This window comes from Carya illinoinensis, chromosome 8, assembly GCF_018687715.1.
Source record: "Carya illinoinensis cultivar Pawnee chromosome 8, C.illinoinensisPawnee_v1, whole genome shotgun sequence".
NCBI lineage: Eukaryota > Viridiplantae > Streptophyta > Magnoliopsida > Fagales > Juglandaceae > Carya > Carya illinoinensis.
The window spans coordinates 27,974,611-28,046,699 of NC_056759.1; the positions used below are offsets into that span (position 1 = coordinate 27,974,611).

Genomic DNA, 72,089 nt, shown 5'->3' on the forward strand with positions numbered 1-72,089 from the left:
AGCGAGAATTTGAGAACTGTGAATGAGTTAATGGCTACACTATTCCGACGTCACAAGGAACGATATCACAACTACTTCAAGAAGTTTGAGACGTTTGAAGAGGCTGCGCAGTCCCCTTTCCAGCAGATAAAGTTAGACGATTAGAGAAAGTGTTGTGATATTTTCGCATCTCCAGAATATCAGGTATTCTAGATTTATTTCTTTTAATTATTTACATTTATATTTTTTGTTTATATTATATGTATATATATTACAATTAACATTCTTAAGTTCTACAAATGCACATAATAGATCTACTTTAACTATCCACCATCGTGTTGGTTCAAGATCATTCTATCGTATTGGTTCAAGATTATGTAAGCAGCGTTCCTTTTGTTAAATAAATTATGCAACATGTGAATAATTTATTTTTTATTGGTATTTCTGTTAATACGTTACTTATTTTGTGGTTTGATCTTTTAAATTATAGGAAAAAATGATAGAAATGCAGTCAACTTCTGGGAATCCTCTCCTAGTGACATAGACATTTTCACGCAAGTGCTCAGGCCTAACTCTAGTATGGTAAGAGGTTTGGGAAGATCTTTCAAGCATTCCAAGTCATCCTCCTCAACCTCATCGACTTCACAAATTAATAATCTTACCAAAGATTTAGAAGCTGCACGATGCGAGATTGAGTATATGAGGTTTAGACAGCAAGAGTTGGATTCCCTCTTAGAGCGACACTCATTTTGAGATGCGTTTGCAGGACCAACAAAGAGACTAGGAGGAAAGAATACGCAGTGAGGTCTAAGAGCAAGTGCAGCAGGAGATGATGTTGTAAATGAAGCGTGTTATGTCATTGCAACAGAATGGTGGTGGACGAGGAAAGAAAAAGAAATGAATTTTATCAGTGTATTATATTTTTAATATCTAATTTGAAAACAGTTACAAACATTGTTGGTTGTGAAATATATTATGTAATATGATACAATTGGTATAATTAGTATGTTTTTTAATTGGATGAGTTTAGTATTTCTGATATGTACGTTTGAATGTAAATAAAATACATTTGAATAGTATTTCACATTTGAACACATATTCAAACGTAATTATACAAAATTATAACAAAACGTTCGAACATTCTCACTGTTAAATGAACATAACGTTCGAATATTTAAACGTTTAACGTTCCAAACCTCTTAATGTACTTCTTGTGTTTGAACTCTACTTTGTTAACATTCGAATGAACATCCGAACATTATGATACGTACGTTCAGAGATTGGTCCGTTAACATTAGAATTTAAATTCGAACATAACGTTCAAACGTATAAACGTTCAAACGTAAATATGATACGTTCAAACTATAATCAACAAACATTATCTTCTATCATTCGGATGTCAATTGTTCTAGTTTACGTTCGAACGTTAATTTTTACGTTTGAACATTATTTTCTGTGACAGATTCCAACCATCACAGAAAAAGGAAACGTTCAAATGTTATATCAAACGGTACACCGCCAACCATCACTAAAAATATTTTTAGTGACGGTTGTACAGTAAACTGTCATTAAATGTATTTTGTGATACACATTACGTGAGAAACCGTGTTCAACCGTCACCAAATGTATTTCGTGACGTTTTGGTCATTTTTTGTGACAATTTTCTCTGCCACTAAATCCCATTTTTATTGCAGTGATATCATGAGGTACTTGTAGGTAAGAGGTACAACTACTGATAAGTGACACAATCTTTTGACTAAATCGAAGGGTTTGTGTCTATTGATACTTCTTCAACTATCACCCCCATAGAAACCATTACTATGAAGTGGGTGTCATTCTAAGAGTACATTGTTTGGTAATTACATCCCTTAAAATTACTTCTTATTTGGTGACTAATTTAAAGTGACATATTATCAACACAAAGAAACTATAGAAAAATAAATATACAAATTGATATGAATTCTTATGATCCGTTTGATATACTTTACAATAAAAATAATTTTATAATATTTTGATGTATCGCATCAAGTTACATCAGTTTATTTATTTACATACTTTTAAATAATCTTTTTGTAGCTAGACAATTTTTTATGTCTGAGAATACAATACGACATGTATAATATCATTTGATATGTTGAAAATACAACACGCGTGTAGGAATATTCGACTATATTCTCTCTCTATCAATCAATCCCCTCCTCGTTATGAAATGAGTAAGAAAGATAGGCTTAGATGCAAAGAAAGTTCCTCTGTATTTTTTTTATTTAAATTATGACTTTTGACTATTCTCGCCATTGTCATGCTTGACAAAGTCTTCAAGTACTTCACCTATAAGTACTGCCTAAAACACTGCATTATTCTCATCCTCGATCGCTTATATATACTCTTTGATCGATCATTCCTACATGACTTGCAAAATGGTATTCTCCAAGATTCATTCTAAAGTAGTAATGGTACTCATGGCTCTTATTGTAGCAATCATGTTGCTCCCTTGCTCTGAGGCAGCTTTGGCAAATGCAAAGCCTGGTTAGTACATAAATTGTTTGTTTGATTTAATTTTATTGTTAGATGAAATGTTTTTTTTTTCCTTTAAATGCAAAGCCTGGCAAATGCAAAACTTGTCTGTTTTCATCTATATGCTTGAAAACAAACGAGCACATGAACTATATATGAAACAAAATAAAATCACTTCATACTCAAATTTAAATATATGCATGGTTTTGTAGGACAAAGAGTACTAGGCCAAGTTCCAGTGAAAGTTCCTAGAGTTCAACCTCCTCCTCCTCCTCATCTTCCTCCTCATCTCCCATTGGGACAAAGTGGAAGAGGAAGCTACTCTCATCCCCCCTCGAATTATCCATGAGAAAGGAGTGGCTATAACGGCCAAGGAAATAATATTAAAATTTATTTATTTGCTGAATAAATAGTTGGTGTTAGAGATGATGGTGTGCACACATAATATCATGTATTAGTCGTTGTATTCAAAATTTTAAATCTGATAGTAGGGTATAATAAGATCAGCGTGGTGATTAGATTGTCAAGTCTTACGACTTGCGATTACTAGCTTGTGTAATGATGTGCAATCAAAGAATGATGACAATAGGCTTTTTTCAATACAAAAATCTACTTTAATATCTTATTTTGACACCTTTTATATTTTATTTTTTTATTTAATAAGTTAAAGAAGTGGCTATTAATATATTAATATTTTTTTTATGTTTTTTAAAATTATTTTAAAATGATAAAAAAAATATGAATCAAATAAAAAAAATAAAAAACTGATTTTAGCCTATCGGCAACTTGCAGCAAGCAGCTGCAAGCGGCATTTAGGATCCTCTTTTTCAATATCATGTTCATGATGGGAAATATTGATTCATTTAATATGGCTTTGAATAATAAGAAACGACTCTCAGCCCAGTCAGTCATACAGCTACTTTATCAAGCAAACTTTTCAACTTAGAAAATTAAATTGAAAGTACACTGTAAGAAAAATGAATATATGTTACGAGTTATTTCAATGGTTGTTCATGAAAACGTAGAGATAAAATAAAAACTCATTTGTTGTTATTTGGATAGTCAAATCAAACAAGCCGTACAGCACTGGGACGCCTCCGGCCATCCTGTGAAGAAGTTCTCACCAATACAAAATTCTTAAAGGTTTGCTGATATCTTTGATACACAAATAAAAAATTCTCCTCCTAGTTGATTCAACTCCAAAATAAGTTGTTCCATCTTAGTACAGTTTGTAAGGGATCCAAATGCTTGAAAGTTCAATTCTGTTGTTGAAGATAACTTATTATTTTTAAGATTTAGTTTGATCAAATTCTTGAAATTATCCAGCAACGACAGAGACCCACTGAATCTATTTATAGAGAGATTCAATGACTTGCATTTGTGAAGCATTGGACAAAGAACTGGGAATTGGACCTTCCAGCTTATTGTTAGCCAAGTAAAACTCAGTTAAACGGGAAAGATCATGGAAGGTAGTTTCCCAATAAGCATGGTTTCCTGTTAGAGATAAGAAAAGCAAAGAAGACATGTTGCATATCGAAGATAGAATTTGATCTTATTTAATCTCATCTCATCTTATTATTAAATATAATTTAAATGCAAAATTTTTAAACTAATTATTACAATTTTTTCAAATTTTAAATAAAAAATAAAAAATAATTTCAACATTTTCAAATCTCCAAACAAAAATATTATATATTATAAAACTATATTATTATAGTATTTTAACTTTATAATAATTTTTATTCAATTTTTTCTCTCATTTCTTAAAACTCAAAAAATACTTAACTCAAACTATCTCACCACTATTCACAAATTATCTTAGTATTATTTACAAATTTTTTATTTCATCTCACTTTCTAAACATGCCCTTAAAATATATTTTATTTATTTTATTTTATGTGAAAATTTAAAAAAATTATAATAATTAAATGAAATGAGATAAGAATAGTTATAAAAACAAAATATACCCAACAAAGCTATATATTTTGTCCGAAGTTTATTACATATACATATTCTCTATAATATTTATTATTATTCGTATAAATATTCATGATTATTAAATAAGTAAAAATGTCTGGAAAGCCTATTTCATTGAATAGTTATTATATGGAAAATACTGCTGTTTCGTCTTGGCGGTATTTAGTAATTAAAAATTTAGTAATTAAAAAATTATTATTCAATAATATTGTAAATTTTTATTCTTTAAAAAAGTTGAAAAAATGATGCAAAAAAGAAAATTATTTTTACCTAGCGGTGGGACCCACCTTTTTTTAATCAAAAATGCTTTATCCTAAATTTGGGTTTCAAATTTGCCCTGAATGTAATTTTTTTTTAATTTAATGATTAAGAAAGTATTTTTTAATAATATTATAAAAAACAATTTTAAAAAAAAATATTTAAAAATAATTTAAAAAAAAGTTACCTTTTTCGGTAGATTCTCGGAGATGTAGCACTACTTTTTTTTTTTTTTTAATTGGTTGTATATATTTATTTTTTCCTCCATTATGAACAGTCAGTCATATTTTTGACTTCGGCTCTGTATTATTAATTCGACTGGCGGCAAATTCGGCAATACCATAAAAAGTTAAGGTGAGACCTACCACGTCTCTCTCTTTCATTCAATTAAAATTTTGAACCACAGGAAGATACAGACACCTACCACCTTTAATTTTACACCTATCACCTTTAATTTTTGGACTAATTAAATTGTTGCCTCTCTCTCTCTGTACGTACATACACATATATATATATATATAATTATTATAAATAGGGGTCCCTAAGTACGGATGGACAGTGTTTCAAATGAAATATTTTTCTCACACAGAGAGACAGGAGGAGGCCGACGAGAGAGAGAGATCGGGCACGAGACTCAGAAAATTAAATTGGCACATGCTGTATGTGAGTGTATATTCAATGTTGCTCAAAGTCTTGATTATTTGCTAGTGTAAAAGACCGTGTGACACCCAATATAGATATGTCTTGCTCAAAAATCAGTCTATCATGATACCCACCAAAATAAGATAAGGTTTGCACATGGATCATGACTAATATAAAATCCTGTAGGTAGATTCTAGATCTACACGCGATATATCTCTTTAAAATTTATCATAGAGTTTGTGTGAAGGATGAGGGTTTTCAATCGTGAGCCGTGCAGAGTATTAATTTGAACGAATTAACCACCTACCTAATTTGGATAGCGAGAAATAAATAATTTAATATTTTTGTTCAACTTGTCAAAATGAATTGGATATTAATTACGTATTAATTTATTTATTTATAGATTAGATTTGACAATTCATAATAACTGTTAGAGAGAGAGGGTGCTTTTTTACAAATATGTATGTGTTTTTAATCATTTTTAATATTTCTAAATTTTTGGCACATGCAAAATGTTTTGGCTTAACCCAATCTAGCTCAAGCATTTTTGAAAGAACATAATTTAGAAATGAAAAAAGTCTATTAAGAACGTAATTAGTATATAATATATATTAATAATCAAAGCTAAAATTAACAAGTGCCTACCATTTAATTAAAAAAAAAATGTATTTCTTATATGCTCACAAGACAAGTGAAAACATATTAGTTTAAGAAGATTTTCTCAGGAAAACCTTTTCCTATTCAAAACAAAAACTTATATCAAGTCTAGATGAATAATATTGAATGAGATGCTAGGGATCATTAAAATAAGAAAGAAGGTTATTTTAGTTAATTTCTTCTAAAGTTTATCAATTCCAATGTGAAGACTTTGTAGTTTGTGCAATGCAGTAATGTTTGTCAAATAATACACCCACGGAAAATACTAGATCTCTCGTTGGGGGATTCCGTTGGGAGCTATGGCTTCTAATTTTTTATTTTTTTATTTATTTTTAATGATTAAGAAAAAATTATTTAATATTATTGTAAATTATTTATATTTTTTTAAATATTAAAAAAATGATTTAAAAAAATAAAAAATAAAAAACTTTTTAACCTAACAAGAGCACCCAGCGAGCCTTCAGCGGTGACTGTAGCATGTTCATGCAACCACAACTATAGGCATTCCGTACGGATTGTGACAGTGAAAAGTCAAATCAAAACGCAATTACTTTGATGGGTCCTCATAAATATTATTTCCCACTCTGTCTTATTTTTCCTTTTTTTCTAAAAAAATTTTTTATTTATTTTATCGGTTGTAAGTATTTGCTTTTTCATCCATTATTATGAGTCAGTGATATTTTCAACTTCGCCGCTCTACCATTAATTCGACCGATGGTGACTCTGTGTGTTACTCGATGCTCTGCTTAAAAAAAAAAAAAAAAAAAGTAAATTATACAAAGTGTGTTATCGACACCAACCTCTTATAAATAAAAACTTTCTACTCATTTAAATCTGCAAATTAGGTAATAGAAAAACTCATGAAAAATGAACTTTTGAAAAAAAGCATAAGAGGCAAGAGCCAAGAAGGTAATCGGTCATTCATTCATATTATTATTTCTACTTTAATAATATATTTGTTAAAGATTTACACACTGATACTGTATTTAGTAATTCTATACCTTCTTATGATGTATCATTTCTCTAATTTTAGTAGGAAGGCAATTGAAATTTCTTAAGTCTGTTTGAATGTTTAGATAATTTCATCTCATTTTATCTCATCTTTTAATATTTAAATATCACTTAAATATACATTTTTTAATTTCAAATCATCAATTTTTTCGTCTAATTATTATTCAATCGTTATAATTTTTTCAAAATTTCAAATAAAATATATAAACAATTCAACTTTTCTTAGTCTCAAGACAAAATAATATTAAAAAATTATATTATAACAATATTTTAATTTTCTAATAGTTTAATTTAATTTTTTTATCAGTTCTTAAAATTTAAGAAAACATTTTAATTCAGATTATTTTACTATTATATACAAAATATTTTATTACTATTTATAAATTTTTCATATAATCATTCCAAATTCTATAATGTCTTCTTAAGAGATGTATAGATGTAGGTCCTATCTACAAGATTTCATATTGGTCGTGATCCATGTGCAAACTGCCACAGTAGGTCTCATGACACACTTATTTTTATTATTTAGTCACTCATTTTTTCACTTTACTATTTTTACTAGCTGTACCTAAATGTATTTTCCTCCTATATTGTTGATCCACCCTCTTTGCACACAACATCAATGTCATATTTGATTTATTGTTCTTGTGCCTATCTTCATTAATATGATCGACTTTCATAACATGTTCCACCAACCATTTTTAATACTATAGTTTTAAACTTTTATCCTAATCATTTAATCCCTTTGAGAAATTATAAGCACTAATATAAATTAAAGAGTAAAAAGAGTTTAAAATTTTACACATTAAGCATAAGAGTCTATAACGATCATTCGATCACAGTATCATTATCATTTATGACGTAACAATAGATTTGTTAAAGATTTATATATTTTAATACTATATTTTGTATGTGGCTTTCCTACATGGGAATATCATTTCCCAAGTAATAAACTATATATAGCAGTTTTTTTTTTTTTTTTAAATAAACATATATAGAGAGTAATTGTATTACTTTCCTAACTTTTTATCCTATATTTCTTTCAATAAATTTTCAAAACTGATTTTTCTTACGAATATCATTTCATTAAATTAAAAAGTAACTATCTCATTGCGCTAAAATGTATGTACTCATGTTTTCCGGTCATTATTGACCCGAATATAAAGAAGAATTTAAAAAATTTAGCTAAATTCAAAATTGCCAATGTGGATAAGAATTTTCTTGATTATTTCTTAGAATCTGTCAAGAGCAGCGACGATAAGAATTAAAAAGTAACACCGTGCATGCAAAATTAGCCTTGTGCTTAATAAGCATGTAGATCTACTAATTTTATTTGGAACACTTAGGTGTCAAATTTTGCGAAACAAATTACACCACTAGATTCATATGATTATTTATCATTTTATGGGGTAATGTTTAATTTTGTATTTTTTGAAATGAATAGTAACACTCGATGTGGCATCCAGTTTAGTCGATTGTCAAATCGTTTTGTAAATTGTCCAAATTCAATCTTGGCAAAATCATAGGCACATTTGGTGAAAAGTGTAGGATACTTGATGTTATGAAAAATTATGAGATGGAAATGTGAAAGAATTGAAGAAATATCAAGTATTGTGATCATGCCACTTATTTTTAGTGGGTCTCAATGACACATTTATTTTTATCATTTAGTTACTGATTTTTCTGCCCATCTTTATTGATTGGATGTAAGTACATACTTTTTCCTCCGAGCTTCTCGATCCACCCATTTTTGGACAGTATTATTGTCATCTTTGATTTACTATTCTTGTGTCTATCTTGTTTAATCAAATTTTATAATTTGTTCCATTGACAATTTTTAATATCGCAATTTAACCCAGTCCTTTAATCCCCTTTGTTTTTTATTCGTCGTTTGATTTGATCATGACTACATTTTTTGTTGTCATAATGGTTTTCACCTGCAACGAATTGACCACCTACCTAATTTGGATAGCAAGAATTGTAGACTAATAATTTAATATTGCTCTTCAACTTCTCAAAATGGGTTGCATACTAATTACCTATTAATTAATTTATTTATAGAATAGATTTGGCACATTCATAATAATTGCATATTCTTGTAGAGAAATGGTAGGGATGTATTTTGCAAATATGTATTGTTTTTAAAATACTCTAGCCACAAAGGGATTACACAAAAGTAATCCTACAAATTGACGTGGTTTAATGTGATTCATCAGATTGTAAAATTACCTTTATTGTAAAGCAAATATAACGGATTAGATGAAGTCATGTTAGTTTGTGAGATTATTTTTGTATAATTTCTTTATAAATGTAACAGTACTCATACTTTTTTAGTCATTTTTAATATTCCCAACTTTTGGCAAATGCAAAAATTTTTGGTTTAACCCAACCTAACTCAAACATTTTTGGAAGAACATAATTTCTTTCCAATTAAGCTATGTTGGAGGCCAGATTATCTTAAACCCATTTTAATTTAGAAATGACAAAAGTCTATTAAACACATAATTAGTATCTATTTTTTTTAATAATCAAAGCTAAAATTGACATGTGCCTGCCCCTTAATTAAACCAAAAAAAGACATGTATTTCTTATATGTTCACAAGACATGTGACAATTTGTCCATATTAGTTTAAGAAGATTTTTCCAACCCACGGATTTAGAGGATCAAACCTTTTTCTATTTAAAATAATAAAAATTTCTAATAATTAAGTCCAAGTGAGCAATATTGGATGGAATTGCAAGGGACAATTAAAATAGGAAAAATTATTATTTTAGCTAATTTCAGCTAAAGTTCATAAATTCAAATATTAGTAACATTTGTCAAAAGAAAATGATAAACACACGTCACATTTTGTCAAATAACACACATTGACACCCACATACGAATCGTTTTAGTGAAAAGTCTAATCAAAACTAGGGGTGCTACCCGCACCATACGGTGCGGGGTAGCCCCCTCCCCGCACCCCGCTCCGCATGGTGCGGGGGTGGGGTTTTTCCATCCGTCCCCCGCCCCCGCATCCCCGGGGCGGGGTACCCCGCCCCGCTAGGCGGGGTGCGGAGTGAATACCCGCCCCGCCCCGCCTCATTTTCCCTTTAAAAAATTACTACTTTTTTTTATATTTAAAAATTATTTCTAAATCTAAAAGTGATTAAAAATATATTTTTAGATCCAAATTGTAAATTTAAAATTTGTAAATATGACTATAATTTAAAAATTATGTAGTTTTTAAATTTGCTAGTGTATATTTTATATAAGTTGTAGTGTAGTAGTTTTAAACTATATAGTTTTTAAATTTGTTAATGCATACTTTGTAAACAACTCTAAAAAATTGTAATATATATATATTTATATATACACAATTTGTAAAATATAAAAATATATTTATATATATAAACATATATTTATGCTTTTGAATATATAAAAATATTTATGCTTTTATATATATATATATAAATATTTATATTTTATATATAATATTTATATATGTAGGGGGCGGGGCGGGGGAAATGCGGAGCGGGGTGGGCCCTCCCCGCCCCCCGCCCCCGCTAGGGGGACTAGATGCGGGGCGGTGTTACCCGCCCCGCCATGGCGGGGGCGGGGCGAACGGGGGCGGGGTAGCGGGGTGCAGGACCCCGCTGCCCACCCCTAATCAAAACGTAATTAGTTTGGTGGATCCTTATAGACGCAAGAGTAGTGCTACATTCCCGAAGGATTATAGCCGAGGATCTATTGAGAAAGGTAAAAAATAAAAAATTTATTTATTTTTATTTGTTTTTATTATTTTTTTGGCATTCTTAAATATATATTTTTTTAAAAAATATAATATTATTAAAAAATATTTTTTTAATCACTAAGTGAAAAAATAAAAAATAAACTATCAGGAGAAATGCTCGTGATCTATTATTAGGATCCTAAGCACTTCTCTAAAGGCAATTACTATTTATTTTTATTTAGTAATTAAATGACTATTTTTTATTTTTTAAAAATATTTAAGAATAATTTTAAAAAATATAAAAAATAATATATTATTTCGGAATCAAATTGGTACGGATCAGTGGCTGTAGAGCTAGTCACTCTGCCGCTGAGATTTTGAATTTTTTTTTGAATTTTTTTTATTTTGTGGTTAAGAAAATATTTTTAAATAATATTATAAATTTTTTTATTTTTTTAAAAAATATTAAAAAAATACATATAAAACTACACATTTATTCCTAACGGTAGCTCTCATGAGAGCGGTGTGTGTAGTATTATCTTTTGAATAATGCTAGTGGTACCGCTCGGAGCTATCGCTGCATTGTTTTTTACTTTTTTAATTTTTTTACTTTGTAATTTAGGAAATATTTTTTAATAATATTATAAATTTTTTTAAAAAACCTTAAAAGTATTAAAAAATATAAGTAAAAAAAAACATATTGTTATAAACTATCTTGAATTGTATGACCACATTTATCTAGTCGTCAAATGCATAGTGCATAGTGCTAGCATAGTGAGCTAGCATAGTCCCCTTTGTACACCTATATATATCGTTGAATTCTTTAAGAAATATATGTTTGATAATAGATCAATAAGTTAACCTCTCTCGCTCTCTCTCAATCTCTTGAAATTCTCTTATTTTTCATTGAGTATATAACACGTTATCAGCACGATGCGTGAAAAAAAAAAAAAAAAAAAAAAAAATTTCTGCCGCTTGGTTCTCCAGTTTTTAGATATGAAATTAAGCACCCTTCTCTTGTTTGTTCTATTACCTTTCTTTTCTCTCCCCTCTGTTCAGACCAAGAAGCTTATCAGAAGATAACCAGATCCTTATCTAGCTTCTAAAGAGAAGAAAATCAAGATGTCGTGGCAAACGTACATTGATGAGCACCTGATGTGCAAGATCGACAGCCAGCATCTCACCGTTGCATCCATCATCGGCCACGATGGCATTACGTTTGATGAGCATCTGATGTCAATATCAGACCGAGTGCTCTGTTCTATGCAGAATCAACCGTTTCGGGTCTCTGGGGCTCTGGCTTCACAATCGGTACGACTGGCACATGCGAGATACCAGGTCTCACGCCGGTCACCTGTTGTTACAATATATGCCCCATGAGAAGTTCGTAGGTGGAGCCAAATCGACTTACCGCCCAGCCTCAACCAGTGAGGGAGGGGTGAAAAGTGAGAGAGGGGCTGTGAGGTGGTGTCGGCTTGAAGAAGAAAAAGTCTCCTTCCTCTGTATTTTGTGAATTCCGAGCATCATACTCCAAAGCAAGCCTGTCGCAGCTTTACCACTGTACACCGACTCACTTGACCATTTTCTTTGGCCACCAACCACACTCTTCAAGGCAGCCACGTTGAGTAAGATGAGCTACAGAGTCTCGATAACCATTTAAAATATTTTCGTGGGCTGCTCCTTGACACATTTGACACGCGTTGAGCTCTCATAGAATGGACTCTGGAATTCTGTGGCTAAAGCTGACATCGGTTGAAGTATTACTCTAATTTGAAGTCGACATGGAAATTATACAATGATCTATTTTAGTTTTCTTTACAAAAGTCAAAAGGTGTGGGCTTGTCAGCCGTATTTGATGAAAAAAAAAAAAAAAGTGAGAAACGTCTCTTTGGAGAAGTTTGAAAATGGAGCTTTCTTCTGTGTACCAAATAAGACCTTGGACCCACTTTGTCCACAAGGAGATGAAGAAAACAAAGGACTATGAAGGTACACCTCAGTTTGATGTGATAATCGTAATTTCAGTTATTTCTTTAGAACTAACATTTCAGGAGATTATAAGTAAGGAAGATTGCTTAGGTGGCAACAATGGTTCCACCACTACAAATTAAGGTAGAATTTATTGAAGGTACAGACAAATGTTTAGACGTGATGATAATATTAAATTTACATATCAGTTATATCTAAGATATATTAAAATTTAGATAATTTACATTTCAATTATATATGTGGTAAATTTTTATTCACATAATTTATATACAAGTTTTATTTATTACTTGTTATAAATTATTAATGATATGTACTTGTACCAAAAGCCCATTATGATTTATGCACCTGAAGTTGCATAATTGAAATTGTGAAAAAAATATATATTTGAATGAACGTCTCGAGTATGCTCCTGAAGTAGCAATATGAAATGCAAACGTTCACAATATATTTTAAATTTATATATGGTCTTTCAATGACTGAGCAAAATAATGAGCTTTTGATGAAAATCATTAGTCACGTCTTACTAGATCTACATCATTCCTTGAAGTGAATGATAATGAATTTATATCATTCTATTCCCTAAGGTGAAAAGAATGATGCGTTTCATTCTTTGAAACTAAGAGATTGGAAGTGATAATGAATATCTTTTCGGGCCAGAAGCTCGTATTGGAAAAGTTGTAAGCTTTCTCTTTGAGATGATATTATACAATTATTGAATCAAATATTATGATGCATCAAAAAGTGATATGATTCAAAATATTTGTATCTTTTCATGATTATCTTGATCATCTAAAATAAATTACGATAAGTCGAATGATTTTCATATGGACGTCCATAAAAGAACTAGAAGATTCTTTTACTATAAAGTCTTACCACCAGAAGTGGAAAGAAAAATTTGCCAGAAGCAAATAAGATGAAATAATTCGACGTTATCTTGATTATCATATGTGAACCAGAAGTTCAGATGATAATTAAATTATGGATGCAATAAGATAAAAATGTCTCATATTCTAGCTGCTAAAATCCCAGCGAGGATTGAAGTCCCTGAAAGACAATTAAGAAATTCAGCAGTCTAATGAACATAAGACATGTCTAAAGGCATGTGAGACTTATTGATACAAAAGATAGAGCATATCAAAAAGAGAAAGACACAAATAATTGGTGCTCCTGAAAAGGCCATACCTAGAAAACAAGCAATAAAGTCCATCCAGATTTTCTGTATAAAATTCTCCTATATAAACTCTTGAAGAGTACAAATCTCCTGAAGAGTGCCTCCTGAAGAGGTTTATCATGAAAATGTCTTCCCTTGAAGAGGGACAGGTACCTGAAAATAACGAGATCTCGTTACATTTCATGAATAATGGAGAAATTATGGATAGAAATAAAATCGTTGTCGACAACGTATTTCCATATGAGATGGCAATTGACATTACCAGAAGTAATGTAGCAAGTGAATCAAGAACCGTCGAAGAATACCGACGTAAAATATTGGCCAATATTTGAAAGAAACAATTCCTGCAGAATTGATTCACTAGTAAAATATGATGCATCGGGACTATAGTCCAAACACCTAAAGAGGTGATGCTTGTTGAATGTCAGTGGGTATTTATGGAAAGGAAATAAAAATGTGATATATAAATCACGAGTCAGTTTCTCAATTCCTGTAGAATTGATATGCAGAATTGATATCACTAAGTAAAATGTGATAAATATTGACTTGAAGTCCAAATACCTAAAGAGGTGATTTTTGTTAAATATCAGTGGATATTTATATACATGATATAAAAAGCCTGAAGCTTTTAATATAAAAATGTGATATAGAAATCACAAGTCAGTTTCTCGAAGAAACAATATTGATATGATTTTAAAATGGTTGAAATCATATTGAGATTTTTATTAGTTTGAAAGTTACTGAGAGTTTGGATATGCATGATTAACTGTATATTTATATGGATCATTGGATCATGATATATATATGAAAATCCCTGAATGATAGAAAATGTCTGAAACTTCTAATATGAATACATCTGGAAATATGTATTCTATCAAGTTTCAAAGATCATTATATGATCTAAAGCAATCCAAACGCAAATGAAAATAAGCTATTATTGCAGTTTATATATATGATTTAAATGTCATTGAGGCTCCAGAAGAGCTCATGAAACTGCACATATTTGAAATATAAATCTGAAACCCTTGCGGCTTCAAGGGGAAGATGGATGATGTTATTAGTCATGAAATACCATCTTTTAAATACAATTAGTATTTCAGATTCATATTATAGGTTTGATAAGAAGTGTGCATTATTAAAGAAGAAATAAAATGAAACACACAGAACATCTACCAGAAGATAGAAACACAAATATGAATATTTGTGAAATATTATTTTATTATCTTGAAGCAAGAATTACAGAAATTTAAGGCACTTTGCCTCATTCTTCAAATGCTCTTGTTCTTCAAGAATCTGCATGTCATCCCTATCTAAAGCTGTGGGCAATCGAAAATAAGATTTAAGCAAAGATTTTAAATTCTTATTCTCTTTCTTTATTGATTCTATCTTCATGTTGGACTCCAGAAGAAGTCGCTGAAGTATAGCAATATTCTCGTGGAGATTGTCAATTCCACAAGTTCTGGATTGCAGTCGCTGAGAAAATGCGACAATGGATGATGAGTATCGGGTACCGAGACTCACAAGCTCATAGATAGCTTCATTATCTGACCTATGAGTCAGATCATTACATTGCATGATAGCACCTGTGGTAGAAGCAGGAACAGCTGATGAACGAGGTGCAGAGTACCTCATATATTGGCCATGAGAAGATCGCTGAGCCATTGCAGAGTAAAAATGTAGAGAGAGATTGCAGGATAAGAATGCAGAAAGAGATTGCAGAGTAAAAATGCAGTATGATTACAGAAAAGTGAAGAAGATGAGATGCGAATGAAGATGAGCTGAATATCTCTTTTATAGAGAAAATTATGATACAGCATCTCTCGTGAAGCAAGAGAAAAGAGATGGAATATAGCTTCATAGCTCTGCGGCGCCTGACAGCTGCAGCACCTAACAGCACGCCTGACAGCTGCAGTACCTGAAAGCACGTCTGACACCTACAGAGGAGTTGAAAATCTGCGGTGCTTGTCTGGTCTTAAAAGGTTGGCCACCGTTTTTATTAAAAATGAGGTTAGCAGTTTAATGTTGATGAATTCTCCACTAACTGTGTTATTTACAAGAACTCCAGAAGAGTACAACTCCAGAAGAGTAGTGATTAGCAGAAAGATCCAGTTGTGATTATTTTATCAACATTGATAAAGTCCACAGTTAGTTGGATGTACAAATGCGAGTTATCTTTCAGATACACACAAGAAGATCATTGCAATTCATGAGAAGAAAGTTGAAATTGATATCAAGAAGGTACGGTCAAGTAAAAATCTGGCAGATTTATTCACTAAAGCATTACCAACTGCAACATTTAAGAAGATTATGCAGAACATTGGAATGCGGAGGTTTGAAGACCTGTTATCATCCACTTTTCAGGGGAAGTAATGTCTTGAAGACTTGTGCTGATTGTACTCTTTTTCCTTCGCTAAGGTTTTATCCCACTGGGTTTTCCTTTGCAAGGTTTTAATGAGGCAATCCTAAAGCACTCGGCGATACATATGAATAATGTACTCTTTTTCCTTCGCCATTGATTTTTTTCCACAAGGTTTTTCCTTGGCAAGGTTTTAACGAGGCATATTCTTTAAATATGGTTATCCAAAGGGGAAGTGTTATAAACTATCTTGAATTGTATGACCACATTTATCTAGTCGTCAAATGCATAGTGCATAGTGCTAGCATAGTGAGCTAGCATAGTCCCCTTTGTACGCCTATATATATCGTTGAATTCTTTAAGAAATATATGTTTGATAATAGATCAATAAGTTAACCTCTCTCGCTCTCTCTCAATCTCTTGAAATTCTCTTATTTTTCATTGAGTATATAACACATATCACATAATCAGCGGTAGGCTGTAGCTTCCAACAGTGACGGTAGCATTGTCCTTTGCCTTTTCTTTTTCATTGTGTCTTATTATTTTTTTATTGGTCATGGTAAGTGTTTGATTTTTCCTGCATGATCGGTCAGTCGTCTTCTATTTTAATATAAAATTATAAATTTGATATTCTCTTTATAATTTACAATGTGTATATATGACACTTACTTTTTTTCATGACAGTATTTTTAAAACTCAAAAATAAAAGATGCTCAATTTTTATAAAATTAAATTTATTTTTAATTAAATTATATAATTATGTCGGTTAATTTAATTTAATGTTTTTATATTATGCAAGAAAGTTATGTGCTGAAATTTTTAATCTAAATTCAAAGAGCAAATAAGAAAAAAAATAGTTGTGTAGTAAAATAATAATAAAGAAAGTGTAAAGATATCTCTACCTTGTTACCAAATGACAAAAATAAGTGTATCATGAGACCTACTAAAGAAGCGATAAGTTTTGCACATGAAATCTTGTAGGTAGGACCTATATCTATACATGATATATCTCTTCAGAATTTATTGTAGAGTTTAAAAGAATAAGAATTCTAAGTAATTACAAAAATTTAATAACACTAGGGGTGTTCAACCGGATCCGGATCTGGGTATCCGGCCATAACTGGATCCGGATCCGGATTTTAAAAACCGGGCGGTTATCCGCCCGGATTGACCCGGATTTCAATCCGAGCGGATAACCGGATCTAATCCGGATATCCGGTTATTTTGTAATTTTTGCCTTAAAACCTGGATATCCGGGTTATAACCGGGTCTAATCCGGGTTTTTTTTTTTTTTTTAGACTTTAAAACTCCAAAAAATATATATATAGCACTTTAAAAAAAAAAAATCTGATATATATAAATAAAAATGCAAATATAGATAATATTTTTGTTTACATCTCAATGCAAAACATAAATTTACAAAGAAAAAAATAAATAGTAATACATTACAACTAATTAAACTAATACAATCTATTATAAAGAACAAAATAAATAATAATACATTACAATTCTGCTACTATTTCAAAAAAAAAAAATACAATGCTCTTCACATCTTTGAATATGGAATTGAGGAAGCTGCACAAGGGAGTATAGTGAACTCCATCCCAGTTTACTCTGACCGAGGGGCGCTCACATAAACCAACAAACATTTGGCTTCCATTCACTGTCACTGTTCCTCCACACCCAACACTACTGCTGAAGTTGTACTTTCCTCCATAGCCACAACATGCAACGAGTGGAAGCTCAAATCCTGCACATTTCTCAACCCAAACATGAATATGATCATAAAAATAATAAACATTGAGAACAGAAATAACCATTCTTATATTACCAAAGCAAGATTTTAATTTGGGAAGTTAGAAATGACAAAAAGAAATAAACTTTTTGCAATATAATAAGGCTTACCGTATTTCTGTGGTTCTCTATAAAGGGAGTACTTGACAGAGTAGACATCTACGTATGTGATTGCAGCTGAAGGAAGATCGATCCTGAGTTGAACAATGGCCTCCTTCAACTGGTGATTGAAAGACTGAGCTACATCATTATAAGGATTTGCACAGCCATGACTGTCCCTTTGAGCTGATGGAAAAGTGGCCAAAATATAGGGAAGGCAACCAATTGGTCCAGTATTGTGGATCCAAAATGATCTAGCTCCCAACTTGTATATATTCTGCATCATCATCATTAATTTCACTTGATTATCATTAACAGAAAACAAAACAAGGTTACCTCTTTTTCTTCTTTTTTTTTTTTTTTGAGTCTTAATTTACCTTTAACATTAAGAGAGAACTTGTCAAGAATATCAGGGATAGAAGCATTGACTTCCTCTACAGTCATGTTACCAAAGAATCCCTCACCAAGATCATTCTGACCGATATCAAATGTGTATACAGCTTTAGGAAAATAATCCTTCATGGGCATCAAATGTGCATATATTCCTCCTACAAGAGAAACAAATTCCAAATTGAAAGCATAAAGGTAGTTGATGATACAGATGTTTTATAAGCACTCGATCTCAAAAAACCAATTACATTAAGGAACAAAACAAGTAGTGGGGTACCCAAAAACCAATCCGGGCGGATATCCCGGTTCCAAAGACTATGCCCTTGTCTCCATTAAGACAAGGGCATAGTCTTAATATATGAAAGTACTATCTATTGGTGTTAAGACATGTTAATAGTTATGCAATGCTTCAAGTTTAGTGTTGATCAGTGAGCTGAAAAATTATTATGGAAAATATATGAAAGAAACAAAGGAAGCTTTGTCGGAATGGCATTGTACAATATTCCAAAGTTTAACATCCAATCAAAAGCCTCTTCAAGCATCTTAAGAACAAATTACATTAATTTTCTTGTAAAACTTGGAGCATAGAAAAGTATAAAACATCCGACTAATTGGACCATATATTTAAGAAAAAACTTAATTGTGTCTTAAGCTCACTATATATATATATGTATGATAATCTTAAACATCAATCAAAGAATTTATAGTTCATGATCCAAAGCTTAGCTTAAAGAAAAGCTATAGTCCTTGATCACTCAACAGAGCCGAACCAATAAGCCCAATAACTACTAATTAATTACTAGCTAGAATCCTAAAACTATCATTTCATGAAATAAATTCCATGAATCATGGGTTGGTATGCCATGATCTGTGATGAAGAGCTGTCCTCTGGAAAAATTCATGGCTTGACAGGAATGATACTAGCATGAACTATGAGACATAGATTATTTCAAGAGAACACTGTCAAAAAACAGAGCAAACCCAGCAGAGGAAAATTTGCTATGCTGTTTTTAACCACCAAACCCAAATGCCAGTCACTAGCAAAAACAGAACAAGCGAAAGAGATATAAACATATAAATCTGTAAATGATTATAAACCCAACCCCAGAAAATCAAACCCAAACTAGACCAAGCGAAAATCAAATACAAACCCAGAAAAATCCAACCAAACCGAGAGAAAACCGAGAGAAAGACAGAGACAAAGAGACCAAAAGCATGAAAAATCGAAAGAGATATAAACATCAGTTTCACAAAATAATAAACCCAGAAAATCAAACACAAACCCAATAGACCAAGCGAAAATCAAATACAAACCAAGAGAAAGACAGAGAGAGAGAGAGAGAGAGATTAGCATACCGTCGGTTTCGAGACAGAGATAGATTCGCAATCGGATCGGCACGGCACGACTAGGGTTTCTCTTTCAGTTTGGAGACAAGAGACTGAGCTGAGAGGAAATTTCGTTCGGTTTTGGAGAGGAAATGTAAGAAATACGGTGTCGTTTGGCAAGAGGAAAAAAGAATCCGGATGTAATATCCGGTTACGGATTACCGGATTAAAAAACCGGATCCGTAACCGGATCCAGTTTTCTCTCAACCGCCCGGGTGTAATCCGGGCGGATAACCGCCCGGATTCACCCGGATCCGGATTTCCGGAAAAAATCCGGTCCGGATGCACACCCCTAAATAACACCATAAAAAAGTAGAGCCATACTATATAGTATATATTAAAGTATACAATTATATATTAACGAGAGTATTATTACTCCAGCTAACTAGGAATAATGATTACGTTTATGAGTTTCTTTCTAACAGATTTTCAAACGGATTTCTAGGATACTAAAACAAAAGTAAAGTGAAAAATGCTTGAAATCATAAGACATGCTACAAATTAAGTGCGTTGATTCTTCTTTAGAGCTAACAGTAAAGCTCAGTTAATTTATGATTGAGTTGAAGAGGATAAAATATCAAGGCCATGCTACCACTAGGAAATAAGAGAAAAGCAAGAAATGAAAGATATGGATGGAACAATAAGAAAGAACGTAAGAGGAAAAACATGAAAGAATGAGAGGCAAAGGAAATAAGTGAAAAGAAAAGGAAGATAAGATACGCAAAGCAAAGGTCCTCACCACGATCGAGGTGCACGCGAGAAGGGGGTTAGATAAAGAAGCAAGCAACCAAATGACTTCTTCTTCATCCTCTCGAAGGGGAGCTCTTGCGAGAGCGTATTCTCTAATAAATATATTTAAGATATCTATTGTACAGTAAAAAATGAGAAATTATGAGAGACTATAATCAAGTATATTATAATGCATTCCTTCTCCCTAAATGTTTGTAGACATAGATATTATGCAAAACCACATAAATTTTTATGTCTCAATCTCTTACAGTCCTTGCATCTGTTTTCTATACACCGCCATGGATGTATGTGTTGACATCGTATGACCATACCAGACCACTATCAGGAATAACATACCACACTGATTGAGACTCAAATTGTCATAGAGAGCTGTGAATGACTCTTTCTTCCCTTTCAATTTATTGTGCTATTTTTTATGTATCAACATTTGAAGTATTGATTTAAGATATTAGGAAGAAATTACTTTTCTTTTACTCTTTTTTTGCCCATCTTCTAGCAATCTCTTTTCTCATAAGAAAAGGGTAGAGGTCAAACTCATGTATTTTTAAAATATAGTCATTGAAAAAAAATCAGCCAAAAAATACGATATATTTGCTTCGCAAAAGTAAAAGGTAAAAAAAATATATATATAGAGAGGCAAACGAATAGCAATTTAGTGAATATGTATATCTTTATATATGAGAAATTATAGAAAAAATTAGATATTATTTTTTAAGCTGTTTTTTTAAATTATTTTTATGAATAAGAATATAGGGGCGTTGTTTTTCAATTTTGTATTTTTTTTAGTCATTTCTAATATTCCAAACTTTTGTCACTTCCAAGAATTTTTGCATTAACCCAAATGAACCAGGGTTCTCTCAATGACTTATATATTATACAAGAAATATAAATTACTTAAAAAATTATTTAAAAAGGAGTTTGATCTGACTATGTAAAAGAATATCTAAAATACAATTTGTTATAGTAATCCGCTACATTTAGTAAGTACTATTCATCTTGTAAATAATTTTCATTATTTATATTTCATTTACTATCTCATTTTCTATTAATTTGATTTTCACCATGTAAGTAAATTCTTTTTTTTTTTTTTTTTTTTTTTGTTGCTTATCATTTAAAACACATTTATTTCATTTTCTTCAAACAAATATATTGGAAATATTTTTTATCCAATTTTTTCATATTTTGATATTATTTTTATTTTTTATTTGGCTTATATGTTTTTCTTTTGTGTGTATGTAATTGAATTATAGTACATTGTATATAAAAATATATTGCAAATATAAAAAATATATAGATTTTACAAATTTATTGGCAAAAAGGAAATACTTAAAAAGAAAAAGATTAATTAAATAATACAAAAAAAATAAATAAATTGATATATGATATATTGTAAAAATTAGTATATAAATATAAAAAAAATGATATCAAATCAAAATGCTCTTAGTTTCGTGGGTTCTTATCATTTATCGTCTTTTTAGAACTTTTTTTTTTCTTTTTTGTGTCTCTCTGTCTTACCCTTATTCATTTTTCTTTTTTCTTTTTTTTTTTAATTTTTAATTTTTTTAATTGGTAGTAAGTTTTTGGCTTTTTCTTCCATTAAACTCGTGTTAGATTTAGATGAGTTTTTAATTCTTTCTATCTTATTATTATAATTTTTTTATAAAATATAATAACTAATTCTACTCATTGCATTTCTCTAATTTTAGTAAAAAAACAGTTGAGATGGTTTTATTTTACGTCATTTTATCTCATTTCAATATTTAAATTTTATTTAAAAATAAAATTTTTAATTTCAAATCAATTTTTTTAAATCTTAAAAAAAAATAATATTAAAAAAATTATATTTTAATAATATTTTAATTTAATTTTTTTTTATCTATTCTTAACATCTTATAAAAAATTTTAATTAAAATTATTTTACTATTATATAAAAAATATTTTATTAATATTTATAAATTTTTCATATAATCTATCTCAACTCTATAATATCTTTTAAAAAGATATATGTACAGATATGGCTCCTGCCCACAAGATTACATATTTGTCGTGATCCATTTGCAAACAGGCCGGTGGGTCTCACACTTATTTTTGTCCTCTGGTCACTGCTTTTTCCACCCTAACTTTTTTACTGGCTGTACCAAAGTATTCTTCCCAGAAGCAAGCACGTCCTTATGTCCCTTCACTTCCTCAGTTCCTCTCCCTCAGACGAAAAATGCTGAGTGCAGTCGCCTGGTGTAAACGGCGTGCAGTCGGCGCTGCTGACGTGGATAAATCAAAACTCACCGTTTAGATTGGAACTGGAACTCACCGTTTAGATTGGATAGATTGGAACCCTAAGTCTCTCTCTTTACTCTCTGCTTCTCCTCTCTCGATCCACTCTCGAGACCCTCGAAACCCTCTCTGGCTGGTATTGGAACCCCAAATCCAATCCCAAATCCATCCCAGCACCAGTTTCATCTTGCAATCCATCGAAACCTCCATCGAAACCCTCTCTCCCTCTCTGCGATTGGAACCCCAAATCCAATCCCAAATCCATTCAAGCACCAGTTTCATCTTGCAATCCATCGAAACCTCCATCGAAACCCTCTCTCCCTCTCTGCGATTGGAACCCCAAATCCATCTCAGAACCAGTTTCATCACGAGACCCTCGAAACCCTCTCTCCCTCTCTGCGATTGAAACCCCAAATCCATCTCAGAACCAGTTTCATCACGAGACCCTCGAAACCCTCTCTCCCTCTCTGTGATTGGAACCCCAAATCCTGTCGAACCAGTTAATGGTCGAGACCCTCTCGCCTTCTCTGCGATTGGAACCCTAGATGTAGAGAACCCTAGACTGCTTCTCCTCTCTCGAACCACTTTCGATTCCGTATCTCACTCTCTGCGATTGGTCTGATTCTCTCTCGATTCCTCCCTCAAAGGTTCGTCCGATTCATCCCGAGAATTCCGAACCCTAAATTTTTCCGCTACGTAATTTTTCAATTTTTTTTTTTGGTTGTCATTTTTTAGGCTGTCATTTATTTTTGTTGGTTGTCGAACGGGAATCTGTTGGTATGATGAACACTTCCCTCCCTCTCTACTTCTCGAGCGATTCACCCCTTAGAAGTGGAAAAACCCTAAATTCATTTCTCTGTTCGGTCTGAAACTATTAAGGTAAGATTTCTCTGTCCACTAGTTCATCATAATACTGTATGGGGGCTGTTTTTTTCCTGCGTATGATGACTCTTGTTCAGTTACTAGATCTATAATATTTACAAATTTCTGTTCATCTTGTGTTATTGAATTGCCCAGTAGATGCTTCGAATCTGATTTCTGTTTTTAGTTTGTGAATTTTAGTTTATGTGCTCTGTTATGTGGTCTATTGTGACACTTTGGTTAAGTTGGTGGGTAATTGGTATGTGGTGCATTGTCGAACTGGCTGAAGTGTATGGGTTTATGAGCACATTGAATCTTGGTGTAATAGATGCTCAATGTTATATATTATTTGCTGTTTAGGATGGAAATATCAGTTACTATATATCTTCATTGCAGGATAATATGCCATATCCTCCCGTGTAAAATTATCACCCAAGTGCAAAATGTTATATAAATATTTTTGTTAGACAATTTATCTCTTTGCAAAATATTATGCCATACCTCCCGTGTATATTTCTTCTCCCATGCATATATACACTGTTTAATATATACTCTTGACTGGTGGCTGTTTTTACTTCAATATTATGATAGAGAATGAGTTCTGCTTCTCATTCCGGGTCAAGCTTGGAGAGACCACTTTGCTATTGTGGCTCCCAAGCGAAACTACGGATTTCTGGAAAAGCAAAATCTTTTGGTAGAAGATTTTTCAATTGTCCAAACTATAAGATGAATAAACAATGTGGCTTTTTTGAGTGGATTGATCTTCAAAGTGAGCAAAACACTTGCTGTAAGATGACGTTGGAGTTAGCTGAACGGAGGCACGAAAGGGTACTTCATGAGCGGCTGTGCACGGAGGAAGCCAAATTTACCGCATTGGAGAAGAAGTACAAGGGAGCGTTGAAAGTATTAAAAGTCTCATGGTTTTTTTTTGTACTAGTTTGTGCTGTATTTATTTCGTATCGAAGTGGTTGTAATGTCTATCGGCCAATGCTTCAGTCATGTAACTCAACCCCTTTTGATGCTCATGACACTTTGATCAGTGGATGTAATAGATGTGTCATATGCAATTTTGTATATCCTGGGACAGTTAAGATGTATTTAAAATTTCTATTGTCTTTTTCCTGGGACTTTTGTATGTATTTAAAATTTCTTTACAAATTTCATGGGACTTTTGTAACACTTTGAAATTTCAGGTGAATTTTCTGGTACTTTAACGAGTTTGATCCTCTGTATATAGACCACTTGTGCTTATAGTTTGATGTATGAGGGAAATTATTACCATTTCTTTATGTGGTTCCAGTATATTAAGGTATGATTATTTGGGCTTCTGTTAAGCATATTGCTTGTACAATACAAATTTGGCAGTGTATTATTGGATACCAGCTTTTTGCCACCAATTGAATACTTAGTAGTCAATTTTTGCATCAGACAGAAGATTACAATAAACTACAATGCTACACGTTACCACATCATTGCACATTAACTCGTATAGATGTGTCATAGACACAAAATATGTAAGCCAAAAAGCTTGAAACGGATACCAGCATCAGGTCTTATAAGACAAATCCTCATACAATATGGTCTTTCACCACAATAAATACACCAACATCACCTAACAAACATCACCTAACAAATAACATCAATTGCACGCACACCTGTTGTGCTTACCAATTGGTCCATAGTTTCCCCAAGTCAAAACCCGTGCCGTAACAATCCCAATAACCTCACATCACATGACCTGTTAATAAATCAATGCTTATATTATGTATGCCATCAATTAAAATCCGTTTTGAGGGAAACACAAATTCTCCTGTAATCTATATATATATATATATATATCTGAATCTTACATCATACATTTTTCAGCCACTTCCTCCTTTTATCCACTTAAATTCTCAGAGAGAATATACAAAATAGGATCTCATCTACAAATAACTGGCAAGCTGCCCAAATAATTCAGAGGGAAAAGCAAAATAGACCACATCATGTGGTGTACAAAAAATGCATCAGCCTCCTCCTTGTAAATACACCAAGTCACATGAAATATACAAACGCATTACATCCATGCGTTTGACCCATCTCCACCCAGGCCGCTTTGGTTGTGTGTCATCCAATCATAAAAAATCTATTTCCATCCAAATAAACAAATCTTGATCAAATAATAAATAATATTACTAAAATGGCCTAGATAAGTGAGAGATCTTACACTTTCTTGACTACCAACCATATGATGAACACTTTCTTGACTACCAACCATAGGATGAACACTTTCTTGACTACCAACCATATGATGAACACTTCCTTGACTACCAACCATAGGAGGATTACTTCCTTGACTACCAAAATACCACGACTGAACACTTTGCGTGGTCCCACTACTGTCCATAACCTGTTAATAAATACAGGTTATTAAAACACATTACAAATATAGACCTCCTTCAAAAAATATGCCAATCGTACAAACTATCCAAACATGATACCGTAAATTGTCCGTGGTTGGAATATGCATCTGCTTCTGATGGCCCAAATAAACTCCGTTTTGTGCCCATAGGTACTGTATCTCCTTCATCTCGCTAAAAGTGAAGTAAATAGTTATAACTCGTCATAAGGAATATATCCAAACTTTATCATAATGACACACTACGAAAATATTTATGTTTTTATTATCCCCTACTAAAACATGAACCTGTTTGCGTTTTTGAACCACTTGTGCTTTCTTCTGTTTGGCTTTAACCTTCCGCATTTCTGTCTCCATCCTGGATGCTCGTCTAAGAGACGGAGGTCTTCCTTTTCCTCTGACAACAAGTGGACTCTTGACTTGTTGTGAGCTACCAACTACAGCCCCATCTAGTATTGTAACCCCAGGTTCCGAAACTTTGCATTGCAAAAATATAATAAAAGATCATTTCCAATGTCAATCCAAAATAAATAGCAAATGTAAACCCAAAATTGTAAATACACATTTCAATATACAAAATAAAAAAATTTTCACAAAAATAAATTTCAATTGGTGGTCTTCAAACCTGTTTGGCCGCTAGATAAGGGTCGTTGGTTCTGACGATATAATCCAGTCATCTCTTGTATCTTCTTCTTTGCATCGTCAAAGTCCTTCTCAGATTCAACCGCATAATCTATCATCTCATAACACATATTCAGAAGAATGGATTGTCTATTACCATTTGGCCTTTCATCCCCGGCATCGTAGCTAGATCGGATTAAAGTGTATCTTCTCTTGATGTCCTTCCGCCATCGGTCTAAAATGTACCGATCTGGCAACAATTTTATACCGTTTGATTTGAATATAGACAAAATATGCCTACACAGTATCCCCTCATCTGAAATAAACCACATGAACACTTTGCATTACAGTCATCGACATTAAAATCCACAAAATATGTAACCTGTTTTGTGAACTCCTGAATACGAACTTCATCTTCTACCAAATAAGTCTTCATTACACCATCCATTGTCTGTAAAGTTGGATCCAAATCAAGCACACCGATTACTTGCTGTTGAACTTCCTTAAATTTTGCATTCGTGTACAACAATTGAAATTTCTTTTCAATTGGCGATCTAGATACGCAGGGAATGGTGCCACTAAAGGAAAGAAACTCTGCTTGATTTTCATTCTCAATTTTCCTTTTTAGTGCATTGTCGAACTGGTCGACAAACTCTTTCAGATTTGTTTTTGAATGGACATAACCATCAAAGAAAGCATTCATACTCTCGCTACGCTGAGTGGTACTCATTCCCGCCCAAAAGTGCTCTTTTAGAAAAACCGGTACCCAATGCGCACGCTCCAAATATAAACTTTTCAACCACACATTCTCATGTAAGTCGTATGTATTAATAAACACGGCCCAACATTTTTCAAACTCCTTAATAGTTTGTGTGTCGTATACACATTTCATCAACTCAGTTTTCAACCCGCTTTTATATGCAGCATATGCCCCAAGCTTCTCAGGTGCCTTCTTCAGTATATGCCATAGGCAAAATCTATGTCGCGTTTCCGGGAAAACAATAGCAATTGCATTTTTCATTGCTCTGTCTTGATCAGTAATTATCGCCTTTGGAGCTACTCCGTCCATACATTGCAACCAGGTTTGGAATAGCCATGTAAAGGTCTCCGTGTCCTCATTGGAAATCAACCCAGCCCCCAAAAGAATCGACTGCCCGTGGTGGTTTACACCAACAAATGGTGCAAAGGGCATCCCATACCTATTAGTCAGGTATGTGGTGTCGAATGTCACGACATCACCAAAATACTTATAGGCTGCCCGACTACGTGGATCTGCCCAAAAAACATTTTTTAACCTCCCGTCATCGTCTAAATCCATCAATGCAAAAAATCCGTTATTCTTGTACTGCATCCTTAAAAAATAATCACGAAGTGCTCCAGCACCACCTGCACCAAGTCGTAGATGACGGGCTTTGTCGATGTAATTGCGACAATCCTTTTCCAGAAATGGCAGGTTCTCAAAGCCACCTGCACCAACTACAAGAGATCCGTAACTCTTGTTCAATCGGATACCCGCTAAGTCATTGGTGTCAAGGACTCTTTTAACTGTCTCACTCACTTCTCTGTTACATCGGTAGAAGCGAGATTTCTGTGGGCTGGTAACATGATTATGTGAATTATTGACTGTTGTCAACTGCATCTTTCCATCGACTCTCAAGGCATTTATCCTTGCCTTGCAATCTGTCTTTCCCGTCGGACGTGGGTTGGCAACATTGGATGTCTTAACCCGTGCCTTCCCTCCCCGTGCACAACCAAGAGTAACATATCTGACACTTTGATCCTCTGACCTCTCACTCCTTTGTGTCATCACCCCAAAACCGCATTGCTTAGCGTACTGCTTATAATACCTAAACAAATCTTCAAACGAATTGAACTCCATGCCCGACTTTGGCTCCTCAATCATATCATCACCTTTCGACGATGGCACTACGTGTGATGTACCTGGAGTGCAATCGTCGATTTCCCGTTCACCTGGACTGCCATCTTCAGTTTCCCGTTCTTCTGGTCTATCCAATGCATGTTCTTCAAACTCTCCCATGCCCTGTAAAAGTTGTTCACTTTTATCTCCAAATGTTGAAAAAACACTTGGTAATGGCATACTAAATTAAAAAAACCAAAATTGACCATAACAAAATAATAAATACCTGGTATCATTTTATGGCACTACCAAATAAAAAAATTTTTTTTTATCTAAGCTTCACCACAGTAGAAACTCCTTAAAATATTACCAGAGATTGATGTATTCAGCCCACTTTTCAGGTAATCAAATCTACATATTGAAACTAATAGTTTATGATTTAGGTAGTGGAAGTAAACGATGAGGAATTAGTAACTTTCCTATGAAATAAGCTATATCTTGGTTCATAAAATAAAAGCATATTGCTTTCCATTCCCCAAATTTCTTCTCTTATGGCGTTCAACAAATTAAAAAAGGGAACATAAACTCCTTTAACAAAGTAGTTGCATAACAAGTTCATTAAACCAAATCATCTCCAACAGAAAAGAGCCAATAAAAAATCGTGCAAAGATTTCATGAGAAAAATTTTTATATATTCAAATCATTAACCAAATATTAAAGCCATCAATAACCGAATATTAAAGCCATTGTTTTATACTTGAATCACACCTTTACATTTTGTAGTTTACAACCAACATAAAAACCAACATCAACCCAATATCATTGGCCTCCTACACGACACAAACCCGAGCAAACCCACACCACATTTGTATACAACATTTTCAAACTCCTCTATGGATTCACGTTCAACAATATATATTTACCATGTTCATTCAAATCCCACAAAACAGAGCCACATATATATCAAACAAATGGAGGAAAATCTGTTTCAGGTTTTTTGAAGCATGCAGATATAGATCCATCTCAGAACCAGAACCTGGCCATGGTGGTGCGGCCGTGGTGGTGCTGACCCACGAAACTGACCACCCACGTCCCTGACCCGAGATGCTGGGCTAAACTGCTGGCCCGCGAATCTGACCCGAGCAGATGGCCCACGAAGCTGACCCGAGCTGATGGCCCACGAAGCTGACCTGAGCAGATGGCCCACGAACCGGACCCAAGCAGATGGCCCACTGATCTGACCCAATCTCAAGTGAAACCAACCTGACCCAAACAACGGTCGGCCTTTGACCCACTCCAACGCAGACCGGACCAGCCCGAGATCAACCCACCCACCGGCAACACCTCTCTGCACCAACGCTGACGTAGTCTTCCTCCTTTCAGTTTTGGGGGGCTCGCGAATGGAAGAAGCGGGAAATCAGGTGCCTTTCGGAAATGCTTTCAATCTGCACCGGTTTTGGTTTTCATTCGTTTCCTTTTTTTTTTTTTTTTTTTTTTTTAAATAGATGCTGACGTGGCATAACGCCACGTCACCCGACTGCGTGCCGCTTACATTTCCCGTTTGCATATAGAACTACTGCCCTCAGACGGTGTCCAAAATCTTCGACGGCCGAACCCTTCGTTCGTAGATCTCTTCTTCCTCTCTCTCAGATTTGAGAATCACCGTTTGCCAGTTCACTTCCTCTCTCTCAGATCGGCGTTTTGGACGGAGTCACTGAGCTCGGCCGCTACCCACTTTTCAGCGTCGAACCAGGTAACACTACTTTGCAAGTTAACAGCTTTTCAATATCACTTGTCGGCCGCTACCCATACTGTGTTGTTCTCGCTCCGTACCCACGCACATGCTTTTATAGTGCGCATTAACCATTTTGCTTCAGTGGAAGGAGTAGTCAGTATGTTAACAAACAAAACCAAACATCGACCTTTTCTACTTACTTGGCTAGCTTTTGATGCTCTGTGTGCTGTTGGTGAAGTCCTTCAGTGGAAGAGAGTAAAATCATGGTGTACCGTGTATCCGAAAATGATTAAATCGTGCTCCATTACCACGCCGACCAAGATCAACAATGGCATGTACTAAAATGACAATAAAACAAGGACAATATGATGCACAGCAACAAGGCAATATTCCAGTAGTCCACTGTCAAAATACCCAAAACACTCACTCAGAAAAAACGAAGCGTTTCAGTAGTCTTTCCACCGTAAAGAGTCGATCATATGCCCAACTTCGCCTGACAACTTAAGCTAACTGAGTTGAGATGAGTTAGATGATGAAAATTAAATAAAATATTATTAAAATATTATTTTTTTATATTATTATTATTATTGTAAGATTTGAAAAAATTAAATTATTTATTATATTTTATATTAAAATTTAAAAAAATTATAATAATTAGATCAGATAAATTGATGATTTAGAGGAAGTAAATCATGTTTCATACAATTAATTGATAATTGCAGTGACCATCTTTGCGTAATTTGCAGTCTTGATGCGGATGGAGGAGGACAAAAAGTGAGGTACGTACATGCTTGTTGATCTATCTCAAGATTTATATACGTTATATATATATAGTACCATGTCAATTAATCAGCCGAATCCTTTTAAATCCATTCTTCCAACCCATATGTGCAGAATTTATGGTTGATATCTCAAAAATTAACAGAATATATCTGAATTAGCATAATATACCTGTTATTCTGTAGTCTGTATCTATTAAATAATCATGAATGGCATATGAATAGTAATTTTTGTCTATTTTTATCCTTTTCGACTTCTTTTTTAGAACAATTTTTTTGTCATTCCTGCTTTTATAACATATTTCCTTCTTTTTTTTTTCCTTTTTTGCCCCTGGGTTTATAATATCTTTCCATTTTATTTTCTTTTTACTTCTTTCTTGGAGCAATTTTTTCCCTTTTTACCCCTCCTTTTACGGCATATTTCCTTCTCTATCCCTGCCTTTACGATATATTTGCATTTTCTTTTCTTCTACTTGTTTCTGGGTGCATTTTCTTTTCCTTCAAGTTAGATCAAAGCAACTCCTTCAAATTTTTATAAACTCGCTAAATAAATTATACGCATTTACATTAAAGGAAATTAAATCTAAAAACAATAGCTAATATGTCTAGATCTAGAGAAAGAAAAATGCTAATTAATGGCAAGCACCAGATGCAAACAGCATGCAATCGGCGTGCCACGTCAATTTCAGTTTTTTTATTTTTATTTTTAATGAACTACATTGTGAAGTGATATCACGATGCTTCATTAAATGAATTTACCAAATTGCCCTGCAAGAAGTGTCAAATTTTCAAGTTGTGATACATAGACAACTTTTTACTTAAATGACTGAACTACCCTCATGTCCATGCAATTGCCTGTGAATCTTGTCGACAAAGCTGCGTAATTCTTTTTTTTATTTTCCTAATCTTCAAAGCTACTATTTTGCTTTGTTCTTCTTTTTTATTTTGTTGTTGTTCGGGTTTCATTTTTTTATTCGACGTAAGCATTCGTTTACCCCTGCTTGCACACCCCGCTTGGACCTAGCAGACCTGGACTCAATTTACTCTCAGCCCAAACCTGTATAGGGCGAGGGATCTTAAAGCCCTTGTACGAAATGTTGAAGTCGTCCCAGAAATCCTCCAATCCCTCAACAATCCCGTTCACAACTTCCTCTACACTCTTAATAAATTTTTAAAAAATAAAATAAAAATAAAATGAAGAGATGAAAACACAATCGAAGTTCTTTAATTCCAGATCTGTACAAAAATAAATAGAATGAGAAAGCAAATCGTACCCATTTACACGATTTGACGCCTACCAAACAAAACATTTAGGGTTTTCCTTATACAAGGCACGGATGGGCTTCGTATATGTGGATGGGTTTTGGGCTTCAATATTAATTTCTGGGCTTGCTATCTGAAATAAAAAAGCTCCTTTGAAAATCGGTTCATGTAAAATAATATTATAAAAAATACAAACTCTTCATAAAATTGTTAAAAAAAAAAAAAAAAATACTGATGTCTTAAAAGACATAAACATTAATCTTCAGCGACATTTTTTTTCTTCAAGCAATTCCGTTTTTTTTTTCTTTGGTTATTTCTCAACCGAATAATCTTTTTTTTGGTCTTTCTACATTTCTATAGCTCAATTTGTTTTGTACTTGTTTTCCAAAATCCGTATTCTTCATCTTCATCTTTTTCTTCTTCGTCTCTTCGTTTTCTCTTTCTCACTTTTTCACACAATCTTTTCGGTGGGCTTCCAAACACAATCCTTATAATTTCTACAAATTCAATAAATAAATCATACCTATATACATAAAAGGAACTATTAAGAGTAATAATAATAGAGGAGGTAGTATAATTACAAATTTCATAATAATTTTAAAATATAATATGTTATTATTAATATTTTAGTTTCAGAAGTGGGAGAATGTAAAATCAATTAATGTTTTGCATTTTTATTATTTCTTATTGTTTCTTTGAGAAATGAAAAAGATTAATAAATAATTTAATTTAATTTTTTTTTACTTATATTTAAAAAAAATGAAACAAAACCATTTTTTTACATCGATAAAATTTTACTTATATTTAACTAAGATGCTTTTGACTATATACTTCTCTTACTGTCAATTTATTTTTCATCAAATTGATATTTATATTTCATACATTAATTTTCCTAGTAGACTTAGTAATTGTTTTAGGTATATGTTATATAATAATTATATTTTTATAAGAGTATATGACATTGTAAATATTTATTATAACATGTTTGTATTTTTCACTGAGCACACGTGCGGTGCACGTGAGCCGCTTCCTAGTATATATATATACTAGGAAGCTGCTGCCTTAAAAATAGTTACAAATGACCTCTTACCGTTTGGAACTTAAATTGAATTGAGAAGTTTAGTCCAATTTTAAACTAAGTGTAACATTCAAATATCCAACTCTTAAATCACTAAACTCATTTCTACTCAAAATCTCTTTACATGTGGGACCTACAACATTTTTCAATCTCTTATAAATACATTTCAACTTATCGTAACATCTAAACATATTTTAGGCGGGTCTCAGAAAACGCACTCCACTATTTTAATTTACTATTATTCATAAAGAACTTAACTCATTTCAACATCCAAACGAGGCAATTTAACTTGTCCACTTCCCATTTCACAAATTACTAGCTCTGATCAAGCTTCATTGGAAAACTTCCAACTTTCTTTCCTGGCACAAGAATTTCCCAAGGCTGCCTCATTGTGTTTTCATGTACAGTTGCTTTTCATTCTTCTATTGGGCAAGTTATCTTTCTCGATCTGTTGATCATCAACGTGTTGAAACTCTCAATTGAGTTCTTCGAAATCACGATCATGATTTTTCAGATCAAAAGTATGAATTTATGAGTCATTATGTTTAATTAAATTCTTTCAGATATATTATACTTTAGATGTTCCATTGGAATTATTCATCCGTTGTGTTCGTAATATACATGAACAAATGGAAATTATTATTATTATTTTTTTCACATTGTTTGTTTTAACAATTTTGCACAATTCACTAGTTAGTTAAATACTATATATGATGATCTAGTTCTTTTTTCAATTGTTCGAGACTCAGACTAGAAAAATTATACAATATTTCGAGACAAATATGTTGAGAATACAGGATACAAGTTCATCTCCAATACTTACGGCTGCACCAGATTAATAGAATGAGAAATATTCTGTTATAGTTTGTTACATGAGCTGGAAATTAGCTTACATTATTTTATTCATTTGTAAATCTGATATATATATCAGTAGTTGCCTAGTAAACACACGATATACATGAATATGAAAACTTCATCTTCAGCCTTTGTTTTTCTAGTATTTCTTCATCTGCGTTGCTATCAACATGGTACCAGAGCCATGAATGAAACTTCTTCCAATACCGACTCTGAATCTGATTCTTCAATGTCTTCCAATCCTGAAACCAACCCCCACCATCTCGCCAGTCCATACTATATTCAACCCGGAGAAGAAGCTTCCTCTCCCCTAGTTCCCGACCTCCTCACTACCAAAAATTATGTGACCTGGGCGCGCACTATGCGACGTGCTCTCAACATAAAAAATAAACTTGGCTTTCTTGACGACAAAATTCCAAAACCCACTCGTGAATCTGATCCTCTTCTTGCCCCATGGGAGCATTGCAACGATATGATCATCGCCTGGATTCAACACTGTTGGTTCAGACCTTTGCTCCAGCATTGCACATGCCGACTCGGCAGCCAATGTTTGGAAGGATCTTCGTGAGCGATTTTCAATCCAAAATGCTCCTCACATTTTTCAGATAACCAAATCTATCTCATCACTGATTCAAGATACCGATTCAGTGAGCCAATACTTCAACAAGCTCAAATGCCTTTGGGACGAGTTGGAAATCTATGAACCAATGCCTTCGTGTATCTGTGGTTCACTCAAAACCTTGCTGGAAAATACACATCGCCACAAGGTAATGCAATTTTTAATGGGTTTAAATGACTCTTACGACTCTATTTGTGCTCAGATTTTACTCCATGATCCCTTACCCCCGTTGAATCGAGTGACTTCTTTGGTTCAACAAGAGGAGCGCCGAAGACAATTACATACTGTCCCTGCACCACTTGCCATGGTTGCTCGAGTTCCTGATCAGCGTCAATCATAACGCAAAGAACGGCTGTTCTGCTCCTATTGCAACGTCCCTGGTCACTCCCTCGAAAGGTGTTTTAAGGCAAATCCGAATCTCCCAGTGTGTGCTCACTGCCGTATCCCAGGGCATACAAAGGATAAATGCTATCGGCTCAATGGATTTCCACCTGGACACAAGACCAATTTCAGATCCAAATCTTCGGCAAATCAATCTTCTGTCGAGCAGGACCAGCTCACCAATGGACCACCTATTACTCAGGAGCAGTACAACCACCTCCTTGCTTTGCTCAACCAATCATCCATTCATTCCTCACCAGCCGTGAACCACGTGCAAGCTAGTTCCACTACTTCTAACGCGTCTCCCATGTCTGGTATTTCTTATTCAAATTTCACCAATACACATCACAAAACCACTACCTCCTGGATACTTGACACGGGCGCTACAGATCATATGATCTGTAGTCCCCATCTCTTTACTCACAATATCACAGCTGTTAATCACACCATCAAGTTCCCTAATGGTCACAACACGGTAGCCACACACATTGGTGATGTGCATCTTTCTGCTTGTTTAATTCTTAAAAATGCCTTATGTGTTCCAGATTTCTCATTCAACCTCATTTCTGCCAAGGCTTTATCCACTCACTCAAATTGTTGTCTAATTTTTACTTCTACCTCTTGTTTCATTCAGGACCTTTCAGCTTGGAGGACGATTGGAGTGGGGACTGTACTTAATGGCTTATACCATCTCCAGCTACCCCAACAACATGCCACGGCCTTACAATTTGTTTCTCTCCCTGTATTACGTCCTTCTAGCACAGCTTACACTTCACACAACACAAAATTTGACATGTTTACCTTATGGCACTATCGGCTTGGACATAGCTCCATGACCAAATACGTATTAAATGACATTTCAATTTTTAAATCCAAGCCTCAATTTGATCACAACAATCCGTGTGCCATTTGCCCACTAGCAAAACATCACAAATTACCATTCCCTCAATCTGAAAATAAAGTAACTAAACCTTTTGAATTGGTTTCGGTAGACATATGGGGACCAAATCAATCTGCCGCTCACGATGGGACTAAATATTTTCTTACCATTGTCGATCAATTCACTCGGTGCACTTGGATATACTTGTTAAAATCAAAATCTGAAGCTCGACTCTCCCTTCAGAATTTTTTTTCTCTAGTTCAAAACCAATTTGAAACAAGTATCAAGACCATACGATCCGATAACGGTGCCGAATTCCAAATGCCATCTTTTTACCAATCCAAAGGTGTTTTACATCAGCTCACATGTGTGGCTACACCCCAACAAAATGCCTTGGCCGAACGTAAACATCAACATATCTTGAATGTGGCCCGTGCGCTCAAATTCCAATCTGGCCTCCCTATGCAATACTGGTCCGAATTCATCATCACAACAGTCTACCTAATTAACCGAACACCCACATCGCTCCTTCATTACAAATCTCCATTTGAAGTTCTATACAATCGCAAACCTCCATACTCTCATCTCAAAGTCTTCGGTTGCTTGTGCTATGCCTCTACCCTCCCTCACACACGAACCAAATTTGATCCCCGAGCTCGCCCATGCATCTTCCTTGGCTACCCTTATGGAGTCAAGGGCTACAAACTCCTTGACATTCACACCAACCAAATATTCCTCTCACATGATGTAATCTTCCACGAAGACTCTTTCTCTCTCAAACAAACCACCCCTCTTCCCTCCACATCTCAAACGGACCAACCTGCCCCTATCCCAGCTACATTACCATCTACCCCATATCCATTCCCAGATACTTACGTCGACAATACCTCTCCCTCAATTGACACCACCACATCATCTCCCACTATCACTTCCCCTCCCACCCAATCCACTCCACCTCTCCGCATATCAACTCGGATCCAAAAGACTCCCACCTATCTCCATGACTTCCATTGCCAACAAGTCACAGCTTCAACCCAATCTTCAGCCACGGTGAAAGCTCCTGATGAACACACGACCAAAGGTAAGCAAGTATCTTCCTCTTTCTTCTTTTTTGTCTTATGCTTCCCTCTCCCCTACCTTTAAAGTATTCACCACTTCCGTATCTCTTACCACTGAACCATCCACTTATTCCCAAGCCGCCAAACATCCTCTTTGGTGCAAAGCAATGGAACAGGAGCTCACTGCTTTAGAGCTTAATGAAACTTGGTCCATCGTTGACCTCCCTCTCGGCAAGAAGCCTATTGATTGTAAATGGATCTACAAACTTAAATTTCATGCTGATGGAACAATTGAAAGAGCTAAGGCTCGTTTGGTCGCAAAAGGCTTCACCCAACGTGAAGGCATAGATTTTCATGACACCTTCTCGCCGGTTGCAAAACTGGCTTCTATACGCTGCCTCCTTGCTGTTGCCGCCATCAAAGGCTGGGATCTCCAGCAGCTCGACGTCAACAACGCCTTCTTGTATGGCGAACTTGCTGAAGAAATATACATGAAGCCTCCTCCCGGCCACCCTGCAGCCTCCTCCAGCAAAGTATGTCGTCTTCAAAAAAGTCTATATGGCTTGCGGCAAGCGTCCAGATAGTGGAATTCAAAGCTCTCTTCCACCCTTGCCGAGTTTGGCTTCACACAGTCCAAATTGGACTACAGTCCATTCACCAAACAAACGCCTACATCCTTTGTTGCACTCCTCGTGTATGTCGACGACATCATTGTGATGAGTTCTGATGTTACTTCCCGATAAGCTGTCAAGCACTTCCTGGCAACCAAATTCAAAATAAAGACACTCGGTGCACTCAAGTATTTCCTTGGCATGGAAATTGCACGTTCACAACATGGTATTCAACTTTGTCAACGGAAATATGCACTGGATATTTTATCCGAAACTGGTTTATTGGCTTCCAAACCATCACCTCTTCCCATGGAACCGAACATCAAACTTAGCAAAGATGATGGAGAACCTTTTCATGATCCTGCTTTGTATCGGAAATTAGTTGGCAATCTGCTGTATCTCACAAACACAAGGCCCGACCTCAGCTATTGCATCCACTTGCTTAGCCAATTTATGGAAACTCCCAGAATACCACACTATAACGCCATTGTCAAAGTCATCAAATATCTGAAAGGTACCCCAGGACAAGGTCTGTTTTTTCCAGCTTCATCCAAACTTGCACTCGTCGCTTACTCAGATGCCAACTGGGGAAATTGCCCAGACACACGGCGCTCCACCACAGGGTTTTGTGTCTTCATCGGCAACTCCCTCGTTTCCTGGAAGTCCAAGAAACAGCACACTATCTCACGTTCATCTGTCGAATCCGAATATCGAGCTATGGCATCCGTTGTATGTGAACTAACGTGGCTTCGCTACTTGCTTCATGATTTAAACATAGACATTTCACAGCTAGCCACTCTGCATTGTGACAACCTTGTGGCACTCCACATTGCGGCTAATCCCGTGTTCCACGAGCGAACAAAACACATCGAACTAGATTGTCATCTAGTTTGGGACAAAATATTAGCTGGTCAGATCGTTACTGCACATGTTTCATCCTCAGCCCAGCTCGCAGACTTACTTACTAAGCCATTGCACTCCCCTACTTTCAATCGGCTGCTGCTCAAGATGGGAGTAATCAACATTTACTCTCCATCTTGCGGGGGGATGTTGAGAATACAGGATACAAGTTCATCTCCAATACTTACGGCTGCACCAGATTAATAGAATGAGAAATATTCTGTTATAGTTTGTTACATGAGCTGGAAATTAGCTTACATTATTTTATTCATTTGTAAATCTGATATATATATATCAGTAGTTGCCTAGTAAACACACGATATACATGAATATGAAAACTTCATCTTCAGCCTCTGTTTTCTCTAGTATTTCTTCATCTGCGCTGCTATCAACAAAATACCGAACCTCCTTTCACACAAATGACTAGGCAGAATAATTGAAAAAACTAGGAAAGACATAAGGTGTTTGAGGAAAGGTGTAACACAATGCAGACTCAGAAATGCTTTCGGTTTTCCATCTTTCATTACTTGAATACGTATTACATCATACTATTTATAGACAATGTTCATAACAACCTTAGATTCCTTCTCCTATCATATTTGACAGATGTCACTCTAGCTATTACATTCTGTTATAGTCTAGATTCTACAACATTCCAGATTATTCTCTCTGTGGTGCATTGAGTGTTCTGTGCACTTCTGCTGTCAAGTGAGGGGCAGAGCATTGTGTTGCTGCAGCTGAGTGAGGTGCCTTGACAGACTGGCTTTGACCTCAAAAATAAATATCTGTGTGATATTTCTTCCATAATATTTGCATTTTAGCACTTGTAATTATGTTAAAAAAAAATTGAATTTTCAGCGCAGGGCGTGACTGGAGGGCCTAACGAGTGGCGAAGAAAGTGAAGCATTTGTGAAAGGGTAACCGAGAGTGGTAGACTATCCTTTCTTTGTTCCTGCCTTTTGGCATATTGATAATTACCATTTCTTTTCTTTTTTCTGGTTTTTGGTGAAAAAGCTTTCTTGTTTCGTTCTACTTTAGTGATTCATTTTAGTAATGATCCATTTTTACTCAATATACCACTCTGTTTCTGGTTTGGTATCTACATTGATATTGTGGAATTAGATCCCTGCCCGCCTAGTTTTCATCTCTCTTTGCTTTCCAACTTCATCCTATTGACTCTTTGCTCCAGCCTCCTGTCCATCAATGTCCTAATGAGAGGTACTTGATATCCATATAACACACATTTAGTAAGAGAAAAAAAAAAATTTATGTGTGGTGTGTGATGTGAAAATGATGAGTATAATTTTTTTTTTGTCAAATGACTTTACACCCACAAGGGCCACAATGATGCCACTGATGGACACCAACGACTTGTGATAGTGAAAAATCAAATCAAAACTCATTTTGGTCTAATTTAGATAGTGAGATGAGATGGGATGAAATTTGAATAAAATATTATTTTTATTTTAGAGTTAAAAAAAATAAATTGTGTATTGTATTTTTATTTAAAAATTTAAAAAAATTATAATAATTAAATAAGATAAATTGAGATAGTTTCATTGTCCAAATAGACCTTTGTTTGGTGGGTCGTTATCATTTCCCGTCTTTCATGCTTCTTTTTGAGCCATTTTTTTCCTTTTTCTGTCTCATTTTATCTATTGGTTGTAAAGGTTTGCTTTTTCCAACATTATCTATTAGTCATATTTCCAATTTGGTTTTTAAAATTTATTGTACTAACGGCTTTTATAATCTTACCAGCTCCTAATGTCTACACAAATTTGAATGCTCAGCACACAACGTACTGCCTGGAGGATCTGTCACCAACTTTGGGTGACCACATCATTTCTCCATTCTTCCTGAAGGTGTATTGCGTGCTACTAATATTCACTTATCATCTTGTGGAATGAAAGCCTCGCCCCTCCTTCGGTTGTAGGACTCATTTTGCCTCTGACATACTCTCATTCCTAAAGTATGATCTATCTTGATTTTCCTATTCTCTTCTCTCCATCTTTGCTTTTCTTGCTGGTACAATAGTTATTTCGTTGCTTCTCTACTTGCACAAAAATCCAAAAGCCACTGGAACAAGAATGGAGATCGTTATTTCAATTGCAGCGAAAATAGCAGAGTACACTGTTGCACCTGTTGGACAGTGGCTATCCTATTCATTTCACTACAATAGTAACATAGAGAATCTGAAGAATCAGGAAAAGAATCTGCAACATGCTCAAGAAAGGGTGCAACAGTCTGTTGATGATGCTTTAAGCAATGGTCAGAAAATTTATTTTGATGTTAGCAAGTGGTTGATAGATGTAGATCGTATTACAGAATTGGCCACCAGAAAACTTCGTGAAATCGAAGAAGCAGGTACAAGGAGCTCTAATGTGGCATGCCTAAACTTGAAACATCGACATCAATTAAGTCGGGAAGCAAAGAAAATGATGGAAAATATTGCCAAACTTCTTGAATTTGGAAATTTTGATGGAGTTTCCTATTTTCCTGCTTCAAAAGGAATGAAGATGACAAGAAAGATGGATTATATGGCCATGGAGTCGAGAATGATATTGGTGAAGGGCATTTTGGAGGCATTGGGAAATGCTGATATTGACAAGATTGGGTTGTGGGGGATGCCTGGAGTTGGAAAGAGTACTCTAATGAAAGAAATTGCCAGACAAGCCAGGGAAGAAAAGTTATTCACTGAGGTGGTTATGACAGATGTGACAAATAACTCAGATGTAAGGTGTATTCAGGGAGAGATTGCTGACATGCTAGGTCTAAAGTTTGATCAAGAAACTGTAAAAGGGAGAGCAAATCATCTGCAACAGAGGCTATCAAAAGACAAGAATATACTTGTTATCCTAGATGATATATGGAAGGCGTTTGATTTACAGGAAATAGGAATTCCTTCCAAAGGATGCAAAGTGGTAATGACATCCAGATATCGTGATGTATTAATTAGTGGAATGGGCACCCTAAAAGCTATTCATGAACTTAAAATTTTAAGGAAAGAAGAAGCATGGAACTTATTTGAGAAGATGGCGGGCGATTCTGTCAAAGATCGGCTTGAAGTGAGAGACATAGCAACAAAGATAGCTGAAAAGTGCGCAGGTCTTCCTATTGCACTTGTAACAGTTTCAAAGGCATTAAAAAATAAGAGTTTGGTTATATGGAAGGATGCCCTAATGCAACTAACAAGACCCACTCCAGAACATGACACAGAAATATGGTCACCTGTCTATTCTTGTATACAGCTGAGTTATGAACATCTTGATGGTGAAGAGGCTGTCAAATCGCTCTTTTTGCTTTGTGCTCGACAAGGTTACTACATTTCCTATCGGGACTTGTTGAGATATGGCTTCGGTTTGGGTTTATTCCTTAACATTTATACATTGAAAGCAGCAAGAAACAAACTAGAAAGTTTAGTTAGTAATCTCCTAGATTCTTGTTTGCTACTAGAAAGTCCACATAGCTCCGAGGAATTTTACATGCATGATCTTGTTCGTGATGTTGCTACAATAATTGCGTCAAAGAATCATAATATGTTTGTCATGAGAGATGATGGTAGGCAAAAAGCATGGCCAGATGTGGATGCACTAAATAGATGTGAGGCACTCTCTATTCATGGTGGAGATATCGATAAACATCCCACTAAAATGGAATGTCCTAAATTGAGATTCTTTGATGTCAACTGTAAAGACTCACGTAATTTGAAAATCCCAGACATTTTCTTCCAAGGGATGGAGAAGCTCAAAGTTCTGAGTTTGAGAAATATACAACTTTCATCACTTTTTCTACTTACAAACCTACAAACATTGTGTCTAGATGGATGTATGTTGGGAGATATTCATGGGATTGGAGAACTCAAGAATTTAGTAATTCTTAGTCTTGCTTATTCTGACATTTCAAATCTGCCAAGAGAAATAGGGTTGTTGACTCGTTTGCAGTTATTGGATTTGAGCAATTGTTCCAGACTTAGAGTGATTCCTCCTAACGTCTTGTCAAGCTTGGTCAACTTAGAAGAGTTGTATATGCAAAAAATCAATGTCCAATGGGGGGTTGAAGGACCCAACAATGAAGGAATAAATGCTAGCCTTGCAGAGCTAAAGGAATTGTCACACTTGATCACCATAGAGATAGATATTCCGGATGCCAACAATCTACCGAAAGATTTTTTAAATGAAAAGTTTGAGAGATACAAAATATGCATTGGAGATATCCGGGATCCCTTTCTTTTGGGGGAGGCGGCCTTCTCAAGAATGTTAAAACTCAAACTGAATATGAGCTTCCAATTGGACTTTGGCATCAAAATGCTATTGAAAAGGATAGAATATCTTTATTTAGACGAGTTGAACACTACTAAGAGTGTCTTATATGAATTAGATAGAGAAGATTTTCAACAACTGAAGCATTTCCATATCCAAAACAATGTTAATAAGAAGCTAATCCCTGAGTTGAAGACACAGGCTGTTGCCTTTCCTATCCTGGAGACATTTGTTTTGAAAGATATGATTAACTTGGAAGAAATTTGTCAGGGCAATCTTCCATTGGAATCTTTCAAAAACTTGAAAGTTTTAAAGGTGGAAAACTGTGAGAAATTAAGATTTATCTTCTCATCATCTATAGCCAGAGACCTTTCACTACTTGAAGAATTGAACATAATAAGATGCAACAACATGGGTGCAATATTTGTGAAAGAAGAAGAAGACAGAATAAAAGATCAGGGAGATATGATGTTGTTCAGTCGACTTCAAACCTTAGTGCTAAAGGATCTTCCAAAGCTCATGGGCTTCCTAAGCACAAAAGATTCATTCATGACTGATTGTAGAGAAACCAATTCGGAGGGCAACCATGATCTTCAGCTGTCGCTTCTACATCATTATCATCAGGTACATTACATGAGTACATAATTACCCGAAAAGTATTCCACACAATATTGCACAAGTCCATATAAATCAAGTGTCAAGCACACCAGTTATCAATCATAAGTATAAACATTTATAGTTGGCATTCATTGTGCGCGAAGTATAATTGCATGCGCCTCTATTAGGTTGTGGCGGAAGACGCATGCAACTTGGTCTTGCGGCATGAAACATTAACTTTGAAAACAAATGACTTAAAATGAAATTTGGCATATTTTCTAAGTGTTGTAGCATGGCAAATGAGTATTTGCTTTGACATCTAGATAAGTATCCTAATTAGGAGTTAAGAGAGTTTTTACAGGTTGATTAGAACGAAAATAGGAATTACTATTCTTTGTTTTTTCCTCTCTTTTGAATTACTAATCATTTAAAATCTTAATATAAAAAATCTAATGAACGTATTGAGATAATAAATACAATATAATGGAAAGTCTTTTTAATATGTGTACGTGAAGGGTATGAATATGTTAATAAAATAAAATAAAGTGATGAGTTGGCTCACTATAATACGAGGAAGATGCTTCAAAAATTATATAGGTACGTAATAGATATCACTCTTATTAATAAAACAAAGGACTAGGCAACTGTAAGGACACGGCAACAAAAGTCATGGCCTAACTATTGTCATTATAAAAGAATAATTCTATTCTAAAAACCTTGTTTATAAGTTAGACCGTTACTTTTGTTGCAAAGTAACACTCATAAATTCACTCAAGTGGTAACAACCTCGGTCTTGGTACTATGTTCTCTCCAAAGTTAAGGTTCCAATCCTTGAGTATAAACAATTCCAATCTTAAGATCTATGAACTGGAAATCTTTCCTTAAATTATCTGAAGTGTTAGAAGAAATTAAAGCTATCGCTATTTATACTCGTTATATCGTCTTTAACTAATATGAGAAACGTAATCCTGCAGATTAGCTTCCCTCGTTTGAGAAAACTGCATCTGGAAGGTCTACCCAAAATAAAGCATGTTTGGAGTAAAGAACCCCAGACAATGTTCAGGTTTCAAGCTTTACATGATATATATGTTGGGAAATGCGAGAGCCTGACAAGTTTATTTCCAGCCTGGGTCCTTGGATGTCTCGAGAAATTGAAGAAAATTGAAATTTATGATTGTAGAGTGGAGGAAATTGTTGCAGCAGAAGAAGGAGAAGTAGTAGCAAGGACGTTGATGTTCCCCCGAGTAACTTCCTTGAATCTTAGAAATTTACAAAGACTCAAGTGGTTTTACAAAGGAGTGCATGTTTCAAAATGGCCGATACTGAAAGAGATTAAAATTGAAAGATGCGAGGAAGTTGAGATATTTGCTTCAGAAGTTGTGAGCTTTGAAGAAACAGTTGAAGAGATACAGTCAGAGATGTCCATCAAACAACCCCTTTTCTTGGTGGATAAGGTAATTAAAGATATTAAAAATTAATTGGCCCTCTTAAGATTTCCACATTTACATCCCACTATTATAAAATCATTTTGATCCCTCCTTTAAGTTGAATTAATCTTTACGAGCTATAAATTTAATTACAATATTAATCATTATTAAAGAATACTCAAATTTGATTATTCTGTATAAATTAAATGAAAAAAACATAAACTCGTATATATGTAGTATAAGCATATGAATTTTGCGATTACGTCTAAGAAAAATAGAAAGTGATAAATATTACAACTGATTGATTAACAAAATTATAATGTTTACAGAATAAATTACTTATATGTATTTTAATGCATTTGTAAAAGTGCATGTTTGTTACATATCAAAAAATAAAAATAAAAATAAAAGTGCATGTTTGTTTGGACTTTTTCAAAGTGGTACGTGGCCCGGTGTTTTAATATGATTTCTCTCAATAATGAATTTTCTCATGCAAACACGCATCTATATTATTCCACCAGACCACCGCTAATTGTAAAATGGTCAAATTTTACTTTACTACTTCAATTAATGTTAAGCCACATATAATATAAACCAAAAGATCAATACGTTATTCCTTAATTGGTTATAGGTTCTGTTATGATGTTGGAATACGAGATATCATCATGTGTTAACTAACTACTCTTGATCCCATGAATTTTACAGCGCTCGTTCCCCAGCTTGGAGACGTTGCACATTCGGAACATGGATAAGTTGGAAATTATATTTGAAAAGCTGGAGGGGCAAAATAGTAAAGAACCACAAGTTTCAATAATCTCAAGATCGGAGATAGAAGAAAGTGAAGCAGCCACACATTTTGTGTCAAATGTACGTAACACTCTATATACATAGTCGAAATATATATCGTATCAATCATAGACATTCCCAATGTTAGTATTGGCCTGTGGGCCAATTGGCTCGATCATCTCCTGCCCCAAAATTATAATTGCATGCCTCTACGTACTGATCGAGGTTGTGGCTGAAGACAGTACCCTAGTCTTGGGTCATAAAATTAGTTAGATTTGAAAAGATAAAATGGGACTTTTCTAAAAGGATTTTGAAATAAAAAAGCTCATTCCATAAATATGGAATTTGGCATATTTTTGTTAAATATAGCATGGCAAATTGTATTTACGAAGGGACCATTGTTTCCAAATTTGTGCTATTTTACACTCTTTCCCCCACTTTAGTTTTTCATATTTTCGAAGTTGAAGCATATATAGAAATATTTGGAGTTTTTAATTGATACAAATAACTTAATCTTACAGGTTATCTTCCCTAACTTGAAAGGATCGGATATGGAGGGTGAATATCCCGAAACAGTTTTCAATTTTCAAAATCTACGAGAAATACATGTTGTGAGATGTGGGAGTCTAAAAAGTTTATTTCCAATCTCGGTCATTAATTGTCTCGAGCAATTGCAAGTAGTTGAGATTAAGGATTGTGGGGTGGAGGAAATTGTTGCAGTTGAAGGAGGAGGAGGAGAAGCAGTAGCAAGGATGTTGGAGTTCCCTCAAGTAACTAATTTGAATCTTATAAGTTTAAAGAGACTCAAGTGGTTTTACAAAGGAGTGCATGTTACAAAATGGCCGATGCTGAAAGAGATGGAAATTGAAAGATGTGAGGAAGTTGAGATATTTTCTTCAGGACTTGTGAGTTTTGAAGAAACAGTTGAAGAGAGGCGGTCTACTGAGATGTCAATCAAACAACCACTTTTCTATGTGGATGAGGTAATTAGCTCTCTTAAGATTTCCACATTTACATCCCAATATTATAAAATCATTTTGACCCCTCCTTAAGTTGATAAATTGAATTAATTAATCTTTATGAACTATAAATTTAATTACAATATTAATCATTATTAAATAATACTCAAATTTGATTATTCTGTATAAATTAAATGACAAAAACATAAACCCGTATATATATTTTTTTAATGCATTTATAAAAGTGCATGTTAAAGTCCTATTGTATAAATTAATTGGTTATAGCTAGGTTCTGCTATGATGTTGGAATACGGGATATCATGTGTTAACTAACTAATCCTGATCCCATGAATTTTACAGCTCTCATTCCCTAGCTTGGAGACACTGTACATTTCGAACATGGATTCGTTAGAAATTATATTTGGAGAGCTGGAGGGGCAAAATGGTAAAGAATCACAAGTTTTAATATTCTCAGGGTCAGGGATAGAAGAAAATGGAGCAACCATACATTCTGTGTCAACTGTACGTATACACTCTATATAGTAGAAATATATATCGTATTAAGCATAAACATTCCCAATGTTAGTATTGGCATGTGGGCCAATTGGCTCGATCTCCTGCCCCCAAATTATAATTGCATGCCTCTTCTGAGGTTGTGGCTGAAGATAGTACCGTAGTCTTGAGGTCATAGAAGTTAGATTTGAAAAAATAAGATGGGACTTTTCTAAAAGGATTTTGAAATTAAAAAAAAAAAAAAAACTCATTTCATAAATATGATATTTGACATATTTTTGTTAAGTGTTATGAAGTATGGCGAATAGTATTTTCGAAGGGACCATTGTTCTCAAATTTGTGCTATTTTACACTCTTTAATTCCATTTTAATTTTTCGTATTATTAAAGTTGAAGTATATATAGAAATATTTGGAATCTTTAATTGATACAAATAACTTAATCATACAGGTTGCCTTTCCTAGCTTGAAAAGACTGTTTATGATTAATCTACCCAAGATAAGGCACGTATGGAGTGAAGATCCCAAAACGGTTTTCAATTTTCAAAATTTGCAAGAAATACGTGCTAAGAGATGTGAGAGTTTGAAAAGTTTCTTTCCAACCTCCATCGTTAGCTGCCTTGAGCAATTGAAAACACTTTGGATTGAGGATTGTGGGGTGGAGGCAATTGTTGCAGGTGGAGGAGGAGAGCCAGTAGCACAGGTGTTGGTGTTCCCTCGAGTAACTAATTTGGAACTTACAAATTTAAAGAGACTCAAGTGGTTTTACAAAGGAGTGCATGTTTCAAAATGGCCCATGTTGGAAAAGATGTGCATTGAAGGATGTGAGAAAGTAGAGATATTTGCTTCAGGACTCAAGAGCTTTCAAGAAACAATTGAAAAGAGGCAGCCTGGAATGTCCATTGAACAACCCCTTTTCTTGGTGGATGAGGTAATTAAAGAAACTAAATTAATTAGCTGTCTTTAAGATTCACTTTTACAAATACATCACATATACTTGATTTCAACAACCGAATACATGATGAATACGCAATAGTACTTGCTTCATCATGATTTGTTTAGTTTTCTTTTTAAATATAGATATATTTCATATTTTTTTAATTATTTAAATGAAGCTGTCCACTCGAGCTGAAATATATTAGTTCTTCTAGGTTCTGTTACGTTGGATGGGGTATGTGTTAACCACTGTTCTAATATATTTTACAGCAATCGTTTTCGAGCTTGAAGAGGTTGATCATTCGGTACATGGATAAGTTGGAAATTATATGGCAATGGCAGGATCAAGTCGCCGAGATTTCTTTTTCCAATATTCAAGATATGCAGGTTGATTATCGTGCATAGCCGTTGCACGTCTTAATCTAATTTTCTTACAACAACAATATTGATGCAAAGTCTGGCTCGTCTACATATAGAGGACTGTATTTCATTAGAAACTATATTTAAAAATATGGAGGGGCATAATGGCAAAAGACCAGGGACGGAAGAAAAGTGTAGTGAGAGAAGATGATAAAGGTAGACAGATTGAGTTCCCCATACTAACTGAAATGAGACTTGCTAGATTGCCAAAACTCAAGTGGATTTTGGAAGGGTTGCATAATAATTTGGAATGGCCTTCATTGAAACAATTACGACTGTTGGAATGTCGTGAACAAGTGAACATGCATGATTTGGGCTTCAAAATTTCCGAGCAGCAGTAGTAGTGAAGAGAACCAACTCCAGACTTGCATTCAACAACCCATTTTTGTCGTTGAGGAGGTTAACAATCCTATCCTATCAACTACTCTTCTCTCTCTCTCTCTCTCTCCCCCCCCAAAAAAAAGTACTAAATGTTTAATTTTCATATACAGAGAATTTTTCCCTTGCAATAAGTTCACGCAATCTTGCATTTAATTCCCTTCATATATAGCCCTTACAATATAAACTCCAGCAATTAGTTAACCTATAAATGATCATGTAGGAATTGAAGAAGAATACCAACTCATCTTTATCTCTTTAATTTGTTTAACGTAGGTTTTGATTCCTTTATATTAAGGCATCTCAACTGAATGCAGCAAAGTGCACTCCAATAGAAACTGAATGCATCGGAGTGCACACCAACAGAGCACCAGCGTCACAACCAAATGCAGCAGAGTGCACACCAACAGAGCACTAGCGTCTGTAATACTGCTGTGTAGTAAGACAACTGTCATGTAGTGAGTGGAAAGAATATTCTAGTTGTTATTCTTTTTTATCTATAAATAGGAGAACCTCTTGTATAAGAAGTAATGAGAAAAGAAGAGAAGTATTTGCTGCGGCCTTCTCTGTGTTCTCCCTATGGCATTTATTCAAACATCTTGTGAGTCACCTTTTTCTTTATGGTAATCCGAGCTCCTAAGGACAAACGTCCCCCTTACAATGGAGTCCCCTGGTTAGGGATGAGAATCGGCCGGTCTGGACCGGAATGGACTGAATTGGGTTTGGTCCCATTTTGGGAGGACCGAATGAGTTCGGTCCGGTCCCGGTCCAGGGGTTTTCTACTCCAGACCGGACCGAATGAAAAATATATATATATATATATAATTTATATAAATAATTATATAAATTAATTATATAATTTTTAACTAATACTAATAGTCTAATATGGTATTAAAAAAAATAATACTAATAGTCTAATATTATAATATACTATAGTTATACTTATACTAATATAGACTATATAGCTATTTTAAATACTATAAATAATACTAATACTAATATAGTTATAGCTAAATCACTATAAGTGTAACTCTATATATTTAATATGAATGTATTATTATATTCTTTAATATATAACTATAATATATAGTACTACTATATATTAATATATTAACATATTATAAGAGTTATTGTATAAATTATAATATAGAAATTATAATATACTAAATCACTATAATAGTATAACTAATACTAATATATAGCTATACTATTAATACTATTATATAGTTATACTTTTCACTATAATTAGTATTAATATATAGCTATACAGTATATTTATACAGTTGTACTAATACTATTAGTCAATTATATAGTCTAAGACTCTTAAGTCTAATATAGGCTATATGGCTATAACTAATACTAATATTATTAATACTAATAATGTAGAAAATAGTTATACTAACTGATTGATTCAACATAACTAATATAATATAGCTAAATTACTAATAGTCTAATACAAATACTATTATATAGTTATACTGATCATAAATTCATAATAACTAAATCATTATAAGTCTATAACTATATATATTTAGTATCATGTATTATTATACTGTTTAATGTATAACTATTAACTATAATATATAGTACTAGTATATATTAATATATTAACATATTATAAGAGTTATGGTATAAATTATAATATATCATATACGTATAAATTTATAATGTATTAGTATAGTTAACTTAATATGTAATATGTTAATATTAAATAACATATTAAATTACTATAACTACATAGAGTATTAGTAATATAGTATTTAATATAACTACATAGAGTATTAGTAATAAGAGTATTACTATTATTTAATATAGTATGACATAGAGAATTAATAAATTTGTGGTGTTTGAAGATATATAGTAATAATAGTATATTACATATAGTATTACTATTATTACATATAGTTATTAGTTATAGTATTAGCACTAGTGTACTATTAGTTATAGTAAATAAGTTAATAACTATTACTAATTTACTATATACAAATAGACTAATAGTATTAGCATATTACTAATATATATATTAATATATATAATAGTACTATATATGTATATTAAATATATCACAATATAATTACATAAGTATTAAACAAAAATGTCATAGGAAAAAAAAAAGTCAACCGTGGACCGAATGGACCGACCGGACCGGACTGTCCTGACCCTTAGGGAGTTCGGTCCGGTCCAGGGTGGGAAAACCCTAGACCGAATAGGTCCGGTCCGGTCCACAAAATCTCCCAGACCGGACCGAACTCACCCCTACCCCTGGTAAATCTCTCATTGTAAGTCCCTCTATCATTACTGCAACAACTCACTCTATAAATATCAAACTCACCATAGAAAATTATCTTTTATGGAAAGCACAAATCGTCCCCTTCCTAAAAGGGCACAAACTTTATGGTTATGTTGATGGTTCTCATCCCATGCCTACATCTCAACTCGACAGCAAACCCAATCCAGCCTATGATCAATGGATTTTGCAAGACCAACTTGTCATTTCTGCAATTAACCCCTCACTCTCTGAATTTGTCTTGAATCAAGTTCTTGACTGCACTACTTTGCAACAAGTTTGGAAGATAATACAAAACTTGTTCTCAGCTCAATCCTCTGCTCACATCATGCATACAAAGTTTCAACTACCCACCCTTAGGAAAGGAAATACTATAATAAAGCAAAAAATCTCTCCTCTCAACTTGTTGCTACAGGCCACACACTCAATGATTATGAATTTACAATCTATCTCTTGGCGGGGTTGGGCACCGATTATGAATCATTGGTCACTTTGTTAACTACTTGTCTAGATCCTCTTACCCCTCTTTAACTCTTTAGCTATTTCCTAAATCATGAGTCAAGACTCTCTCACTAAACCAACTCTCTTCTTTTGAGTACCTCTATCTCTGCCAATAACACAACAACCCTACCCCCCCATCACCTGGACAGGTAGCCATAACAATTTTCATGGTGGTCGTAGAGGCTGTGGGTTTGGTTGCGGCAACAACCCCTCACGTGGCTCTGGTTCCTTCTTAAACTCCTTCCCTAATCAAACTGACACTCGACCCTCATGTTAATACTTTCTTTTCCTCCAAAATTATTTATGTCCAAATCGATTGGGGTGGTGAGTTTCGCCCTCTCCATACTATTTTTTTAGAAAATTGGTATTTCTCATCATGTCACCTGTCCCTATTCTCACCAACAAAATGGAAGTGTAGAACGTAGATATCGACACATAGTTGAAACAAGCCAATCTCTTTTAGCTCATTCTTCTATTCCTAAAAAATATTGGGCTGAGGCATTTCAAACGGCCACATTTCTTATAAATCGAATGCCCACACCCATCCTCCAAAATAACTCCCCATATGAGGTCTTAATGGGCCTTGCACCCGACTACTCTTTCTTAAGAGTTTTTGGTTCCTTGTGCTGGCCCAACCTGAGACCTTTTAATAAACATAAACTGGACTACAGGTCCAAGCCCTGTGTATTCATGGGCTATAGCCCAGATCACAAGGGGTATCTTTGTCTGCATACACCTTCAGGCCGCATGTATGTTTTAGGTGATGTCAATTTTAATGAAAATACATTTCCGTTTGCTACTTCATTCACGGCATCCACTTAACCTTCATCCACTCTAGACACTTTGTCCCCTACTCTCAGCCCACCTCGGCAGAGGTCACCTTCTCACCTTCGCTTATCACATATCCTATGGTCACTCGTGCTATATCTAACATCCATTGACCCCTTGTACATTCGGGTGTTATAGTTCCCTGTTCTCAACCCAAACCGAATCTCTTTGTCACCACCTCCTTAGCTCCCACCTCTTCCTCCACCTCATTTATACTTGAAGGACCTTCCTCTTTCTCTGAAGCTGTCAAGTACCTTAAATGGAGATCAGCCATGCATCTTGAGTTCCAAGCTTTACTTCAAAACCCAACGTGGGTGCTTGTTCTTTCATCACCTCACTACAACATCCTGGCCTCCAAATGGATTCTTAAATCCAAACAATGTGATGATGGCTCCCTGGAACGCCTCAAGGCTTGTCTAGTGGCCAAGGGGTTTCACTAGCAATTCTCCTGGACTATTTAGATACCTTTAGCCTTGTAGTAAAGCCCGTGACTATCCGCTTGCTTCTCTCACTTGATGTTACTTGAAATTGGTCACTCCATCAATTAGACATACAAAACGCCTTCTTACATGGGGATCTTGAAGAGACATGTTTATGCGCCAGCCACCTGGGTTCGTCTATCCAAAACACCCTACTCATGTCTATAAGTTGCTTAAATCAATTAATGGTTTAAAACAGGGCCCTAGGGCTTGGTTTTGCTAAACTGTCTGATGCTTTAGTTTACTTAGGCTTTCATGGTTCCAAGTCAAATTCTTCATTGTTTATTTTTGATAATTCTGCTGGTTGCATTTATCTTCTCATTTATGTAGATGATATACTCGTGACTGGTTCTAGTAGTGCACTCATCTATGATTTCATATCTTCACTCAGTTTGCATTTTCCATCAAAGGATCTAGGTAGTTTACATTACTTCCTAGGTATTGTGGTCACCCATAACTCATTTATTTTGTTTCTATCTCAGTCCAAGTATATTTGTGATTTACTTGTTTGCACCAAAATGCATGCTTCTAAACTTGTTTCAACCCCGATGTTAACCTTTACCAAATTGACAGCCCTAGATGGCTGTACATTTGAGGATGCTCAATTATATCAAAGTGTGGTTGGTAGCCTTTAGTACTTAGCATTCACCTGCCCTGACAACTCATTTGATGTTAATCTCGTGTGTCAATTATTGCATTGTCCATGGCTGCCCCACTGGCAAGCTTTCAAAAGGATTTTACGCTACCTTAATCATACTCAGTCTCTTGGTTTGTGTTTCTCTCCATCCTCCTCTTACACCTGGTCAACCTTTTTCAATGTTGATTGGGCCAGATGCCTGGATGATTGCTGATCCACAGGTAGATTTTGTGTGTACTTTGGGACTCACCTCATTTCCTAGGGTTAAAAAAAAAACATCCAACTATAGCTCGGTCCTCGATTGAGGCTGAATATAAATCAGTGGGAAACACTACTTGTGAAGTTCTTTGGCTCCAACCATTGTTACGAGAACTGGGTATTTTTCTTAAACAACCCCTCATACTTTGATGTCACAACTTAGGTGCCACTCACTCATTGGCAAATCCAATCCTTCACTCTCGCACTAAATCCGTCGACTTGGATTATCACTTTGTTCGTGATAGAGTGATAACGAAGACTCTTCAGGTGTCCTTCATCTCTAGCAAGGATCAAATTGTAAACATCCTTACCAAGCCTCTCTCCAATACACAGTTTCATCTTCTTCAGTGAAATCTCACTATCAAACTAGTGCCACTTGACTCATGGGAGGGTATTAAGGCATCTCAATTGAATGTAGCAGAGTGCACACCAACATAACTGAATGCAGCAGAGTGCACACCAATAGAGCACCAGCGGCACAAACAAATCCAGCAGAGCGCACACCAACAGAGCACTAGCGTCTGTAATACTAATATGTAATAAGACAGCTGTCATGTAGTGAGTGGAAAGAATATTCTAGTTGTTATTCTTTTGTATGTATAAATAGGAGAACGTCTTGTATACGAAGTAATGAGAAAAGAAGCGAAGTATTTGCTACAGCATTCTCTGTGTTCTCTCTATGGCATTTATTCAAACATCTTGGGAGTCAAATCAATATGGTACTCAATGGTTATTCAGAGAAAGTGTAAGTATATTCCCACTTACAAAACCATGAATATTTATCTTTAAATGCAATAATCCGTAACTGCAAGCAACCAATTATATATATATATATATATATATATATATATATATATTCTCCCATATCTTAGCACACTACATAGTTGAAATATATTAGTATTTGATCCAGACTTTGGTGTTTTTAGCACACTTAATACTTATCGTTAAGATACAAATAGACAATTGAATATATATTTTTCCATTAGGTTAAATTTTTGGAACAAGTAAATTGGTTTAACACCCATGCATCACACTATTTTTCTCTCATTATAGATACTATTAAACATAGAGAAATCAAAGTTTTTTTGAAAAAAAAAAAAAAAAACACGGAAAGCTAAGTGAGTGGGATGGCTTTGATATTTCTTTCTTTTTTCTTTTTTAATGAAAGGCTTGGTTGATGATACTTTAATATTTGAACCTTTTATTTTTATAAATACGCTGTTTTCTATTAATGGGAAGGTTTAGAATTCTGAAGAAGATGAAGATCATCCTTAATATGCATGTAGCAGCTGGAATGTCACTTTTTAATGCAGAATTTGTGGATCCAATGGTGATGTTTCTTTCTTTTGAACTCAATGGGGGTAGAGGACCATTCATTCCCATTAATGTTTTATTATGGTTGCTTGTTTTATTATGTCTTCTTTATTTTCAAATCTCTCTATGTATGAGAGAATACCAAAATAAAATAAGGTTCGACATTGTATTGACTTGATTTAACTCCTCATGAAGTACTGTAGTTTGCAACTTTGATGTTGCCAACAAATAAACTTGAATTAATTTGACAATTTGATTGTGAGTTTATAACGATATTGTGTTTTTCACCATTTTGGTTTGTACAGGATATAATATAGTTTGTTGATAAGTAGATTTCTTTTACAAACTTAAGGTCATGTTTGGGAATTGTGAGATAAATTGAATCTCCAAATTAACTTCTTATAATTTACTTTCCAAATATTATTGAGACCCAAAACTCTTTTCAATTTATAATATTCAACTTTTTCATCAAATTATTACTTAATCATTATAATTTTTTCAAACTTTCAAACTAATAACAAAAAACAATACAATTTCTTCAAATTTTAAAATAAAGATAATATTAAAAAATTATATATAAATAATTTTTTGACTTTATAATATTTTTATTCAACTTCTTCTCTCTCATTTTTAAAAATCAAATAAAACATTTTAATTCAAATCATTTCACTATCATTCATACTCTATTTCGTTATTATTTACAGTAAATCTTTTGAAGTGTGACTTTTGGTCGTCCTCCTGCTGCATGTATAATAAATAAATTTGTCTAGAAGGTTTGTGTAAACAATTCCGATTTGGAATGGGTCATCCACTATATGGAGAATATCTGAAAGCAATAAAATCTTGAAACATCAGAGGAATTCATTTATCTATTATGCACTGCACCACACCATACTGAAATTCAATTAACCTAAAAAACCATTAGGAAGAGGAGGAAAAAAGAACCACCTGCACACCGTACCGGCAGAGGAGCAACCCAATGGCGAACCTAGACCGGCGAACCCACCGTTCGCAGCAATCCAGACTAAGGGAGCCATTGCACCATACCCATTCTCCTTGTTTCAATTATGCAATATTTCTACCTTTTGTTTGCCGGTCTGGGAGATGGCACCATACCCATTCACCATAGCACCATTGCACGTTCTTCTTGTTTTAATTTTTCCAATATTCATTTGTTCCACTCAATGATTTCATTTGCTCTGATACATTTTGTTTAGTTCAAATGCCTAAACCTTTAAAGGATTACTACCACTTTTCATATAACAGATTAAGATGAAACCCAATAATAGAATGGCTTGAGACTTGAAAGCATATATTAGATTCCCGTATAATGCATGGCTTGAGAATGACTGTAAGTGTGCCCAAATATTGCAGCAGCTCGATCATCCCAACATAATAAAACTAGAAGGATTGGCTACTTCAAGACTACAATACAATATGTATCTGGTTTTCAATTTCATGTAGATAGATTTGGCAACAATCATCTCTCGCCCTAAAGGAGGGAGAGAGGAGAGAGAGAGAGAGAGAGGGTTTGTAAAGGAGAGAGCGAGAGGTTAGGGTTCAGTGCACTGAGAGAGAGAGAGGTTAGGGTTTGTGAAGGAGAGGGAAGGAGAGAGAGGGCGGGTGGTTGAGAGGGGGGGGGGGGGGGGTTTGACAAATGACTCCTGATAATTTGATTTTCCTTTGCAGCGCACCCCACAGGGATGAACATGTATGCCCTACATGTCCCACATCCATTGGTTGCCGTTGACGGATAAACTTGTTTGAAGTTATTCTCTTATGTAAAACCAAGTGCTCTTCGTACTTTAAAAGATGTACTTTGGGAACTTTAGAAGTTGATTTGCCTTGCTCAGATTTCATCAATTCAACAAAATTATGTGAAAATGACACATTGTATTTTTCTTTAGATATGGCTACTAATATTGTGTTATATGACGTCCTTTCTTTTAAAATTTTATTCTTAATCTATCTTGACAGTTAAAATTAAATGAGATATATCAAACAACGATAGAATATTAAATGGTACAATGTATCATGAATTTTTTATTATTTTTATTATTTTTATTATCCCATCAATTCAAATGATACGCTTTTTTAAACCTTTAACTACCTTTAAATTCATTGTCCTAATTGAACGTATAATTTTCAAAACTTTTGATTTGAAAAATACTGTATGTTGGTTTTTGGGTAGATTAAACAATAATTGAAAGTTAAGAAGGTCTCTTCTATTTTTTATAAATAAAAAATAGAAATGATGTATACAGTCTTAAAATATATAGATCTTATGCACTTTCTTTAAAAAAAAAGTTGAAGAAATCTATAATCCACATATAATAATAATAAAAAAAAAAACCAACTTTTTGAAGTGAATTCTATTTTTTTTTTTTTTATAAAAAGAAAAAGTGAGTGAGACTTACACATTCTATAATTATATCTAACATTATTAAAATATATATAACAAAAAAGTGTGTTACTAATAAAAATATTAAAACAAAAATTACTTAGAATTTTAAGTTTTACATAACTCCTTTCCATCATAAAAAAGAATGGTAAATCAGTATTCTCTTAACAAAAAAATAAATATTGTGGTGATGCAGAGGTCATATTGGCTGCTCCCAGAGCACACGTCTCTTCTGTGCTACAAGCTGAATGTTATGCTTTATTATGAGCTATGCAGCTGTGCCAAGAGTTGGGGATCAGTTATGTTATTTTTGAAGGTGATGCTAAAGTGGTAGTTGATAATATTCATGCTAGAGTTGATGATTGTTCTTGGACATGTCATTTGTGGAAGGATATCCAGTACACGTTGTCAAGGCAACCACATTGGAGATTAGTATTTGTTAAAAGAGATGGGAATAAAGTAGCACATGCTGCTACTCAGTTAGCAGAGACTCTAGTTTCGGAATCACTATGGCTTGAGGATGGTCCATGTAAGGTTTCATACATTATTTTGAGAGATAAAAGTTGTATTGTTTCTTCATAATTAATGAAAATTCATTCATTTAAAAAAAATAAAAAAATAAAAAAAATAAAAACAAAAACAAAAACAAAACAAAACAAAAACATAAATATTTTAACATAGATAAAGGAAAAATTAAATTTTTCAAAAGAAAAAAGGGACACCACGGATATAGAGGATGCCAATATATTCAATTCATATATATTAGAGTATTGATAGGGATCAGCCACTGTAGCGGTGTGCAATTTTGCACACCCTACGTGGCATTTGTTTTTTTTTTTTTTTTTTTTGGTAATTAACCGAAACGCACCGTTTTTGGTCATTTGTTCAATTTACCCATTTCGAATTCAAGATCCCCCCCGCGTCAAATTCATTCCAGCCCGCGTCCATTTCTCCTCCCCACCCGCGTCGAATCTCGGTTGTCCACCGGCACCGGCGACGCCGACACCCAGCCCCTCTGCACAGCGCCGACCTACTTGTGTCTCGCAGCTCTCCTCCCTTCCTCTCGGCCGCCCATCTCCGTTTGTTTCTCCTCCCCGGTGTAGCTTTCCTGTTCGCATCTTACTGGGCATTTAAGGTGGATTTTGTGACAGCTCTCCTCCACGGTAGCTTCAGAATCGTCCTTGCTTCCGAATCAAGAAGCTGATTTCGAAATCTACATTTGTAGTAACAGGTCAGTGGTTTCTTGCCCTAGAATCGTCCCTCCCTATCTGTTATATTTAAACCCAAAATGGATGGGTAAGTTTTGACTGCTATTGTTTATGTTTGGTTTGTGTTTGTGTTTGTAGTTTGTGCATAGAATGATTTGCGATTTTGGGTATTTTGGTTGGCTGCCGTGGCACGTTTGTTATAACAGTCGTAGAAATAATGAATGAATGAATGAATGATTAAGAATATATATACAAACAGGTTGTTTTGAAGCACAAAGCCATGATGATGGGATTGGTTAATTCGAAAAAAGCCTTAGAAAAGTTGATGTTGAGATATGTATGATAGCCTAGTTTGTTTGAAAGGAAAATAATATCTAAAGTTTGATATCATTCACCAAGAAAGTAGCTTTTATGCATATTTATTTTCCCTCTAAAATTTTACAATTACAATGGCCATAATTGTGCATTGAGAGGAATGTTGGAGAATAAAGCAAGAAAAGGAAATCCTATTAGAAAAAAACCCACATCGATTAATGGTTGAGAAAAAAAGCTTGGCAAAGAGACTCTCAATAAGAATGGAATTTATTTCTCTAGAAGATGACCATGCAGTACTTTTTGTTAGAACCCATTGAGAAGTTTTACTGATTTTTGTGTTCTAGCCTTCCTTTTCCTTCAAGTTCCAATCCATGCGCAGAAGTACAATAATCCCACTGCCATTTGAGTCACTTTTCATAGAATAACCCAAATAGCCCCACTTTTCACACCATGAATAATATGCTTAAATGGTTTGTATTTGTGTTCCAACAAAATAGATGTCTGTTCCTGAAACATTGTCACTCCATAAACACATGATAAGTTCCATTGAAAATTCTGCATTGAAAGGAAATGAAGAACTTTATTTCATTAAACTCTAAAATGCATACAAATTTCGAACAAGATTATGTAGTTTAGGCTTTGCTGGAACAGTGAACACCATGAATAATACTTGCCCAATGGTTTTGTGTTTGTTTTCACTTTTCATATTCTTTTTTCTTCTCCTTTATTTTTTTTAACTGTTATCAATTATGAGATGCTAATGTTACCTTTTCCTCATTTCATCATGCATGTGCTTTCCCTTTAAAGTGTCGGATCACTTTCTTCATTTTATATGATGGGGGAAGAGGAAGATGGAATGGCACCCAGACCCCCAACCATGGATTCGCAGTCATTAATGACATCCCAAAATACATTTGGTGATCCAAATGATGTCCCGGATGTGAGTGTGCATTTTCTTGCCTTTTATTGTTTTAAAAAAGAACATGTGAAGATAACTTATTCCAATTTTGCAGCATAATTTGTACCCTCCGAATTCGAGTAATCCGGAGTACTGCCAGCAACAATTTTCTGCATTCCCAGAGTCTTCAGAAAATGTTGGTTGTACATTTTCTGATGCTGCTGATGGTATTACACTTAATTTTGCTTTCACTTTAATGACACTAATATTGATTTGTAACTAAACCATCTCCTTTCTTCCATGTATAGAAATGTTATTTGACATAAATGAAGATTTAGAGGGTACCACTGTTATCCCGGATGATGAGGTACGGGTCGAAACACCAAGAGCCGGCATGGAATTTGTTAGTGAGAATGAGCTGATGGACTATTATAAGAAATATGCCAAGCAAGAGGGGTTTGGTGTAAGGACACAGAGGACTAAGAGAGATGATGAAGGGAGATCCGTGTATGTTACTATTGGTTGTGCCCGTGGCGGCAAATACCAACCTAAGAACATTAATATGTCGAAGCCACGTGCGACAACCAAAACGGATTGTAAAGCAAAGATTAATGCAACGTTGAACAAGAACGACAAATGGGTTATCACTACAGTTGAAAGTGCACACAACCACATTACGGTCAGCCCCAAGAAGACAAGACTCTTGCGATCTCACAGGCGTCTAGATGAGCACAATCAGAGGATCCTCGACCTCAATGATAGAGCCGGTATTAGAATGAACAAGAACTATTTTTCTCTTGTCGTTGAGGCGGGTGGTTTTGAAAATCTAGAGTTTCAAGAGAGAGATTGTCGGAATTTCATTGACAAATCTAGACACTTAAGATTGGGTAAAGGAGGTGGTGATGCCCTGTATGACTATTTTCAAAGAATGAGAAAGCAGAATGACGGCTTCGTTTCTTCCATGGATGTTGATGATGATGGAAGGTTACGGAATGTTTTTTGGGCGGATGCCCGGAGTCGATCAGCCTATGAGTACTTCGGAGACGTTGTCACCTTCGATACGACATACCTAACAAACCGATACGGTATGCCTTTCGCCCCATTTGTTGGCGTTAACCATCATGGGCATTCCATACTACTAGGGGCGGGGTTGCTATCGAGCGAGGACACACAGTCATTTGTTTGGTTGTTCCGCACATGGTTGGATTGCATGAATGGTCAAGCGCCCAAAGCCATCATAACTGACCAAGACCGGGCAATGAAGAACGCAATCCAAATTGTATTTCCGGAGACCCGCCATAGATACTGTCTATGGCATATAATGCGCAAACTCCCAGAGAAGTTAGGATCTCATTCCCATTTCAGCACGGGATTGAAGACCTCGATTCAGTCAGCATTGTATGATTCTCAGACCTGCAGAGAATTTGAGGAGATGTGGGGTGAACTTCTTGATAAGTATGATCTTAGAGGTAATAATTGGCTCACCTCGTTATATGAGGAAAGGAGTTATTGGGTCCCCGTTTACTTGAAGGATGTATTTTGGGCGGGTATGAGCACGACACAACGGTCAGAAAGCATGAATGCTTTCTTCGATGGGTATGTCCATTCTGGTACCACTTTGAAGGAATTCGTGGACCAATTTGATAATGCTTTAAGAAAGAAGGTGGAGGTAGAGACGACGGCTGATTTCAACTCTAGTAACCAAATTATCCCCTGCGTTTCCCCTTTCAATTTTGAGAAGCAGTTTCAGAAAGTATACACAAATGCAAAGTTTAAAGAGTTCCAAAAAGAGTTGATGGGCCTAATGTGTTGTAACTGCACACTGGTAACCAAGCAGGGGTGCATTTCAACCTTCGATATATTGGATGAAATATCTATTCATGACTGCAACAAAATTGTCCACTACATACTCTACTATAACGAAGAGGAATGTGAGTTAAAATGCACGTGTGCATTGTTTGAGATGAGGGGAATTTTGTGTCGACATGCACTTAAAGTTTTGCATCTGTCCCGAATTAATGTGGTGTCAGATAGATATGTGTTGGATCGCTGGAGGAAGGACCAGAAGAGGACATACACATTGATCAAAAGTAGTTATGATGATGTGCGTGCCAGTGGAGATTCACGGAGGTATGAGATGGTGGTTAAAAGATGCATGAAATTAGCAACAAAAATTTCCCTGAGTGATGAGCGAGTCAATGCATTCTTGAAGGTTGTGGATGACTTTGATTCAAAATGTGATGATGTAACCTTTGGGACGACATCCGAATCAACGAAGGTAGGACCGAATGTGGACACCGCGGACAAGGGTAAGAAGATATTAAGCCCCAATGTGGTTCGAGGGAAAGGAAGACCCCCAAGTAAAAGAAAGGTTCCCCCTGTTGAGAAGATTACAAGAAAGAGAAAGGTAGTTGCTGTTTTTTGTAAATCTCTATGTTAATCCCATGAATTTAGCATTATTCACCGCGGTTTTTCTATGTTAATGTAGGCCTGCAGGAAAATATTACATGATCAAACACAATTGGGTGACACCGCGGCATCTGAATTCGTGGACCAATCTAATGATGGAGTTGGTGTTGGTTTTGGGACACAAACCAGCTCAGTCACACAATTAAATATATCAGAAAATCAGGAGGTCCTCGGAAATTGGTTACATGTGTATTTGAAGATATTTTTTGTCCTTTAAGTTTTGACTTGTGTAAAGCTCAACTTCTTTTACAGCTCAGTTTCACTTCTTTCAGATATGCGGCGATAATTGATTTGCTGCTTTTGTGTCGGTCATGGTAGTAGTTGATTTAAAAGACCCAAATTTCAGTCATGGTAGTTGCTGTTTTGGTGTCGGTCATGTAAGTTTTGTAAACAAGTATACAAAACTGGTTTTGTAAGTCCTTAGTGCCCTGGGCCGTCTAGTAAGTGGAGTTGGTGTTGGTTTTGATTTCCTTTTTTATGTATTAGAGAATAGGGTGTACTTATTCTTGACAAATTGCGAAAGGTGGGGAATATGCCTAAGCGGGTGGTTTTTGTGTGGAGATGCAAAATAGTGCAAATATGGGTTTTGTATTTTGGTTACAATTTAAAGTAAGTTTTGTGCAGAACCGTGAATACGAAATACAAAGGTTTTTCATTTTTCTGTAGAGATGCAATATTTTTGTATTTTTAGAAAGTGGTTAAAAGAATTTGGTTTTTTGTACCATGAGCTGACTAGTCCTACTGAAGGTGGTTAATTCCGTGGTGCCAGATACACGGAGGCATTCAATGTGACCTATAGTACCTTCGGTATGGCCTCCATTCTTTTTACTCGACATGCACTTCATTTGGTTTTAACCTTACATTACTACAAGATTGATTTTTGTAAACAATGAATTTGCTGATGAAATTGCTGTTTCTGAGAATTTGTTAGTAATGTTGAAAATGTAACATTAGCTCAAATGGTTATGAGCTTGGGATGTTACTTAGTGCCCTCTGTCCTTGTGGAGATTTATTACATGCGTATTTCAGTCACAACCTTTCCAAATGCAAGATTGATATCTGCTGCAACTGGTAGTTGACCTTTGAAAGCAGCAGTGATAGGAAACCGAGAGTCTATTTTACACTGTACAGTAGGTGGTTATTCTTCCCCTTTCTCGGGTTGGTTTGAACTTCCATTGTTTTGCTTATGCAGTTTGTAGCTGAACTTCTCTATGTGTTGTTTTTCAGTTTGTGGGTGGTTTTAATATGCCCTCAGGAAAAAGATGGTGAAGAGTTTTTTCATGTACCTTGCTTTGGAGTTGTCACCATGGTATAAGGAGTTATTTTAGTTGTATATTGTTTTTTGTTTTTACAAGTCAAATTTTGGTTCAGAGCTATACTTCCTTTGCCTTATTTGCAAGTTAAGCCCCAAGAATGCCGATCCTTTATGGTTTCAGAAGCAGTTGATGTCGAGTTCCATGAGGAAAGGAGTTTTGAAAAACATGCAGAATGTGTTGCCAGCTAAGTAAGTGATGTAGTGTTTGTACATTTGGGATTTTACTAACCAGCTTGCTATTATTAGTTTTGTCCATGTAACGGAGTGCTCAATTAGTAGATGATATTTTCATAGGTATGACTTTTGCATCATGGGCGGAAGAGAAGCAGCTGAGTAAGCTGGAAGATTTCAATGTGAAAGTGCCAGAGGTGGTTTTTTATGTCACTGACAATCTACATGGTTTTAGAAATATTTGTAAGTTTAGAAATCATTAGGGTGAGTGCTGCCGATCCAATTTTGTGTAATATCTTAGAGAGATATTTGTAAGTCTGAATAGATGTATCTAATACAGTCAATGATTTCCCCTTTCTATTGTTCAGCTGCTGAAAGATTAGACAAAAACAGATTCTACATGTATATTACTAATAGTGATGAATCGGTATGGGTTGTTATGAAGAGTTACATGCAGTTTTTTAGTTTTGCCACCTTATGACATATTTCTGGGGAATATTTCAGTTGGTGTTGGCTGAGAGAAGGAACCGATCAGTTAGATGAAAACCTATGCCAAGCATGACCAATATTTAAATCTGTAATGAACAAGAATTAGAGATTCTAGACACTTAAAAACAGCAACCATCTCAATTCCGGTGTGTAGAATAAAACATACACAAGAAAATGAAAACCAGTTAAAAAGCATACACAAGTTGGATGAAAACCAGTTAAAAAGCAGAATTTCATTCCATCCAAACCCAGTTTCGGAACCCCAAAAGATATCCCCTGCGTACACCATAATTACAAGATGACCCTTTTGTGTAACATAATTTTCCACATAGAGAAAGTTTTTCATACATATTACAATTATCACCAAAAACAACGTCAACATTTCCGGTGTGCGTTACCCGAACCAAGCTAAAACTATTACAATTACAACAACCCAATACAACCACAATAATATTCGCTGGTTCTTTTTAAGCATCCTCTCTCTTTCTCTTACTTGATCTTCCCTTTTCTGAACTTCATATTCGCGAAGAAGTACATCATCCCACATATTCCAAACTTTATTCTCCCTCGTACGTAAGTTCTGATCTAGCAAATTAAATATATCCGTCCAAATGAAAAATCCACATCTCGTATCTCCCTGCACAGTAATAACACGCAGTGAACAGGATGTGTTACACCAAGCTCACAACAAAAAAAAAATGTGACAATGTCCAAGGTAACACCGCTTTACCATATCATACTTTGGGCAGGCAAAAAAACTCCTTCCAGGATTAGACTTAGTGTGCGATGTCTTTAGTCGTGTTTTCAAGCCACACCAACAACTTGGTGATTCCAGTGGACAATCATTAGAGAACGATGAAGATTGGGATGATGCCATGCGTGATTCTGAAAAACTAAAGGCAAGTTCCAAATGCAAGCGTCTATCTCATTTACAGAATTTAATACATTGTAATAGAGCCTAGTGGATGTCTTAGCAACAAAGATTGAAGGGAATTTAAAGGACAGAATATTTTAATCAAAATATGGTTCACGACTAAAGTGTAAAATCAATAAACAACATATTCAACATTTTAATCCACCATTCTTCCTGACACATTAAACACCATAGTCTTATAAGGAAGATACAACTTCTGCACAAAGCCTCACAATGGCCTTAGAAGACCATATTATCTAGCCCAAAAACAAATTATAAACAATGAAAATACAAGTCAAAAAACAAATTATAAACAATGAAAATACAGTTAAGATAATGAAGAGTATCTAAAACTGATTTCTGGTCATAGTTTTAAACTACAGGAATTTCTTAACAATTGGCTCAGAGTATGTGAGAATCATCCCGGCTGATTTTACATTTGAAGGCCAAACGAAAATCTGGTCGTGGTTTTACATCCCTACAGTTTTACAGTTTTTACAGTTTTTACAGTTTTACAAGGATGTAGAAATATGGGTTTATGACCTTCACCTTCACCAATATGAAAATTCATGCACAATTACATAATCATAAAACGCTTTCCCTAAATCAGAAAACACTGACCTACACCTTCACCAAAACACCCAAACAAAAGCACTATGAACATTCAAAGACTGGGGATATTACCCAAGCAAAAGCTTATTCAGTTCATTTTTTCACATAATTTTTACAAGAGAAATTTGACATAAGACAATTCCTGAAAAGATAAATAACACGTCCAAATTTTAATAAATCATCAACAACTACTACAACCAAACAAAACTTCCAGAGATCCAACAAGATCATGTTTCCAATTTCATTCATTAGATTTAAAAATATATTATACAAGCATCATCCCGTAAATCTACATGTTTATAGGATAACAAGTTATGAGCAAACTACAGACTACCCGTGACTTACCTGGTGAATTTCTTAGAGATCAATATCTGCAAAATAACCCACATATCAATAAGTTTATACATACATACGGCACCAACACCCAAAAAATTAATTTAAGATTTATACATACCAGAAGATCAAATTTGCGTACACTCGGAACAAAACCCAATATTTTTTGACTTTTTGAGGGGGACGATGGGACGCGGGGGGATGGGCTGGTGGGGATGGGGGCTTCGCCGGCTGAGGCAGGGTTTTTGGGTGAGGATGGGACGCGGGGGGATGGGGTGGTGGGGGGATGCGACTCGGGTTGTGGGGGGGGTGGGGTGAGACTGTGCGAATAGGGGCTGGGGCTTCGACGCGAGGGGATGGGGTGGTGGGGTGAGACGAAGGGAACAGGGGCTGGGGATGGGGCTTCGACGCGGGGGCTGTTTGGTGTGGGGGGGATGCGACTCGGATTGTTGGGGGGGGGGGGGTTTGGTGTGCTGGGGTTGGGGCTTCGATGCCGGGGGGAGGGGGGGGGGGAAAGAGAAAGAGGGGTGCTGGGGTTGGGACGCCGAGGGGGGGGGGAAGAGAAAGAGGGGTGTTGGGGTTGGGGCTTCGACGCCGAGGGGGGGGGGGGGGAAGAGAAAGAGGGGTGTTGGGGTTGGGGCTTCGACGCCGAGGGGTTGGGGGGGGGGGAAAGAGAAAAAGGGGTCGGGTTGGGGAGGGGGAAGAGAGAGAAGATGATTTTGAAAATTAACTCAATGTTCAGAGCGGGGGAACACGCGAAGGGACAAGCTTGTAAAATCACACTAATGCCACGTCAGGTGTATTCCGGCTTCAGCCAAACAGTGGCTGATGCCCAGATTTATTCTATTAATTAACACTTCTTCTCTACCAGATCTACTGTATGGTTCTCTGTATCATTTTCTTTTGGTTTTAGTCTTGCCCTCCCTCTTTCTCTCTGCTTCGTCAGGTACTCTCTTCCTATCTCTCTCCGTTTGACTAGGGTATTAATTGGAACTTTTTTGTCTCTATTTTTGGTCTTTCAATCTCATGGAGATTAACTGGGTTTGTTTGAAGGAAAAGCTATGGAAGGTAGAAATTAGAAAATAAAATGGACTTTATGGTGCTTGGCATTGTAGAGTTTTTAAGCCGCTAAAGTGATAGTCTCCACCCACTGTGGTATTACTATAAGGCTAGGTTGAACTAAATTCTAATTTTTTAGGTAGATGCATTTTTGTTGTTCTATGCATGGATTTGTCAATGTAAATGATTCATCGTGAGATATTTAAAGTTCACCGCTTGATTTTATTCATTGGAATAAATATTTTTTTTCACTTGGTAGAAGTATGTAGTTTGTCTAAGTGAGTTTCTAAAGGAGATATTTGAGATGGCTTTTAGGGTTTTTTTACGGGTAAATTTTTGACGGGAGGATGTGTGATGTGCCTTCAGAGTTTGAATTAGTTTATGCAGTTGATATTCTTAGGGAATTATGTTTTATTGAGGTCCTTATCCGCGCTCGCCCACAAGAGTGCCGATTGGAAATAATGTTTATGTTGGTAATAACGGTACAAAGTTTACTTTTTTGGTGTATTTTCAGAAAAGTCACTAAAAGATCTATGGGGATAGGGAAGGAAAACAAAGGAGGTTATGGAAATTGTTCCTCTCTCTCTCTCTCTCTAACCACTATATTTGGACTTGTGTGTTGGTGTTTTTTAATTACGTTCTTTCCAGGGATATTGAACTACATTAGATGCTATTCAATTCATCAAAAATTAATGGCTACGTTAGGCAATATTCAAATTGCTGTATTGCTCACCCAGACTACTCATGGTGAGAAATAGCATAGTTTCTAGTACTAGAGCTGTGAAGATAAATTTCTTCGTGCTTTCTTTTTATATGAAGTACCTAATTAGTAAGTATGAGGAAAGAAAAGCAAAATGAAGTGAAAAGAAAGGGTTCTGTGATATTGCCCAAAGATCATTTTATTCTGGGTGTCAGCTAGATTGAAGTTAATTTATTTTCTCCATTTTGGAAGAAGTTTACGTAAGTAAATATAAGGACAACGTGTGCAAAAACAGACAATGGGGGTGAAGGAGGGCATGCAATGATCTAGTATGAGGTATATTTATCATCTAGTATGAGGTATATTTTCAGTTTCCATCTTATGAAAGGGATCATCAGCGTCTTGTATACAGAGACCTGGCAACTCTACCAAGAGAGGAGACTCCTCGGGACTTTTACCTGCCTGGAAATGACTATCAAGCTTATGGTCCTTAGGAAGAGCACCTTCTAAGACAGCCTGACCATTTACATATAAATGTTGTCTCCACACAAACAGAGACTGTTCATGCTGATTCTCTTTACATGAATGAGAGAGAGTACCATGCTTATGGTCTTGGTGCTAAACGTGAAACACCATCCACTGTACCTTTTGCTACTGCAACATCTGCTATTGCTTTAGGCCCATATACAAAGGATCCATACCATGGCTATTATTATGGTGCTTCATTAGATTCTTATCCCATTGGTGGAACGCACCCAATTGAGAGTGCCAATTTACGCAGGATAGAAACTGATCGAGTGGGTAGTTTATACTCTATATATGCTACTGATGCTTTACTACTCAAAGACAAGACACATCATTATCAGGCTACCCAGCCTGAAGCGGTGCTTGTGCCAGTTTTGTCTCGGTACTCTTTTGCTAGCTGGTCTATCATTCCTACACTGCTGACTGAATTTGCATCTTGAACATATATGTATCCCTTTGTATAATTTGGACTTTTGTTTATTGGCTCCTGATATGCATATGAGCTCACTACAAAAAAAGACAGATTTGCCGGCGTTGGTTATATGCCAGCAACTATCCAAAAAAAGGCCACTAATTAATTCGCGACGTTTTTCTAATGGCGTAACCGTCCATTGGTAATGGAGGGTCGCTATTTTCATTATTCCGGCGTTTGCGCAAACCCTGGTATTTGTAAATCTCATTAGTGGCATTTGTATACAATTTAGTAGGGGTGAATTCGGTCCGGTCCGGTCCGAGGAGGTTTTACGGACCGGACCGGACCTATTCGGTCCAGGGTTTTCCCACCCTGGACCGGACCGAACTTCATACGGTCCGGTCCGGTCCGGTCCCATTCGGTCCACCCTATGAGTTTTTTTTTTTTCAATGACATTTTATTTAATACTTATGTAATTATATTGTGACATATTTAATATATATACATATACTATACTATTATATATATTAGTAATACACTACAACTATTAGTAATAGTGATAATTATATATGTAACTATATCATGTAATAATAATAGTAATAATAGTAATATATGTAACTATATGTAATATTAATAACTAATACTATTAGTCTATTAGTACTAATACTATAACTAATAAATATATGTAATGATAGTGATAATATATGTAATATTATATTAAATAATAGTAATACTCTTATTACTAATATTCTATGTAGTTATAGTGATTTAATGCTAACATATTACATATTAAGTTAACTATATTATAAATTTACAAATATATGATATATTATAATTTATACTATAACTTTTATAATATGTTAATACATTAATATATATACTAGTACTATATTTTTTTTTTATCGGTTATACTAGTACTATATATTATAGTTAATAGTTATATATTAAAGAATATAGTAATACATTGATACTAAATATATATATAATATAGTTATAGACTTACAATGATTTAGTTATTATGAATTTATAATTAGTATAACTATATAATTGTATTAGTATTAGACTATTAGTAATTCAACTATTATATAAATAATAATTTTTTTTTAATCTATTCGGTCTGGTCCGGGGTGAAAAACCCCCGGACCGGGACAGGACCGAATACCTTCGGTCCCTTAAAAATTGGACCGGGACCGGACCGGACTCGAACCGGTCCAAACATGACCGGTCCGGTCGGTTTTTCCAGTCCGGACCGTTCGACTTTCAGCCCTACAATTTAGCGACATTTCTTGAAATGCCACCACAATACCTAATATTAATAGCGTTTTTCAAAATGCTGCCACTTTATCGTTGCCATCCCCTGGCATATACTAGCGGCTTTACCATAAACGCCGCTGTTACTACATTACCGACACATCATTTAAATTGGCGGTATTTATTTAAATGCCACTAATAATATGTTGGCAGTGGCACATTGAATTTGTTAACGGCGTTTATTCTACCTCCACCACTTTTTCAAATAGCGGCGTTACGATAAATGCCGCTACTAGTAATTTGCCAACTCATCATATAAATTAGCGGCATTTATTTAAATGCTACTAATAGTATGTTGGTGGCAGCACATTGAATCATTTATAAAAGCCACCAATGACCTAATTTCGTAGCGATTATCTAAACGCCGCCACTAGTAAACTGTCCGCTTGTCATATAATTTGGCTGCATTTCTTTAAATGCCACTAATAGTACTTTGAAAAATTTATTAACGGCGTTTATCTAAATAATGCTAATTTTTAAAATAACGGTGTTAACATAAACGATGCAACATTACGTTGCCAGCGCATCATATAAATTAGCGACATTTATTTAAATGCCACTAATAATACGTTAGCGGCAAATTGAATTTATTAACGGAGTTTATCTAAACGCCACCATGAGTTTTTTTTCCTGTATTGCATCTTATTGTAAACGTCGACACATTTTTTAAATTAATGACATTAATATAAACACCACTACAAATATGTTACCGGTGCTTTGCATTAATTAACAAAATATAGGACACACCAATAATATGATATCCCACAATAAAAAAATATAATATATTAATTAATAATAAATATGATATAATGGGCCATTATTCATATAATAAAAAAATTACAAATCAAAGCACATGAAAGTTCTCCATGGATAATTTTTCTTCTTCACATTTTGTTTGTCATTAGCTTTAGGACCATTTCTTTCATGTGTAATTCTTCACATTTATCCAATAATTCTTTGAAATTGTTATGCAATTGTTGAGCCTAGAAAATATCAAAAAGTTATACTAAATTAATAGAGAGTAATATGTGTTAAAGAAATAAAGCGTATCAAGTTATATATATAAATAGATGGTACATTTTCTAAAAAAGGAAAAAAAATCCATGCATAGATCAAATTATTCAAAACTTAGTGATCTGTGATAATTTGATACAGTCATAAGCATCATAAGAAAGAAGCTAAAATATGTGCATATAATTTGAGAAGCCTATATGGACCAGAGTGCATATTAGATACCTTCTGCCTTTTCGTTTTGAAACAAGATGTGATAATCATGGGAGTAATATTTTTAACCTCCATGTTACTCGATAACTACATAATGAGTTATGTAATCTTGCTTTTACATTTTTTCAATGACTTGATAGTAGGTCAGATTGAAATAAAAATATACACAGCTAGCTACTCATAAGAAAATTACCAAAGAAAATAGGATACTGATAATTTAAATGCGTTGTTCTGTTCTGGATCAAGAACCTCCAGTAGAGCTGAAGCCGGATCTCCACGCACATCAGAACCTGTTTTGTCAATCTC

At 34.8% G+C, this 72,089-nt stretch overlaps 5 protein-coding genes and 1 long non-coding RNA gene across 15 annotated transcripts; 3 read left to right on the forward strand and 3 right to left on the reverse strand.

Moving 5' to 3' along the window:
- The first annotated feature begins 2,287 nt into the window (after positions 1–2,287).
- Positions 2,288–3,126, forward strand: LOC122319381. Its single transcript, XR_006245067.1, has 2 exons — positions 2,288–2,505; positions 2,706–3,126. It is a non-coding gene; the product is annotated as an uncharacterized LOC122319381 (long non-coding RNA).
- A 14,616-nt stretch (positions 3,127–17,742) lies between these two features.
- On the reverse strand, positions 17,743–18,716 carry LOC122274191 (esterase-like). Its single transcript, XM_043083197.1, has 3 exons — positions 18,538–18,716; positions 18,170–18,436; positions 17,743–18,014 (listed from the first exon to the last, which is right to left on the reverse strand). The coding sequence occupies exons 1-3, from the start codon at positions 18,683–18,685 to the stop codon at positions 17,767–17,769; spliced, it is 663 nt and encodes a 220-aa protein (XP_042939131.1). The 5' UTR covers positions 18,686–18,716; the 3' UTR covers positions 17,743–17,766.
- A 6,961-nt stretch (positions 18,717–25,677) lies between these two features.
- Positions 25,678–27,057, reverse strand: LOC122317942. The gene is made up of 4 exons (XM_043135028.1): positions 26,839–27,057; positions 26,502–26,689; positions 26,296–26,388; positions 25,678–26,204 (listed from the first exon to the last, which is right to left on the reverse strand). Exons 1-4 carry the CDS (start codon positions 26,963–26,965, stop codon positions 25,941–25,943), a joined length of 672 nt encoding a protein of 223 aa, XP_042990962.1. The 5' UTR covers positions 26,966–27,057; the 3' UTR covers positions 25,678–25,940.
- Positions 27,058–27,096: 39 nt separating this feature from the next.
- Positions 27,097–28,872, reverse strand: LOC122274567 (protein FAR1-RELATED SEQUENCE 5-like). Its single transcript, XM_043083594.1, has 2 exons — positions 28,221–28,872; positions 27,097–27,890 (listed from the first exon to the last, which is right to left on the reverse strand). The coding sequence occupies exons 1-2, from the start codon at positions 28,870–28,872 to the stop codon at positions 27,097–27,099; spliced, it is 1,446 nt and encodes a 481-aa protein (XP_042939528.1).
- A 1,380-nt stretch (positions 28,873–30,252) lies between these two features.
- Positions 30,253–49,702, forward strand: LOC122318822 (probable disease resistance protein At4g27220). 10 transcript variants are annotated; one of them, XM_043136471.1, is made up of 12 exons: positions 30,253–30,445; positions 31,174–31,206; positions 39,458–39,597; positions 39,710–39,781; positions 40,610–43,734; positions 44,682–45,161; positions 45,840–46,001; positions 46,442–46,903; positions 47,240–47,401; positions 47,842–48,321; positions 48,597–49,145; positions 49,401–49,702. In XM_043136471.1, the coding sequence occupies exons 5-11, from the start codon at positions 40,939–40,941 to the stop codon at positions 48,729–48,731; spliced, it is 4,677 nt and encodes a 1,558-aa protein (XP_042992405.1). In that variant the 5' UTR covers positions 30,253–30,445; positions 31,174–31,206; positions 39,458–39,597; positions 39,710–39,781; positions 40,610–40,938; the 3' UTR covers positions 48,732–49,145; positions 49,401–49,702. The 10 variants fall into 10 exon arrangements, with proteins under 10 accessions (XP_042992405.1, XP_042992406.1, XP_042992403.1 ...); XM_043136472.1 differs by lacking the exon at positions 39,458–39,597 and having other exon boundaries at positions 31,150–31,206; XM_043136469.1 differs by lacking the exon at positions 39,458–39,597.
- Positions 49,703–60,187: 10,485 nt separating this feature from the next.
- Positions 60,188–64,227, forward strand: LOC122274568 (protein FAR1-RELATED SEQUENCE 4-like). Its single transcript, XM_043083596.1, has 6 exons — positions 60,188–60,292; positions 60,366–60,477; positions 60,559–62,657; positions 62,739–62,885; positions 63,912–64,028; positions 64,120–64,227. The coding sequence occupies exons 1-6, from the start codon at positions 60,188–60,190 to the stop codon at positions 64,225–64,227; spliced, it is 2,688 nt and encodes an 895-aa protein (XP_042939530.1).
- Positions 64,228–72,089: the final 7,862 nt, after the last annotated feature.

Excerpts from the sequence above, each read along its gene's own strand:
- LOC122274191 (XM_043083197.1), bottom strand. The coding sequence starts at position 18,685 with ATGCCCATGAAGGATTATTTTCCTAAAGCTGTATACACATTTGATATC. Across the intron at positions 18,437-18,537 it reads CAAGTTCTCTCTTAATGTTA|AGAATATATACAAGTTGGGA; the intron begins AAGGTAAATTAA and ends TGATGATGATGC. Across the intron at positions 18,015-18,169 it reads TAGAGAACCACAGAAATACG|GATTTGAGCTTCCACTCGTT; the intron begins GTAAGCCTTATT and ends AGAAATGTGCAG.
- LOC122317942 (XM_043135028.1), bottom strand. The coding sequence starts at position 26,965 with ATGTGTTATGAGATGATAGATTATGCGGTTGAATCTGAGAAGGACTTT. Across the intron at positions 26,690-26,838 it reads CTTATCTAGCGGCCAAACAG|TTTCGGAACCTGGGGTTACA; the intron begins GTTTGAAGACCA and ends TGCAATGCAAAG. Across the intron at positions 26,389-26,501 it reads TGGTTCAAAAACGCAAACAG|CGAGATGAAGGAGATACAGT; the intron begins GTTCATGTTTTA and ends CTTCACTTTTAG.
- LOC122274567 (XM_043083594.1), bottom strand. The coding sequence starts at position 28,872 with ATGGGAGAGTTTGAAGAACATGCATTGGATAGACCAGAAGAACGGGAA. Across the intron at positions 27,891-28,220 it reads TCATCTACGACTTGGTGCAG|CTCCAAAGGCGATAATTACT; the intron begins GTGGTGCTGGAG and ends TGGACGGAGTAG.
- LOC122318822 (XM_043136472.1), top strand. The coding sequence starts at position 40,939 with ATGGAGATCGTTATTTCAATTGCAGCGAAAATAGCAGAGTACACTGTT. Across the intron at positions 43,735-44,681 it reads TTCTACATCATTATCATCAG|ATTAGCTTCCCTCGTTTGAG; the intron begins GTACATTACATG and ends GTAATCCTGCAG. Across the intron at positions 48,322-48,596 it reads CCCTTTTCTTGGTGGATGAG|CAATCGTTTTCGAGCTTGAA; the intron begins GTAATTAAAGAA and ends TATATTTTACAG.
- LOC122274568 (XM_043083596.1), top strand. The coding sequence starts at position 60,188 with ATGGGGGAAGAGGAAGATGGAATGGCACCCAGACCCCCAACCATGGAT. Across the intron at positions 62,886-63,911 it reads ATATATCAGAAAATCAGGAG|TTTGTAGCTGAACTTCTCTA; the intron begins GTCCTCGGAAAT and ends TTGCTTATGCAG. Across the intron at positions 64,029-64,119 it reads GCTTTGGAGTTGTCACCATG|TTAAGCCCCAAGAATGCCGA; the intron begins GTATAAGGAGTT and ends CTTATTTGCAAG.